General features: G+C 47.8%; 2 protein-coding genes across 3 annotated transcripts; both read left to right on the forward strand.

The window, feature by feature from the left end:
* Window positions 1–12,255: 12,255 nt before the first annotated feature.
* TM6SF2 (transmembrane 6 superfamily member 2) lies at window positions 12,256–42,147 on the forward strand. 2 transcript variants are annotated; one of them, XM_078670320.1, is made up of 10 exons: window positions 12,256–12,730; window positions 20,145–20,248; window positions 21,321–21,418; window positions 23,421–23,524; window positions 27,844–27,926; window positions 29,751–29,875; window positions 32,461–32,562; window positions 33,574–33,666; window positions 39,762–39,881; window positions 41,835–42,147. In XM_078670320.1, exons 1-10 carry the CDS (start codon window positions 12,633–12,635, stop codon window positions 42,039–42,041), a joined length of 1,134 nt encoding a protein of 377 aa, XP_078526446.1. In that variant the 5' UTR covers window positions 12,256–12,632; the 3' UTR covers window positions 42,042–42,147. The 2 variants fall into 2 exon arrangements, with proteins under 2 accessions (XP_078526446.1, XP_078526445.1); XM_078670319.1 differs by having other exon boundaries at window positions 12,285–12,730; window positions 21,318–21,418.
* On the forward strand, window positions 12,319–18,808 carry LOC144799121 (uncharacterized). The gene is made up of 4 exons (XM_078670318.1): window positions 12,319–14,395; window positions 14,443–15,307; window positions 15,403–17,423; window positions 17,726–18,808. Exons 1-3 carry the CDS (start codon window positions 14,381–14,383, stop codon window positions 16,050–16,052), a joined length of 1,530 nt encoding a protein of 509 aa, XP_078526444.1. The 5' UTR covers window positions 12,319–14,380; the 3' UTR covers window positions 16,053–17,423; window positions 17,726–18,808.
* Window positions 42,148–72,089: the final 29,942 nt, after the last annotated feature.

Genomic DNA, 72,089 nt, shown 5'->3' on the forward strand with positions numbered 1-72,089 from the left:
ATTTTTAGGTTGGGCATGGCGAATTAGATCCTCTAGGCTTTTGTATCTTGCCTAATACCTATTTTTAGCTTGTTTTTATGCACACACATATGTTGCTTTTCATGGTGTTAGATTTTCTAGGCCTTTGTATTTTGTCTAGTATCTATTTTTACCCAGTTTTTATGTATAATACATATGTTGTTTATAATGAATTATATGTCTATATCTATGCACTGCATTTTTTTTTTTTTTTTTCTTTCTTTCTGTATTGCTTTTCAAGATATATGAATTATATCGAAATAAAGCCTGTCAACCTACTTGCTCAGTGTTTGACCCATTCACTGCATATGGATATTTCGAATTGTGACATGTTTATCTTGCTGTGGTCAGATATCGTCCATTATTTGACTTGGAGATAGGACACACATGAAGTCCTGCAACTGACCTGTGACCTAGTGGGGTGCACCAAATGGGCCCTCATTTTGCTGACAGTGGGCTAGTATTCCTGTCATGGGTTTAGCATGTAAAGCGGTGGTAGCAGCATACCGTGGTGTGAGAATCCACAATCGTGATCAGACCTTCTATCTGTGTAGCCGGCCCCTCTTGTGTAAAGTTCTGCACCAATGTGTAAACTAGATCCTAGTACTAACATACAAGTGGATTGGTTGTGGCTTGTGAAGCACATGCAGTAGGTGCTTGGCTGAACCAATGTAATGGACGCTTGCATTCCCATTTTGGATGCCCCTTGCCTGCTCCTGTGCACAAGATGAAGGTGAGATCGTTTTCACAGACAGTAAAAGGGCATTGCTGTGAATCATGAAAATGGAGGGAGGCGACACAGCTCATTCAAAATTCACTTCAGCAGCTCCTGCTGTGATTGGAGCTGTTGATTCGTTTTCCTGTGATACTGTCATTTGGTAGGTGTTCGGGTGGGACTCTCAGCTTTGTTGTTCATGGTGAGAGAGATATCTTAGGTAAAGCCACCCTTTTGTCTTCATCCTGATCACTGTTCAGTGTGGCTGGCGAAAAGCCAATTGCAGAAGCTTCACGCCTCCTTAGACCTCTGTTGTGAGTACTCCAGGCTGGAGACTAACCTGCTGTGAAGAGCAACACGCTACACAAAGCCTCTGCCTGGAGAAACACCACCGCAAACGTGGTTTGAGATAGCAGACAGAGAATCCACATTCCTTCTCTGCTTTGCCTGCATAAAAGTGGGAGCTACTTCCATCTTTGTCGCTCCAGTTCCAAATCCTTTAATCAAGGAAGGGAGTATTCCGCAGCATAATTGGAGGACTGCGGTACAACAACCAGACTGGTGTCTGTGTGACAGCCAGCCTCCAAGAGGAGACGATGCATTACCTGGAGTCTTTACTTGCTGGAAGAGCTATACCCCTGACATGAAGTGCCTGGAAGCCTGCCTGCCTGCTGAGAGAGTGAAAGAGTCTGTCAAGTCCAGGAGGTGTGACTGCCCTAGTAGTATAAACTACCAAAATCTAGTGTGGATGGTCTAGCAGGAGAAAGAAGTCTGAAGAAAGTAATCTGCAAGTTCAAAGAGGGTGGGTGCAGAAGTGCGGTTGCAAGGCGGAATCACGGGCAGGCAGCCGACTTTGCAATAGGAACAGTCACGGTTGACTTCGCTGCTTATATTAAGAGCTGTGCCTGTGATGAATGTAGCCACCAAAACCCAGAGCTTTTCCTGTGGCTAATATCGCCACAGAAGTAAAAAGCTATGTCCATGGTGGACGTCACTGTCGTTGCCAACACTTGTGCACATGGCGGTCACCACTGCATTATTTACAAAGTGCACCCTGTGACTGCTAGCATGCTGATGTGACACACTTGTAAGCGGGGCCCATCTGCTGCCCAGTGACCCAAAGCAGGTCTGATGCCTGCCATGAGCCCTCACTGACTTCCATTACCTGCATTCCAGAAAGGACTCATGGCTGCAACTATGGCTGCTTTTGAAAATCACAATATTAGCACCGGGTTTTGTGCATATTTTTAAACATCCTGTAGACGCCTATTTTATCTAATGTAATTCAACTGACACTTTAACTTCTGATTAAACTTTCTTTTAATTGAATTCTTTTTTTTCCTTTTTTTCCATATATATATTTTTTTCATTAAATAGGATATCATTTCCTTCTTAACATGTATGTACAGTAGATTGATTTATGTACAAATTATCAATTTCATTACTAAGACAAAATTCAAACTTCATAGAATATTATATTGTTGTCCATGATTATATACAGAAAAAATTCCATTCAACGCGTTTCGGCAATGCCTTCTTCAGGAATTCTGTATATATTCTGTATCAATGATAACTGATTGGGATAATGGAATACCAGATCCCAAAAAATGACTGAAAAGCTTGCGCAGAATGTCTGCATCTGATGATTAAACTTCTTCCATCTGGGCACGTAATGACTTTAAAACCATATCAAGATCTATAATGTGTGAATGTGGATATATTCACATAACGTGAGAATTTGTCGTGACGCAACAGGTATCCCAAATCGCCTGTATATTTTAGTCCCTTGTTTGATCTGATAGTCTCTAATGTAAGAGTCAGCAGTCCAAAAGCGTGTTACTGTCAAAACGTGTCACTTAAAAGTTATATTCTTCACTTTATTATCGGTAACAAAGCGTCCCGTGGCATTTCAACGTGGTGTCGTCCAGTTCCTGCCCCATCCTGCGGTAGCCTACCCAGACCGAGGGCCACTCATTTAACCATGCCGTCTCATCCTAGAAGCAGGGGAGATCGGAGGAACAAGATGCTGAAATGCATAGACTTGCAATGTAGTGAGGCTGTACCTAGGAAACAGTACTGAACTGAGCACAATCCTAATTGAACTGGGGAACCTGCACCTGAGCCTTGGTTAATGTCGCACAAAACTAACCTAACGGGGAGCTGTCTAGACTAACAAGAGGAGGGATTCATTTGAAAGAGAGAAGAGGAAGACAGTAAAGACAATATCCCAAGGTGGGGCGTGGCCAAGATGGTGTCTGCTGCAGATGTGCACTTCGGAGCTCTGTGCTGGGCCCGCCATTAATCCTCCATTCATCCCCCCCATTCTCAATCCATATTCCCGCCTGAGTGACAAACATGACCTGGGGGTGACACTAAAGGGGTACCTTGCAAGAAAGACGTCACTCAACTGGACTCTTTGCTGAGCGCGCAGTCTGGCCTGGTGCAGCGGACCAGCTGGAGGCCTGGAATACGGGCTCGTGCAGGGCGAGCTCGTGCGACGCATTGGGCCCGCTCTCGCCTAAGGATGCTGAGGGGTGCTTGGAGCCATGGGTGCTCCTGCCTGTGACTGCTGTGGGTGCATGAGAGCTGCAAGGAGAGGGTAACGAGCTTGGTCAGCCCAGCTCAGAGCTAGGCATCCTGCCCTGGGACCCTGATGGTTGACTGCACCACTTTCCGGAGGATCCAAAACTGGTGACCAGTGAGCTCCGCATTGCTGCACGAGGGTTGGGGAGCCCTGCTGCGACCATCCGCGTCCCACGATCAGGCTTAATAAGTGCACTGCAACATCTCAAGCGGTCGAGTGGGATGCCGATAAGTTAGTGGTGCGTGGACACTGTTAATCGGCCTCCTGGGGGATACGTGAACAATTGTTGAAGGACCTTTCGGAAATCGACTGCGACCTTCGTTCCCCAGAGATACGGGTAGCCAACCACACAGCCCCAACCGAGCAGCTTCACCAGCTGCGGAAGTAGCGCAACGAGGTCGAGGGGACCCTTAGCAAATATGACTATAGGTGGCACACAGCTCTGCAGCTCGCAGAGGGCGATTGCTCGTGGAAATTAGTCTAGGGATGGGCGGAATTTGCGTAAACGCATTACGCAAACCTCTGCGAAACGGTAAAAAAATCTCTACGAACACGCAGAAATTCCGCGAACACGCGGAATTGCTTGTTCGCTATGTTTTTTTACTGTTCGCAATCACTGTTCGCGTGCTCAGGGGGAAATATCTTGCGAACATGCATTTTGAGAATGCGAACAAGCAAAGAATTTCGCGAAGTCGCGGAACGCAGAATTTTTGGCAATTTCGCGTTCTCCACGAAACACGAAATTACCCAAATTCCGCGAACGGAACGGAATTTACCGCCCAGGCCTAGAAATGACTAGCTTGGCTAGAATGCGAAGAACAACAGCGCATTTCCATAAGTGCAATTCACTCGGCGGATAACGAGCTGCACACCTCGCAGGTGGACATGTCCTGCTTTGCACTCCCAAATAATAGAAATACAGCACTCCCACATGGAGGCACACACACACAGGAAAGCAAGAAAACACCTGAATAGGGGTTTCACTCTCATAAAATGAGGCACATCAAAAGACAGTTTTCAGAATATAGTGTGGGTTTTTATTTGTATAACCCTCTAGATGACAAATTAAGCACTATGCGAATGAACATCTCTGGCTCCGCTTCACACAGTTCAATTACATACATTATACTTACCTCGCCCCAAGGCGCAGCCAGTGCATGTTTCCGGAGACCTCACCAGAATGCCCCAGATGCAAGTCCCAGAATGCAGACTTTTTTTTTATATGGTTTTGGCATCCACATCACTGCAACCGATATGGACGACGGTTACCGCAATGGTCGCCGACATATCGGCACACACCCCAACTCCTGAATCGGGGCCTTTAACGCTGGAGAGGGCCTTTAATAGCCGGTATAGCCCTCTACGGCGGGCTATAAGGCTATAATAGAGCTTCCCAACAAGGGATGTACCCCATCTAAAATGGTTGCTATGTCCAGCGTGATGACCCAGCAACATCCGAGCCTCTTTGCTTTTCCTTCCACAATTGCAGTGGTGACATTAAAAAAAAAAGTTTGTTTTTCCCAACCTTCCTTGTACTCCAGAAATGCTGCTCACTACGGTGTAAGCCTGCGGTCCTGTGTTGTAACAGCCTCATCCCAGTCCCTTCTCCTACACCAACTTACAACCTTATTTCACACTTAGCTTCACTGGCTTCTCCACAGACTGCTCCCATTTCACACACCAGCTGTAGTCTCAGCATGCTTTCCCCTTCAGTACCAGCCCCTGCAGAGCGCTATTGCTATGCAGGCCAATAGGGCCCAGTCGTTGGTCTACATTATGGCTTCTGAAGCCGCAAAATCCGCATGTCTCCTGGGGCAACCGTTGATTGCTCTGTTTCGCAAAGCATTGAAAACTTGGTTTTTTTCTGAAGCGTATTTGTTGAATACCTCTTCGGTTACCACATATTATTGGACCCGCTTAGGCGCCTTGATGCCGTTGGGCTAAGTTACGCGATAAAAGATTCCCATCATTCATTCATGTCTGCCCAAAGGTGACCCACCCCACCTTTCTTCACAGTGGCTGTTATAAAGGCTGATGGACCTCAGTGCAGGGCCAACAAGTACCTTGTGAGCTGTAAATTCTTCTCCACCTGTAACACACCCTTAGCATGCAGTACCAGTCAATTCCCACACCAGTCCACAGATGCAGTTGCCTGTTGTGCTGCTTCTCGTCCTGCTGCCTTTGCCGGCATCACCACAGCCTAAGACTGATCCCGGCTCCCACACCAGCCCCCACGGCCTTAGTACACTCTCCCCTCTTGCATTGCACCGGTACTTACCGAAGGAACCGAATAGGCATCTAGTACTGCAGGAAGGACAGTTATTCTGTGACTGCATTTGTACACAAGTGTATGTTCACAAGTGTTCAGTAGTTTCATATGTGCTGTGTTACAGGTGTGTTCTAGTAGTGTTGAGTGGCAGTGAGCCATGTAAGTTTAGGGTGAGAGGTGTGAGTGCAGGGTGAGTGGTGTGCCCTTGTGAGAACTCAAAGGGGGAACATCCTTTACAACGAAACTTTTACCACGCAATACCTTTACAACGCAGGTATTACAACGCAAGTCATTACAACGACTTGCGCTGGAGGGCGCTCTAGGAAAGGGAATAGTTTAATTTACTATCCAACACCTTCCCTACTATCCACGGGGTCTGGAGTTGGAATAGTAAATTAAACTATTCACTATCCAGCGCCCCCCCAACGCAAGTCGTTGTAACGACTTGCGTTGTAAAACCTGCGTTGTAACGGTACGCTTGGTAATACCACGCGTTGTACCGTCATACATCCACTCAGAGACCAGCGTGCTCTTGTGAATGGATAGCTAGACCAAAACGTGAGTCCGTGTGAGCGGAGAATGACTCGTGAACCTGTGTGAGTGTAGTGTGAGCTGTGTGAATGCAGGACGATGTATCCCTAGACACTAAGTAATTCACCTCATCCTTGGGAGTTGGCAAGTGGGGATTCAGGTGCAATTTGGTCTGTGGTTATCAAAGCTGACCCTGCAACAAAATGTTAACCTTTTGGACATGCCTAAGGTTACTTTTCCAGAGGTGGAAGAGTCCTTGAAGGCCAGACCCAGATGTTGAGCTACGGCTCTGGAAAAAAAGTCCACTTGGAACTTCAGGCCAAGACTTCCTGTGGATTCTGCCACCCACGCCCTTACATAGTCACAAAGCCACTAACCCTGCACCTAGTGGCTAAATTGAACACCGTAAACCAAGAAACCTGGGGCCTTATTTATGAAGGCCTTGCGCCGCCGGTGCGTCACTTTTTTCCATGTTAAAAGTGACGCACCGGCGGCGCAAGGCCTTCATAAATAAGGCCCCTGGTTTCAAACACTGTTTATCTGTTAGACAAAATTGGTTTTACCCAGGCCACTACCTTATTTCACTGTACTTCCATGTCTTCGATTGTCGCGTTTTAGAATACCTTAAAAAAAACTCAATTTAGCATGTGCCTTCTACAAAAACTTAACTTTTTGTGTGTTTTAATAGACCTCACTGCTGCTCCGTATGTTCTAAAAATCTAAGCAGGGGTCACATGACAACTGACTTGCCTCTAGGTTCACTAATAGCCAGGGCCACTGGAATTATGCGGCAAAGGAAGACCATATTATGCAGCAGTTTTGACTAAATTATGCATAAATAAAAGGCAAATTATGCGGCATAATGAAGCACATTTTATATAGTATTACCCCACGATTTTGCCTTTTTTACACATTGTAACACTGCCTCTGAAATATTTCATCTTATTAATATCAATTTGATATCTAAATACAGCATTATGCAACTGAAATATAACCAGTCAACTTTCGCTAAGGGCCTTCCAGAGCGAAGGAACATGCATCACCTGTTTTTAGTACATTTTGATCCGGTTGAGCTATTAACAATTTTTTTGTGTCAAAATCTCCAAATTATGCAGCAGACAAAGGATTATGTGGCAAATGCCGCAAATCCAATATTATTATCCAAAATACGCTTCAATCCATAATTCCAGTGGCCCTGCTAATACCATCTTTTTCGCAGGCATGAATGTTTCAAAGTTGATGTTTGGTAACTGTGAATCCTGGTAAATGCCAGTCAATTAAGAAATTAATTTAGTGCACTTAAGTGAAACACTTTCAAGTTGAAGAAATATACTTTTGGAAATGTGAGTCTTTGGCAGAGTTTAAATGATGAATTATATAAAGTGTTCGAAGTGGGCGGGAACTGAGGGGCACGACATCCCCATACGTTTTTTAATTTAAGAAAAGCAGTTCCCCTACTTTTTGTGAACAAACACCCGTCCCAGAACAGTTCATTCCAACAGCTGAAATGCTTCAGCAGAAATGTAAGACAGGGAGTCTCCTGTTCTGTGGATTCGAGTGAGGGGCAGACAACTAAACAAGCCTTCCTGCCAGGGTTCCTGCTGCCTGAAAAAAATTAAAATATGCGCAATTTGTTGCAAACGTAAAGGGTGATTGGAATCCGGTATTGGCTTTCATTGATGGAATATCGAGAAGCTTCCTTTACTTTACTTTTTGATTGGTATTGCAAGGCTGAACTGTTAAGTGTGTACTTTTAAAAGACATCTATAAAAAGCTGCACTACATACAGGCTCAGTATTACTGAAATCTATATTTTTGAAGCAGTTTTTTATCTTCAACATTTTAGCGCCTTTCTTAGCAGCCTTTATTATACTGGGCGCAATGCAAGTTTTAAATATCGAATGCTCTGTTTTTAATGCGGCAGTGAGGGCAGGTCCCCCACAGTCGTGGGATTTGTCCATAATTGTGCCCATCTTTAACCCGTTAATTGCTACTGTCGGCCAACCGCCGTCGCGAGCACTACGTCTGTTGGCCACGCAGGTCATGAGGAAATTAGACCTATTGGTCTATGAGAAGAAATCCTGTGTGATGGTCGTTGGTCCACGCTCTACTAAATCAACAAAGTTTAACACCGCATCATGCACCCTTCCCATGACCAAGGTGTCCACTTACATGGGCATGTTGTTTGATTCAGAATTAAGCTGGCACCCTCTAATTAACAAAAAAAAGGCTAATTTTATATGTGCAAACACTGCCGTCTTTAGTTTTGCCTCAAGACTAGGCAGTAGACCAACCAGTACCCTCCTGCAAGTATATAGTGCCAAATGTATCGTGAATGTGACCCCAGGGGGCAAATTCTGGGGATACGTTAACCCGATTGAGCTGCAGATAGTGGAAAATACGTTTTTGAGGCGGCTCCTGTGTCCCCCCAAAGCACGTTCTTGGACATTGTGGCCGTCCGCCCTCTTGCTTTGGATGGACATTTGGTCAAGGCCTGGCTTCAAGCCTAGCAGGGAGATTTTAAAAGATTGTTTAACTCTTGATCACGCACTACAGATTCCCTGGCTTAACCTCTTCAGCGCGGCGCAAATTTGTGCGCTGAGCTGAAGTTCTATTGGGCGTATGGACTCATGACGGAACGGTTCCGTCATGAGCACAGGCCAACCGACGCTCATGACGGAACCGTTCCGTCATGAGCACCGAAGGGGTTAAGTATGTTAGGGCCTCCTTTCAGAATTTGAGGAGGCGATACGCAAAGCTGAATTTAAAAGGGTGAAAGAGCACTTTTTTAGGCAGAGATAGAGAAGGACTTGCATTGGCTAAGCTCCGTGCACGACGTCACTTTACGTTAAAAACTGTGTCAGCTGCAGAGCCATAACTTCTTGCTGTCAAAAGTAGGCATGACCGTTTTTTGCTAACTAGATTCCGTTTCGAGTTACTACACTTCTTATTAGCTTATCCTCAGGCAGAAACAGGGGCCATAAACGTACACCCGATGGTTGCGACAATAGGTCCCCGCAGGATACTCTTATGTTTCACTATATTTTGCAGTTTTTATGAAATGCCAAGGAAAACCTTATATCACCCTATCCTGAAAAGAGCAAACTTCTCCCAAGTCAGACCGGCCCTTATGTTTTTACAAATGCTTTCGGGGGATATAATTGTTAATGTACTTTATTTTTTTTAAGTTGCCGTAAGGCTGAGGAACAGCAGTGACTAGGAATTATATGAGCCTTGTGTCGATCTTATGTTTGCATAGCATTTTATGTTATTTTTATCTGTATTTATTGACATTGTGTTTTATCTGGTGTATTGTATATTGTATGTGCTTTTATGTTTGTCTCTTCACTTAAAACCGTATATACCTAACCTTGATTGACTTAAATAGTCACAGTGCTTTCTGTCACAGACTGGGACCTCGTAGCACTAAACATACACAGCACCAACACATGACCCAAGACCTGCGTACCCTCCACTGGCTCCCCGTCGAGAAAAGAGTCACCTTCAAACTGCTCACCCACGCCTACAAATCCCTCCACAACATCGGACCTAAATACCTCAATGAGAGAGTCTCCTTTCACGTACCCAAGAGGAACCTTCGTTCCGCAGACCTCACCCTCGCAGAGATCCCCCGCAGGAGGTAGAACGTTCTCCTACGTCGCGGCCAAAGCATGAAACGAACTCCCAGTGAACATCAGATGCTCCCCCACCCTCCACACCTTCAGGAAGAACCTCAAGACCTGACTCTTCGAGTGACCCGGAGCTGCTCTCCCCCCCCCCCGCGCCTTGAGACCCTCACGGGTGAGTAGCACGCTTAAAAAAAGCCTGATTGATTGAAGTCACTATTCTCCACGACATCAACCAGGATTTGAGGAGTTGGCCTAACGGCTAGGGCGGTCGTCCTCGAATCTCGGGAAGCGGGTTCGAGTCTCGGCAATGTCGCTGAACATCCTGGGATTCTGGGCAAATCACTTAATCTCACCGTGCCTAACAAAAATGAATGTGACCTCATGTAACGCAACGGGGGGAAACATCCTTTACAACGCAACTTTTACAACGCAGTGCCTTTACGACGCAACTTTTACAACGCAAACCATTACAACGCATTGCGCTGGGGGCGCTCTAGGATAGGGAATAAGTTTAATTTACTGTCCAACACCTTCCCTAGTGTCCACGGGGACTGGAGTTGGAATAGTAAATTAAACTATTCACTATCCAGCACCCCAAAGTGTTATGCGTTGTAAAGGTATGCGATGTAAAAACCGCATTGTAAAGGCATGCGATGTAAAAGTATGCGTTGTAACGTCATACATCCGCAACGGGTGCTATGTAAAGCGCTCTGATACCCGTTACCTTCGGGTCAAGTTTGCGTTACCAAAAACTCCGTAAAAAAATGTTCTGTGGCCCTCTGGTTACACACAGATCTCTGCAGTGCATTAACTAATAGAGGTTTCATAATGTGCAATATAGCACATTTCCCACTGATTAACGTAACATTTTCATTTAGGCCGTGCATTATTTTATATGTAGTCACCTGAAGCTGGAAGGCCCATAAAAGTTAAAGAATATTTTATTTTTAGCCTCACCTTTGACCCCAACCCCATTGCACACAGCATCACAGTTCCCACACTTTCTTTTAATGCACTCCGACCACTGATTGAATATACATAGGGGGGTCAGTTCCTGTTTTGGAGCCTAGAGGCGAGACAAATAAAGTGAAAAATCAAACAAGCATTGGCATTGCCAATAGGTCTCGCTTGTGGGACCTTATAAGTATTTAGTTTTGCAGCACAATATCCTTGTTGCATAATCGGATATTGTGCTGAAAAACTAAATACTTATAAGGTCCCACAAGCGAGACCTATTGGCAATGCCAATGCTTGTTTTTTGTTGTGAACGGTTTGTAAATCTGTGTTGGCTGACAGCTTGGCCGCTTGCAGTGACGGTCTTATGTTTGCGTGTTTTGATGGGGGTGTGCCTTGCTGGCCCGTTTCAGTGTTTAAGAAGCTGTAGAAGCTTTAGTGTTCAGCAGTCAGTTTGATATGTGAGATTCGGCTTGAAGGTAGGAATAGCCTTGTTTGCAGTATGCTCCAGGGTGACTGGCCTACGCAAGGGGCACCAGCTACCATTGCATGATGCGCTGGTGTTCAATGGACTCGATAGGATGGTGGTGTTGGGAGTAAATTCTGACGGAATGTTTGTGTTCCGGAATTTGTTAATTTATGTCAGCCACGCGAATATCTCATCTGAGAGCCATTCTAAAACAGCAGAAATCTTTAGCCAAATCTCTTACTTGTTGGCTAGAGACGTTCTTTATGAAACTGTGAGCCTTGGGTTCTGCTTTCCGGGAAGGGTGCAGCCTTTGGGAGAATGGCAACCTTCTTTCTCTTTTGAAGAGTAGTGTGTGACCCTCGTGTTCCCGCAGCTCAAGCTGAAGGAGGAGGGGGTGCGAGGGATGAGGGAACACGGCCTGGGGGAAGCTGGCTGGGGAGGGGGAGGAGAAATGCAAGGAAGGCTGTGTGCGGCGTAATTAGGGGAGGGGATTAGGGGAGGAGAAGCCGAGAAGCCGCAGAGCGCACGCTGGGCGAAGCCCTTTGATGTGCTGTGCGGCAAATGGAGGGAGGCTGATGCGCGTTCATGTTTGAACACGTGGTTCACATGAACTGCATGAAAACGCCAGCAAAAAGCTGGTGGTTTCACGAGAATTTTCGCCACTTGAATTCTCGCTCCGCTCGAAGCGCATGCGCGCATCGATAGGTCGCGAGACCTAAAAAAAATAGAGGGTCCCTGTAAATTAAATGCTAGGAGAGGAGGCAGGGAAATGTTTCTTGAGACAAATAAAGTGCCAAGCCATTTGCATTAAAGTGCTACAAGTCTACAGGGCCACGTTTGTATTGTAAATGAAATCCTGTCTCCCTCTCTGGCAGCAACAGTCCATAACAAGAGTGGGGCAGCAGGGGGGGGGGGTGTAAAGAAATTAAAATGCACAAAGACCCCAGAGCTGAGAAATGGTCTTTTCAAGCCCTGCAAAGTGCTTTGGGTCTGAGACGCCAGCACAGGGCACTTCAAGAACCGTCTCTGCTCCAGAGCACGTGCTGCACAGAGGAGGGGGCGATGTGCACCCTGGGGGGGCGGGGCGGCCTGGCCCTTTAAGAGGCGGCGCGTGCAGCTTTAAAGGTGAGTGCCTGCTATCAGGTGCCCTGGGTGTCGAAACCTGCGTGCCCCGCAACTGCGACCTTTGCATCGACGGATGCCCGGGGCTTTGGACGGGCACAGGCGAGGAGGTGGCGGAATGGACAGATCATCGCCCCCCAGATGGACTTTTTAAACTTTTAAAAAGGGGGTTCTCGGCACAGCGGTATGTGGAAAGGAATTTAAGCAGCAACTTGAGCCAGAACAGGGTGAACCTGTCCTCCCAGCAGGCGTTATTCGCCGGCACATCCTGGTGACTGGAAGAGGCGCTTTTCAAGGTTTGCCATTCAAGCGCTTGGTGGAGGCTTCGAGGCGCTGCAGGGATGGGGCCCGCGGGTCCGCTGCCCACCGGGGTCTTCCTCCTCTCCCTCACCGCCTTCCCGATCTGCTACGGGGTCAACAGTGTGGCGTCGCTCTCGGAGTAAGTATAGCGCCTCGAGCAGCTGCAGTGCTTCCAGGTGCATCTGTCATGTGACTCTCCGTGCAGCACGTCTGACGGGCTCTGCACGCCGACGCTTCTGACGGTAAACGTCAAGCTGCGATTCCCAGAATGCAAAGTGTTGTTGACTACAAGCCTCCTGCACTGACTGAAAGTTCACCCCTTAGGGGGCACTCCTCACAGCTATGGCACATGCCCCCCAGACCGGTGCAGAGTTATCTGCTTGTCCCTGGCGGGCACGAGCCGCATGCACAGGCTTCTCTTTCCCTAAGCATTCTGGTACATGTAGTTGTGTGCTTTGTTTAGCTCAGTACCCACCATTTGAGCTGTTTGAAAGAGGGGCTCGCGCATGATGGAGGCGTGAACCACAGCCGGGGCAGTGCTGAGCTGCAAAGCCGGAGCTGGAATCATGTAGTATCTTTTTTGGGGTGTAGGTATCGGGGGAACCCCAGTGTGGGAGTCCTGGGTGGTAACAGCCGCCTACGGGGTTTGGCCAGCTCGGCATCCTTACAGGGGAGAATAAAACTACAAGATCCAGAATGCAAAGGGGGAAAAACAGATCTCGAGCTACTCGCCTCATACCCCGACCCTTCAGAATGTGGAGCGAGTACTGACACTGCGAGAGCCTGCGTACTGACAGCTCGGGGCCCTGGAGGTGTGGTGGGCCGGGGCGTAGTCCTGCCCCCAGTACCAGCCTATCACAGAGCCCCCCCATTGTCCGCTTTTACCATGCTATTGCTATTGCTTTTGTGACGCTTTGTTAGCTCAGGCCTTGGCTGCCATTACACAGGATTGATGCATGTTTCACCCGGAAGCTGAGCAGGTGTGAGCCTAGACACACATGGGGCCTAGTGGGACTACTGCAAGCCAGGGCTTCAGCTTCTGGCGGTACTCAGGCGGTGAAGAGGCGGGTCTTGCCACGACTTGTGAGGGGGCTAGGAACAGGCTGGGCATCCAGACCTGGTTTTGTGTATGTGTGAGATGTGTGCACATAGGAGTGCAGAGGAGCCTGGATGGTTGGTGAAGGCAGGTGGGATTGTTGAGGTGTGCTGGGCCAGTGTTATGTAGTGCCTTGAAAGTGTGAATGAGGAGCTTTAAATGTGCTCCTTTGTGAATAGGGAGACAGTGTAGCTCCTTCAGCACCAGCCCTGCATGCCATTGCAGTGTGTGCGATACATGCATTGACAGCGTAGTTCTTGCATGCCACTGCGCAGTATGTAATTTATGCATTGATTGCACGGGTCCTGCATGCCATTGCACAGTGTGCGATACATGCATTGATTGCACGGGTCCTGCATGCCATTGCACAGTGTGCGATACATGCATTGATTGCACGGGTCCTGCATGCCATTGCACAGTGTGCGATACATGCATTGACATCACGGGTCCTGCATGCCATTGCACAGTGTGTGATACATGCATTGATTGCACGGGTCCTGCATGCCATTGCACAGTGTGCGATACATGCATTGACATCACGGGTCCTGCATGCCATTGCACAGTGTGCGATACATGCATTGACATCACGGGTCCTGCATGCCATTGCACAGTGTGTGATACATGCATTGATTGCACGGGTCCTGCATGCCATTGCACAGTGTGCGATACATGCATTGACATCACGGGTCCTGCATGCCATTGCACAGTGTGCGATACATGCATTGATTGCACGGGTCCTGCATGCTGTTGCACAGTGTGTGATACATGCATTGATTGCACGGGTCCTGCATGCTGTTGCACAGTGTGTGATACATGCATTGATTGCACGGGTCCTGCATGCTGTTGCACAGTGTGTGATACATGCATTGATTGCACGGGTCCTGCATGCCATTGCACAGTGTGCGATACATGCATTGATTGCACGGGTCCTGCATGACATTGCACAGTATGTGATACATGCATTGATTGCACGGGTCCTGCATGCCATTGCACAGTGTGTGATACATGCATTGACATCCCGGGTCCTGCATGCCATTGCACAGTGTGTGATACATGCATTGATTGCACGGGTCCTGCATGCCATTGCACAGTGTGCGATACATGCATTGACATCACGGGTCCTGCATGCCATTGCACAGTGTGTGATACATGCATTGACATCACGGGTCCTGCATGCCATTGCACAGTGTGCGATACATGCATTGATTGCACGGGTCCTGCATGCCATTGCACAGTGTGTGATACATGCATTGATTGCACGGGTCCTGCATGCCATTGCACAGTGTGCAATACATGCATTGATTGCACGGGTCCTGCATGCCATTGCACAGTGTGCGATACATGCATTGACATCACGGGTCCTGCATGCCATTGCACAGTGTGCGATACATGCATTGATTGCACGGGTCCTGCATGCCATTGCACAGTGTGTGATACATGCATTGATTGTACGGGTCCTGCATGCCATTGCACAGTGTGCGATACATGCATTGATTGCACGGGTCCTGCATGCCATTGCACAGTGTGTGATACATGCATTGATTGCACGGGTCCTGCATGCCATTGCACAGTGTGCGATACATGCATTGATTGCACGGGTCCTGCATGCCATTGCACAGTGTGCGATACATGCATTGATTGCACGGGTCCTGCATGCCATTGCACAGTGTGTGATACATGCATTGACATCACGGGTCCTGCATGCCATTGCACAGTGTGTGATACATGCATTGATTGCATGGGTCCTGCATGCCATTGCACAGTGTGTGATACATGCATTGATTGCACGGGTCCTGCATGCCATTGCACAGTGTGCGATACATGCATTGATTGCACGGGTCCTGCATGCCATTGCACAGTGTGCGATACATGCATTGATTGCACGGGTCCTGCATGCCATTGCACAGTGTGTGATACATGCATTGATTGCACGGGTCCTGCATGCCATTGCACAGTGTGCGATACATGCATTGACAGCACGGGTTCTTCATACTGTTGCTCAGTGTGTGATACATGCTTGGACGGCGTCGGTCTTGCATGTCATTGCACAGTATGTGATGCATGCATAGACACTGTTGCTCTTGCTTGCCATGGTACATTCCATTCCAGCCCCATCGCCTTAGACAAGAGAGTTCCACAGGGCTCCTCTTTGAACCCTACACTTTTTAACATCTATGTTGCTCCCTTAGCCCAACTAGTTCAGTCCTTTGCGTTTGAGTCCTTTTCGTACGCAGATGACACTCAGTTGGTCATTTCATTTGGGCAGGACATGGAGAACGCCAAACAGAGATTTACTACATGCATGAGAGAGATTGCCATCTGGGTGTCCCTCAACTGTCTTACACTTAATGGGGGCAAGACATAGTTTTTATTGTTTGGCAAAGCTCAGCTCTACTGGACGAAGGATTGGTGGCCAGCGGAACTTGACCCGCCCATTTCCACGGTCGAATCGCTAGAAACATAGGCATACTCACAGATGACCAACTATCTATGCGGGGCCCTATCACCTCTATATGTGGAACCGGATTTGGTACCATGTTAACTCCTCAAGGAAACCTTTTGGTGGCTTCCGTTGAGCTCACATAAAACACTCATCCAGGCCCTAGTCGTCAGCCGCTTAGACGATAGCAATGAGCTGTTCCTCGCCTCAAATGAATCCCTTTTATCGAAACTGCCAGTGGTCCAAAACACTGCGGCTCGTATGGTAAACAACTTACCTCCTAGGATTCCTTCGGCCCCTACACTCGGAGCCCCACATTGGCTACCCAATCGCAAGAGAGCACTGTTCAAACTTCTTTGCCTGACCCATAAATCCTTATCGGGCCCTGACACAAAGTTTCTTCGGAACAGACTCACTCCTTACGTCCCAAACAGGAAGCTGAGATCAAGCAATCCATTTTTACTATGTCCACCGCGCTTTCGCACCCGCTAAACATGGCGGCAGAGCCTTTTCTTCTCTGTGCCACTCTACTGGAACAAACATCCCTGCGTGCTCTAGTCTATGTGAATTAAAAAACACATTAAAACCTGGCTGTTTTAATGGTACGTCTACTCCAGTACTTGCTGACCAAGAGCCGCGATGTCCCTCAGGGGACGAGTTGTGCGCTATATTAAGACTCACATAACATAACGCAGTATGTGATGCATACATCGGCAGCGTAGTTCCTGCATGCGTTCGCACAGTGTGTGATGTATGCATTGACAGCACGGGTCTTGCATGCCATTGGACAGGCTGCCTTTGCTGTTTGTGGCCACCTAACCCCCAGTATGACATGGGCATTCCTAACAGCCTCAGGAATAGTCCTTTAGTCACTTTGTGGGGTAAATATGGCGAGAGGCCCTAAGTTATGAATCTACGCTTCTTTTTCTCTGTGAGAGAGGAATGGAAAGGAAACCCATGCAAGACATGTGAGGGTGGAGGGCAGGGGAGTGCCACACAGCCCATGTCAAATCCTCAAGTAATCTTCATTAATTGTTAATGCCAGATGTTTTAAGCAAGTACTGAAATTCTCTTGGGTGCATTTCATGCTTTTGGCAATCGTCAGAGAATCCTATGTTTCATTTGGAGTTTAACTCTGTGCTGTTCTTTGGGTCAGCGGTACAAAAGGATGTGGTGATGGACGGAGCATCTGAACCAATGAAACACTCACACCCAGTCAACAGATCTGGGTTTAATCCATCACCGTTCTTTAGCCCACTCTGCCACCCCAGTTCAGACATGGCCATATGCAAATCAGTCTGACCCTGTGCCTCATGGGAACAGTCCAGCCCGAACTGCCACGCCATGCCTTCCCTGGACCGGAAACAAGCTTCCTAGGACCGGTTTCTGGCATTCCAGCCGTCTTCAGCCCGGCTTGCTTGAATCCAGTGGCAAAGTGAGCAAGGGACTCACGTCTGAGCATACCCTGCCACACTTCTTTGGGTCAGAGCCTGTTCAGTTCCAGAGGTCTCAGAAAACCACCCTGGCTAAGCTTGAATAAGAGTGAAACCGGTCCTGGGTTGCTTGTGTTCAGGTTACGAAAAGACATGTCCTGGCAGTTCGGGCTGGACTGTTCCCATTAGAGCAGGGTCAAGCCTAATTTGTATATAGCCCGGTCCAAACTCAGGTGGCATGGTGAGCGAAATATTAAGGGACTGGATTGAGATGCGGCCAAAATAAATTACCAGTGATGAGATCAATTAAAGCGTTCCACCCTTCACTTTTTGTATCCTTCATGTTGGGGCAGTGGCTCAATCACATGTCGCTTGCATTCTGGGACTTGTGGTTCACTCTTTCCATTGAAGGAGAGCCAAACAACTAATACTCTGTCCATTGTCGTTGGTTAAGAGAAAACATCAGACTTTGTTGTGAATCTGATGGTACCCGACAGAAACTTGGCCTTCTCCGCTGCTGATGTCCTGCCTTATTTACGAGTTCGTGAGGCAATTGTTTGCAAGTGCGCATGGCGGGTGTAGTTGTTCCCAGCTGGTTTAATCCCTATTGTTTTTACGCCAGTGGAGCACGGGTCCCTTCCTGTTGTACAGAAAGTGCTCTGGACTCTTAAATACGCCATTGGAATTATTTGATTGTCCAACCAGCCTGGAATAGTTTTGGTGGCTCTGGGACAACAGTGGTACACAAGGTTACCTGAAAACACTTCTGCCCATCAATGCACAGACCTACAACCTTCACTGTGTGTGCATCCACCAACATGACCCTGACCGTGGCACTGCGACTTTGTCTGTCAGTTCCATAGCTAGACCTACATAATACTGACTGTCCCATGACCCTGACTAAAGGGCTTTGAGTCTGTCGCTCCTCTGAATTTACTTTCTACACCCATCGGGCCAACAATTGAACAACTCACTTTACTTTAAGGAACTTGCTAAAAAGGACTTATTCAAGCAAAACCATGAACACCTAGAATGACAAAACGACAATAAAAACCTCCACTTTTACTCACTTCCGCAAGCAGCCCCAGGTTGAAATGTTGTGTTAAAGTTTTATAAAGCACACGATTACATAGAAGCGGGTTTTCCTATTTTCAGTTTCTATTTTTTGGTGATTTCTGGTGGGGTTTTTTCAGTCTTTTCTGCTTCTCAGAATCTTCAATGCCAGGAAACCTTAAAAGTATCCTGGCACTGAAGACTCCGAGAAACAGAAACTCAAACCTATGTAAAGGGGCTGAAGGAACTGGATACAAGCCAGGTTTTCAATGCCTTACGGAAAGGTGGCCCCTGATCTGTGACCAACAGAGGAGCAGAAAAGTTGTTCTGTTGCACGGTGGCCATGACAGAGAGCACCAGGAATCCTGTAAGCTCTGAAGACCACACACATGGATTTAAAGATAATCATTCTGGCAACTGGAAGCCAATGGAGGGATTTGGGGAAAGCTAAGCAGATCATTGATTGGAAGCGTTGAGTGCGGTACGATAGACCGTGTTCTGGACTGGTTGAAAGTGCGGTATCACATAGGAATGGATCGTATGAAGAGAGAATTACAGTAGTTTCACCTTTGGTTCTTAACCTGTGGTCCAGTGGCCCCTAGGAGTACGGGATGTCAACTCAGGGGGTCTGACTTCTTCGAAAAGTAAATAATATTAACAGGTTAATGGGTGTCTACAAATAATCAAAACTGGACATTTTAAAGCATTCTATAAATTTGAAGAAATTTTAAATTGAAGACTAATAATTAATTTGGGATCCTCAGATTGATTCATGGTAGTAGTGCAAGTGCATGAAACAGAATATAGTAGGGACAGTGGGTGACCTCAATTGAATTTAGAAAAATGACAATGTTTCCATTAAAACCTAAAGTTTTTTATTTGTCAATTAACCCCTTCCCTTTGGCCGTCGCGAGCAATACCTTCATAGTGCTGCGCATGTCCAACGCGTCCCCGCCCGCGCAAGAGAACGCCCGCACCACGGCGGATTTCCGCCGCGGTTAACGGGTTAAATATGTTCATCATCTGTCTATTTGAATGTTTGTTCTCATATTTTTGTTTATTGTTTTGTGGTTCAAATCATTAAATTGCTTAGTCCGTGGGAACGGTTTCCAATAGTGACTCAGTGGGATCCCCAGATACCAATAATGATTAAGTGGGGCTCCAGAGAAGCCGAAAGATTTAGAACCACTGGTCAAAACGACTGACAAATAACAGTGTGATCAACCAGAGGTGTGTGGGCCTGCAGGCAATCTGAGAGACTCTGTAAGGACTGATTCCTTTATAAGGCTGGTAGGACTGATGAGGAGGAGATTCAAATGTTGGACAAGCAATATGCGGGAAACAGAACGATCCCAAATCAGAATTCCATCTTTAGATTAGAAGATCAGTAATCAGTGCATCCTTAACGTGCATTCAAGTTAAGGACTGGTTCAGCATCCAATCCGACTGTAGTTCTCGCACATGGAATGTAGCGCTCTCATATGTCCTGCTGTTTGCACATTTGATTTCACTTGTTTGTCTTCTATTCCAGTCCCACCGCCATCGCACTGACCGGGGTGGCGGTCCTCCTCGCCCTCTTTGCTGCCGCATATGTCCAGTCACAGGGGAGCGCCTCCCATGACCCCCTCTTCTACGGTGAGTAATTGTAGTTGAATTTACATAGCACTTACTACCCCATACGAGGCGCTGAAATGCTTTGCGGCGAATAGTACACTATTCCAGAACTCAAGATTAGTGTAAGTGGTGAATATGTGTGTGCGCCAACGGAAGGGTCAAACTTATGCCTGTTCTTGCCTTGAGAAGTAAGCTGTCTGCCCAAGATTTGAGGCTGTGTGTGTGTGTATATGTGTATATATATGTCCAATGTTGCTGTCGCCCGAGCCTCTTCCAGACAGGTGAGCTCACGGCAGAGTTGGGAACCCCTTACAACTCCAAACAATGTGCAAAATTTTCTGTTCAAGAGGATAATCCAAAAACTGAAGAGGAAACACACCGCTCATTGAGTGTGGTTTGCGAGCTAGACCTGGTTTTATCCCATCTCCTGGCAACCATGTGGATACCAGGGACATAGGCCGTCATTAGTGCAGACACGACCAATCGATCATTGGTGAGTGGAAAGACACGGCAGACATCTTGCGTGTCCCGACAGGCTTTTAAGCTGGTGCTTTCTTTTTCAATAACCGGATTTCTCTTTTTCTTTCTTGGTCTTTCTCACTCTAGTCTTGTTCTAAACAATCTGACGGATTGCCACAGTCATGCAATAGAACTTTTGATCAGTTTCACAAAGTGCAATCGTTTAACTGCTTTACTTCTGTGCATCACACCTCTGTTGTTGTATAAATGTATATTCAATGAAAAAAAGTTACATTGAAGGGACACTATGGTTGGGATTGAAACCTTTGCAATCTTCAGAAATGGTCATCTGTACAATCATAACTCCACCCTCTGCCTTTGCACTGTTTATGGTGTAATGATTAGTGTGACGAGAAACCATTAATGGTGTCGGTGCTCACACACGAGGTGACGGCTTCTGTCGAGAAGTCGCGAAACCAGCTCTGTAGGTGGAATGCACTGAGGAGCCTTGTTGGGCTGGCGGTAGCAGAGATGAAGCTTGCGTCCACTGGTGGATGTTGTGAACCAAGGCCTGATGTGGTGGGGCATAGTGACCAGTGGTCGCACGTTGTGACCTCCCTCTTTCTCCCAGCAGGCTTTGCGGTCTTCGCCTTCACCAGCGTGGTGGATCTCATCATCTGGTTGGAGCAGGACGGGTACATCAGCGGCTTCATGGAGTTCTACATGCGAGAGGTGAGCTCTGTTACTCTACTCTTATCTCACCGTTCTGCGATCACTGAGCAGGGTGAGGTAGTTCAGGGGGTGGTGCACCTGATGCACACGCTAATGCTATTTTGAGGCCACTGAAAAAAAATATATAGATATATTACACACACACCCACATACATGCATTCAGCCTCTTGAATTAGTGAAAAGATGAAACCAGCCACTCCAGTAACTGCAGGAGTCTTGGTCACATACACACGAAAAGTGCTCAAAGGTGAAAGTGGTCAGATGGTGCTAGTGAAGAAAAACGTATTGCCCGCTAGGGTGATCAAGTAAGAGAGACAGCAGCAGACAAAACATAAAAGTAGGACAAATGAATAGAGCACCTTGTTATAAATTAATTCAATTATATGATCCATATGCTCTATAGGGAAGAAAATCTTTTTTTTAATTTTTTTTTTAATTCTTTGCGCCTGTAGCGTTGACGTGTTTCGACCCGTGGAGAGTTAGAGGAAGATGGATTGGGAGATGGCTGAATGGCTGGATTTTGAAAAGGATGGATGGAAGTGTGGATGACTGTACAGAGAAATGCATAAATTGTTGAATGGACAGAAAGACAGAAGGGAAGCTATATGTCTATAAGGATGGATAGAGCGGATGAAGGAAGGAAAAGAGGCTGGAGACACACAAGGATGTATAGTTGAAAACTAATGGCAGGATGAAAAAGAGACAAAAATGTAAAGAAGAAAAAAAAAATAGGACAGAAAGTTCAAACTTCCCTAAAGGACCGCCCGCCCCATGACTGCTGTGTTCACTTTCTCAGTGCCATTTGGAACATGTTGGAAGGTGGGGCATTTTTTTTTTTTTTCTGGCTGCTCCCTTGCTTTCTGATATACATTTCCCCCTGAAAATGTCACCAATGTTACTTTTGTTGCGATCAGTTGCAAGCCACAGACTGAATGCCTTGCTTGATCAGTTTCAAGACGGGTCTTGCGTGCTTTGTTTGAGTTGTGAGCTCGCTCCTGCAAATCTTGTCCAATCATATGTGAGCTAGCTCCTGCATGTCATGTGCAACCACTTGTGAGCTCGCTCCTGCACACCTTGTGCAATTAGTTGTGAGCTGGATTCTGCACGCCTTGTGTGATCAGTTGTGAGCTTGCTCCTCCATGCCTTGTGAGATCAGTTGTGAGCTGGCTCCTGCACATATAGTGGACCAGTTGTGAGATGGATTCTGCAAGCCTTGTGCGATGACTTGTGAGACAGTTCCTGCATTAGCCAATCAATCAATCATGTGGGTGCGGGGGGGGGGGGGGGCGGGGGTGCAGGTTCCAGTCCATCAAGGACAGGTCTGTCGCAGAGCCAGGTTTTGAGGTTTCTCGTGTATTTGGGGAGTGATGTGAAGATGGGGAGTGATGTTTTGTCTGCCTGAGGTGGTGCGGAAGGGCGTTCCATGCACCGGCCGCAAGGAAGGAGAAGGAGCAGCCTCCTGATCTGGTCTTTCTGGTGGGGGGAACCATGGCGGAGGTGAGCTGGGCTGATCGTAGGTTTGTTAGGGGTGCGTGGAAGTTGATTCGGCTGTTGAGGTATGCTGGTCCAGTGTTGTGGAGGGCTTTGTGTGCGTGGGTGAGGATCTTGAAGGTGATTCTTGCCTCGATGGGGAGCCAGTGAAGTATGCGCAGGTGTTGGGAGATGTGGCAGTGTCGTGGTAAGTTGAGAACCAGTCTTGCGGCGACTTTCTGGATGTTTTGTAGCTTGTCATTGGAAGAGTGCATGGCAGAAGGGTAGACTAACCAGAAGGAATTTTATTTGGTGGGTAAAGCTCTCAAGCCAGCTTGAAAAAAGTGCAGATGGGAGCCGAGGCGAGGTTCCCATAGCCTTGGTGAATGCTACTCCTATCGAAGATAAGTGTTTGAAGATTGTGATGTAAGCGAGCTCCTAGAAGCCATAAGGCACACAAATAATGTCACTCTAGGGTGTGGCTGTTAGCAGAGCTGTCCTTGGCATAAGTCCTACTCTTGTGTGTCTGCAGGGGGAGCCCTACCTTCGTACATCCTATGGAATCATGGTTTGCCTCTGGGATGGCACCGCACACTACCTACTCTACCTGGCAATGGCATCTGCCATCATCGGGAGGTAAGAAAACCCCTTTGCCCCCTGTTCGTCCCATAGTTGTACCTATTAACAAGACGCCCGGGAGCTCTAAGGCTCCCTACATGGCACCTGAGGCACCCGTAACGCAAATATCAATGTTTTGCTTTCCACCTGTCCAACACAGCACCATAACACCAAGGCTTCTGACTTTACTGCCTCTATCTGCCCATAAAATAAACAAAAGGCCATAGTTAAAAGAACTCTGCTGCCCACCACCTGCCCCTCATGCATCTAGGTAAATGGAACTTAAGTGGATTCAAACGCCTCTTAGAAGCCAGAACCCTGAGGGGCAGGTTTACTGCTCATCGCCTACTTGACCATCATGACAACATAATACCAGACCATGATAACCACAAAATACCAGACCTTGATAACCACAAAATACCAGACCTTGATAACCACAAAATACCAGACCTTGATAACCACAAAATACCAGACCTTGATAACCACAAAATACCAGACCTTGATAACCACAAAATACCAGACCTTGATAACCACAAAGTACCAGACCATGATAACCACAAAATACCAGACCATGATAACCACAAAATACCAGACCATGATAACTACAAAATACCGGACCATGATGACAGCATTATACCAGACCTTAATAACACAAAATACCAGATCATAACCACTAAATACCACACCATGATGACTGCATAATACCAGACCTTGATAACAACAAAATACCAGACCATGAATACCACAAAATACCAGACCATGATAACTACAAAATACCCGACCATGATGACAGCATAATACCAGACCTTAATAACACAAAATACCAGATCATAACCTCAAAATACCAGACCATGATAACCACAAAATACCAGACCATGATAACTACAAATTACCCGACCATGATGACTGCATAATACCAGTCCTTGATAACAACAAAATACCAGACCATGATAACAACAAAATACCAGATCATAACCAAAAAATATCAGACAATGATGACTGCATAATACCAGACCTTGATAATAGCAAAATACCAGACCATGATGACTGCATAATACCAGACCTTGATAACCACAAAATACCAGACCTTGATAACCACAAAATACCAGACCTTGATAACAACAAAATACCAGACCTTGATAACCACAAAATACCAGACCTTGATAACCACAAAATACCAGACCTTGATAACAACAAAATACCAGACCATGATAACCACATAATACCAGACAATGATAACTACAAAATACCCGACCATGATGACGGCATAATACCAGACCTTAATAACACAAAATACCAGATCATAACCACAAAATATCAGACAATGATGACTGCATAATACCAGACCTTGATAACCACAAAATACCAGACCATGATAACAACAAAATACCAGACCATGATAACAACAACATACCAGACCACGATATCAACTAAATACAACACCATGATGACTGCATAATACCAGACCTTGGTAACCACAAAATACCAGACCTTGATAACCACAAAATACCACACCATGATGACTGCATAATACCAGACCTTGATAACAACAAAATACCAGACCATGATAACCACAAAATACCAGACCACGATAACTACAAAATACCCGACTATGATGACAGCATAATACCAGACCTTAATAACACAAAATACCAGATCATAACCACAAAATATCAGACAATGATGACTGCATAATACCAGACCTTGATAACCACAAAATACCAGACCATGATAACAACAAAATACCAGACCATGATATCAACTAAATACCACACCATATGACTGCATAATACCAGTCCTTGATAACAACAAAATACCAGACCATGATAACAACAAAATACCAGACCACGATATCAACTAAATACAACACCATGATGACTGCATAATACCAGACCTTGATAACAACAAAATACCAGACCATGACAACAACAAAAAAACAGACCATGATAACAACAAAATACCGGACCATGAGATCAACTAAATACCACACCATGATGACTGCATAATACCAGATCTTGATAACAACAAAATACCACACCATGATGACTGCATAATACTTAACCATGATAACACCAAAATACCAGACCATGATGACTGCATAATACTCAACCATGATAACAACAAAATACCAGACCATGATGACTGCATAAAACCAGACCACGATGACTGCATAATACTCGACAATGATGACAACACAATACCAGATCACGATAACAAAATACCAGACCTTGATAACAACAAAATATCACACCATGATGACTGCATAATACCAGACCATGATGACTGCATAATACTCAACCATGATAACAACAAAATACCAGACCATGATGACTGCATAATACTCAACCATGATAACAACAAAATACCAGACCATGATGACTGCATAAAACCAGACCACGATGACTGCATAAAACTCGACAATGATGACAACACAATACCAGATCACGATAACAACAAAATACCAGACCTTGAGAACAACAAAATACAACAAAATACCACACCACGATGACTGCATAGTACCAGACCTTAATAACACAAAATACCAGATCATGATAACCACAAACTATCACACCATGATGACTGCATAATACTCAACCATGATAACAACAAAATACCAGACCATGATGACTGCATAATACTCAACCATGATAACAACAAAATAACAGACCATGATGACTGCATAAAACCAGACCACGATGACTGCATAAAACTCGACAATGATGACAACACAATACCAGATCACGATAACAACAAAATACCAGACCTTGATAACAACAAAATACCACACCATGATGACTGCATAATGCCAGACCTTAATAACACAATACTAGAACATGATGACAACAAAATACCAGACAATGATGACTGCATAATACCAGACCATGATAACACAATACCAGACCATGGTAACAACAAAATACCATACCATGATGACTGCATAATACCAGACCATGATAACAACAAAATATCTGACCGTGATAGCAACAAAATATCTGACCGTGATAGCAACAAAATATCTGACCGTGATAGTACAAACTACTAGACAATGAGGGCAACAAAATACTAGACCATGAGAGCAACAAAATACTAGACCAAGAGAGCAACAAAATATCTGACGTAATAGCAACAAAACATCTGACCGTGATAGTACAAACTACTAGACCATGAGGGCAACAAAATACTAGACCATGAGAGCAACAAAATACTAGACCATTAGAGGGACAAAATACCAGACCATGATAACAACAAAATACCAGACCATGATAACTACAAAATACCCGACCATGATAACAACAAAATATCCAACCATGATGACAGCATAATACCAGACCTTAATAACACAAAATACCAGATCATGATAACCACAAAATATCAGACCATGATGACAGCATAATACCTGACCTTAATAACACAAAATACCAGATCACGATAACCACAAAATATCAGACCATGATGACTGCATAATACCAGACCGTGATAACAACACAATACTACAACACGATGACAACAAAATACCAGACCACAAAATACCAGACAATGATGACTGCATAATACCAGACCATGATAACCCAATACCAGACCATGGGAACAACAAAATATCTGACCGTGATAGCAACAAAATATCTGACCGTGATAGCAACAAAATATCTGACCGTGATAGCAACAAAATATCTAACCGTGATAGCAACAAAATACTACTCCATGAGAGCAACAAAATACTAGACCATGAGAGCAACAAAATACTTGACCATGAGAGCAGCAAAATACCTAGGCCATGAGAGCAACAAAATACCAGACCATGAGAGCAACAAAATACCAGACCATGAGAATGACAAAACATCTGACAGTGATAGCAACAAAATATCGGACCGTGATAGCAACAAAATACTAGACCATGAGAGCAACAAAATACTAGACCATGAGAGCAGCAAAATATCTGATCATGATAGCAACTAAATATCGGACCATGAGAGCAACAAAATACTAGACCATGAGGGCAACAAAATACTAGACCATGAGAGCAACAAAATACCAGACCATGATAATGACAAAACATCTGACAGTGATAGCCACAAAATATCTGACTGTGATAGCAACAAAATACTAGACCATGATAGCAACAAAATATCTGACCGCGATAGAAACAAAATATCTGACCGTGATAGCTACAAAATATGACCATGATAGCTACAAAATACTAGACCATGAGAGCAACAAAATACTAGATAATGGTTACTGCATAATACCAGACCATGATGACAACCTAATACCTGAACATAGTGTTTGTGGTGATTGTCTGGGTCACTGTGTCTGTTTTTTCTGTCCCTTGAACCCAGAAAGAGTTATCGAAGCCTGGGCCTGTACTGGCTGGGGTCTCTCATGATGAGCCTCCTGGTGCTCCTGCCGGGGAACGTCATAGGTAAGGAGGAGAACAAGGAAGATATCTTTCTCTGTCTCGAATAAGCTAGCTATTAATCTAATATATCTGTTGATTAATCTTGTATATCTATTATTATAAGCTATCTAAACAATAAATGTGGCTCAAAAACATATTCTGTGGCGCAAGTGTAATAATAAATTGAGATTCGGGCATTTATTAGTAAAGTGCGATGGTCAAATCCCAAGTTCTTCCTGCTTTGAAGGCGCCTCCCTTGATCTCCATTGCTGACGCTGTGAGCCTATGCATTGAGATTGTACTGTGGTTCCGCTTAAATACCGGTGTTTATAGCTACTCACACCAAAGAACACTATGGCATAAACTGTATATGCAGCTCTGCAAAGATGAATTCTACCATTTATTACCATTTAATTTTATTACTTGGTAGTCCTACCTTCCCTAGACTCAACAATGGTAATAAGTAGCATATTACACTCTGTGCTTTTGCAGATACACAGATGCGTATATGTTATGTTATATGACATTTATGTAGCACAAATCACCTACAGGTCTCTAAGCGCTTCATGGCGGTCCACCTTGTTTGAGTGAAGTATCGGGCTCTGGGTCTACTTGAAGTCGTATTTGCATAGGGGCCACAAACTAGCTACTCAACCCCATTTCATTCAGAAAGAAAGACATTTAACCATGTGCTAAAAATGTATGACCTTCTTTAATAGCGTATGTGCAGAAAGACAATCGAACACCAGCTTTAGAAGTTTTTGTGGGGCCCGAATAAAAAAGGGGCCCCCTCTGGTTTGTCATCCAGGGAACACCTTGCAGTTAGAAAAAAATGTTTGCTGGGGAAAGAAGAAACTGGCAATGCTTGGTGTCCTCTAATGGTAGAGCTGCATCTTGAAGAATCACACTAGGATCTCATTTTTGTCATTTAAGAATATTTTGTAGCCGGAGCGCGTGTGGCGGTCCCAGAAACCTTAGGGGTTCGGTTAAAGAGCTCTGTCTGCACTTCCTGTTTGATAGCTCAGTCCAATATACATAGTTCTCACCTTCCACTGGAACAGTTTTTGTTCAAGTAATCACAGAAGAATCAAGTGAAGATCTGGCTTGAACTTCAGAGTTCTGCCCACTGAGGAAAATGCTCCCTGGCGTTCCTCGTTCTGTGTGCTTCCTCACTGTTGAGCTCATGTCTTGTGTTGCCTCAGCTGCAGCCTGGCACTTGTTCTGAAATTACTTTGTCAGGTAAAACAAAGGTGGCCAGAGGAATGTGCATATGAGAACACCATGTTGTGTTTCTTTAAACCCAAGAACTTTACCTTACCCTAGTTTTGAAAATGCGAATTATTGTTATCCGTGAAATGGTGAGTATATTTTATATTATTGAACAGAGCATTTATTCAGGTCCTGAAAGAGCCCTGAACATATCAGCCAGAGGCCCAAGAACAAAGTATGCATCTAAACTGGAAACTGTCTGACTTGGAAGCATTGGCTTGGTTTGCAGCTTGCCCACATGGGTTTTGGGGCAAACCATGGGTTTTGGGGCAAACCATGGGTTTTGGGGCAAACCATGGGTTTTGGGGCAAACCATGGGTCTGGGGCAAACCATGGGTCTGGGGCAAACCATGAGTCTGGGGCAAGCCATGAGTCTGGGGCAAGCCATGGTACCCTACTGTGACTTCCTGCTCCTAACTAGGATATGTGGACCATCAAGTATTGATGTGATGTAGAATATGTGTGTGATCCAATTGCTACTGTCCTAGGGGCCAGGGCTTTGCGTGATAATAATAGCCTGGAGGAACTGCTCAGATGTTTGCTCTCCTTTCATTGCGTTGTTTTTTCTTAACACTGAAGGTAAATTCGGCACCGAGCTCCGCCCGTCGTTCCTGCTGAATGTTCCGTATGTCCTGCTTCCCATCTGGGCCGGCATGAGGATCTTTAGGGAGCCCAGGGCCACCGTATACGTCCCTGCGGAAAAGGTACGGCAAGTTGCTATTACATTTTTGTGTGTATGTGTATGTGTGTGTGTGTGTGTGTGTGTGTGTGTGTGTGTGTGTGTGTGTATGTATGTATGTATGTATGTATATATATATATATATATATATATATATATATATTAAGATCAGGGCCGCAGACCGGGGGCCAAAACGCGTCATTAGGACTTTGATGATGCAATAAACAACATTTGAATTTCATCACCATTGGAGTCTGTGCCCTTGTGTTGTGCCACTGTGGCCAATTCTTTTGTGATTCTTGCTCAGATATAAATATAGTGTGTGTTTGTGATTACCTGTCCTGTATCGCACAGTGTGAAAGTGGCTGGGCAGGGATTTAAAATGGAGAATTATTTCTGAGGCTTAATATTAACATGGCATATGGCATAAAGACCGCTTAAGTCAATGAATATGATATTGCCATTCTTTTGGGTGATGACGTTGGCGGTATTGGAACTCCAGACCACTATGGGTGGGTTTTTGTCCAGCGTAAAACATTTTAAAATGCCACCTGCTGTAGAGATGGTTTTATGCTTTAAGATGCAATATTGGCAGTATTTGTTTTTTACTTTTTACCACAAGCAGTATATTTTATCCCTGTGGTAACAAAATGCCACCTGCAGAAATTCAACTGTAAATATTGTGGAAAAAACATCAGTGTCTGAGCATGTAGTCCCTCTACTTGGCTCTCAACTTGCCTCATGGCAGCTGGATCTTTGTTTGACATAAACTAACACCGGCTCTGGTCTTCATTTTGGTGCTATGTCTACTGTTTCTGTCTCAACTGAAATTGAAAGGGCTTCCGAAGTATTCAGTTTGAGACAGTTAATGGGTGAGAGAGAATACGTGGAAATGTAATATGGATGCTTGCCTTTAAGAGTAATATGTAATGGTGCTTATTGTTATATATTTTATTATTTTTGTATTTCTTTGTGGAAGAAAATTAAGGCTGATCAGATGAACAAAAATGACGACCAGAGAATTGAACTTTGTGGTCTTGAAAGTTAGTAATCCTATATAAAGATATCACATTTGTAACTGTTAGTTTACTTTAAAAAAAATAAAAAAAATTGATCCGGCTAAACGCGCAGTCTACATACTTCAGATACTCGCAGCGCAAGTTCTGCCAACTCAAATTATATTAGATGAATTGTAAATGAATGTAGTAGTACTATGGAGGAAATTATCAATTGTAAATGCACATGTGGATCTCGGCCCAATCGGTGTAAGAAAGGACTACATAAAGAAATTTGGCTTCTATGTGAAAATATAAATTGCAAAAGAAAACTGAAATTTGTAGATTCAGAAATCTAGGCTGAAAAAATAGAAACCGCAAAAATGAAGAGTGAACAAATTAGACTTAATACATTTATATAAAATATTGCCCTTTAAAGTATTCCTAAATGCAGGGAAAACCACTACTCATTTGTTGTAGGGGGGACAAAACTATGACTAACTTTAATCCTGGCATATTTGGAGACAGTTGTTGGATGGAAGAATTTGTTTGTCAATATCTATTTGTAGTCTGTTTTTTTATTTTTGTAAACTATATTTTAACTCCGCATCTTAGATAATGATCCAGGGTACAATAAAGCCTGGCACTATGGCTATAACTCTGCTAACATATACTTTAATCATGTCGGGTATAAGAATGATACATCTGTGAACATGTTAAGGGGGGGTTAGTGTAGAACTTAGTGATCAATGGGTTTTTAGGACATTTAACTATTTAAGCCCAATGGGGAAAAAAATGAAGGAACATTTACTGGATAAATAAAAGAACAATTCCTACCAACATATGATACGAGGCACTGAAAAGCAGTCCCAAGTGTTGATTTAAACCAAGTACTAAAATCCAAAGCCTGCTACCCTATGCAGTGAAAGCTATTTGTAACTGGTGAGCTGGAATTTACACAGGGGATCCTGAGCATTTCCTCGACTTCTTTCTCCTCGTCCTCCATGTTGTGGATATCTGGGATTTAACGTGTCATAGAGCCCTAGCTCGTAAGTAGGTTTGGGCGAAGGCAAGTTCAGTAATGGGGTTGTCTAGTCTTCCCTTTCCATACTCTGGAACTCTGGCTGCTCAGTTTGAGTTTGAAAGGACTTTCTTGGTTGCAGAAGGCCCGCGTGACTTGCACCGATTCATCTGATGCATTGTTTACTTTCCTCCTAGCCTCTATCTTCTAGATATTGAACAGGGGAACTGTCCTAATTTGGAAAGTAATTGTTTCCTAAGAGGCCAGTGCTTAAAGGCAGAAGAGTCTTGTGGCATTTAAGAAGCGTGTGCATGTGAAGCAACCTCACAGTTTTCCTATAGGTCCATCCACCTCTTTGCTTTGAATGATGCCCAGTACCTTACCCTTTAAGAGTCTGAAGATCACTTATGCAGACGTAAGCAGTAATTCGGCGTCTCCGAGAGCCTATTGAATCCCACAATGCTGCATCCTGGGATTCTTTTTATTGTTTTTTTGACGCCCCTTGTTTTATGAATGATTGATTGAGGGCGGGTAATGGGTGCAATGTTTTCCCCTCTTATTGCGAAGTTAAGTAATTGCTGGTTGTATTCTCAGGCAGCGGAGGAGCAGAGTCGTGGCCTGCTACAGCGCCCCCTGGATATTGCGCTGGTGTTGTACTTGGTGATCGCAGTGGCATTTACACTTTTCCGAGGACTGGTGAGTACTTTCCTACAACACCGGCAGGCTGAAACACCCTCTAAAGACCCCCCCTCTCGCAGAATAAATAAGCCCTACTGCACATGATCTCACTCAAAAAAACTCCTGTCTTACCCATCTTTAAGTAGCTTTAATACAACATTGCAACCACTCTGTCTAGGAGCCCCAGTAAAACCCTCGCCCCTACACGCTACTCCCATTCCATTGATAAGGCCCATCCCAACACTGCAGCCTCCATAGTGAAGGAGCCCCCAGACCGCTGCGCCCCTCGATAGCAAACAAATCCTAATATGACACCACAGCCTACGGTACAGGAGTCCCAGTACACCCCTGTCCACTGCAAATACGCCCCAATAAAATACCTTACTCCCGCTATAGAGAGTTCCCAACATAGTACAACAGCCCTACAGAAAAAAGTCCACAAAGCCCCACCACCATTCCATTAGTAAGCACTCCTCAAACAATGCTACCTCCACTATAGAGACTACATTCACAAATGGTGTTTGAATGTGTAGTATGCACCCATGCATGTTAAAGCACAACCTATTGGCTTTGCCAATGCTAGTGAAGATGATTGTTTTCTGTATAGAATGCATATAGGAGGTTAAGAGCTGATTTTGTGACAAAAAGTGTGAATAGTAAATGTACTTTATAGATGTGATAGAGTCCCATATGCATTCCACTGGAGGCACTTACTAGAGGGCAGAAGGTGAAACCTAACCATGCATGCTTTTTGGGAGTTGAGGTCTAGGTTTAAGTCTGTTCAAACTCTTGAATTAAAGCGCCACATAGTTTATAACAGAACCAGTCTAGAGCTTGGCATCCCCTGGTAACCCTGCTAGAAACCCTGTTCCACACCCTCAAGTCATCCATGGCGAAAGGCTCTCCAAAACAACTGTAGCTCACTTCACCGTGCTTTGCTCTGCAACTTTTATCGCAATTCACCCATTTATTAGATTGCGTCATCTATCCGTCCATTCACAGAATGACCTCTAGTCTCTGTCTCCGCAGGTGGTCTTGGATTGTCCCTCGGATTCCTGCTTTAACTACATTTACCAGTACGAGCCGTACCTGAAGGATCCCGTGGCGTACCCCAAAATGCAGGTAAGTGCACCGGTGCCAACCTGCAGCCTTCTATTGTGCCAGTGGCATCCTCATCCAAGCTTGTCTAAGGGTGGAGCTGCCGGTCCGTCTGGACTGGCCTACGGTACCTTGATGAGGGTTAGTGGTAGGCCAGTGCCTCTGAAAGGCTAATGGGTGAAAGGAAATTAAAAAAGGCTATCTGTATTGGCGGCAGTGATTGGTTGCAAAATTTTCTGTTCCTCCTACGCCCACTTCATCCTCTCCCTGACTAACGACCCAACGACCATCAAAGACAAGTTCCAAAGATGCGTGAAAGATGTGGCCATCTGGATGACCAACAACTGAACCCAAACTCAACACAGCAAAGACAGAAGTTCTCATCTTCGGAAAAGTTAAGGACACCCTCAGGAACAATAAACGGTGGCCATCGCAGTTGGGCCAAACCCACGTGCATGCCCACAACCTCGGTATCCTCCTCGACAGCCATCTTTTCATGAAGGAGCAGGCCAGTGCTGTCTCCTCCGCTTGCTTTCTCCGTATGCTCAGGAAGGGCTTCAGACGGCTCCCACCCAACACCAGGTGTACTTGCATTCAAGCTCTCGTTACCAGCAGACTCGACTAGTGCAACTCCCTCTACGTAGAAACCACCACCCAACTCATGAGGAAACTCCAGACTATCCAGAACACAGCAGCCAGAATCCTCCTCGACCTCTCTCGACAGACACATATCACATCACCCCCACCTCAGGAAACTCCACTGGCTACCAGACGCGAAGAGATGCCAGTTCAAGCTACTCACCCATGCTTGCAAGGCACTACACAATTAAGGACCGGCCTACCTCAACAAACAAGTGGATTTCCACCAACCCACCAGAGTACTCAGTTCCAGATCCCTCTCCCTAGCAGCTTCCCAACGCATCCACCGGGCAAACAGCAGAGGTCACTGCCTCTTCCTGGACCTCAGAGCCGCACCTTCGCTCCAGCAGTTCAGGACGAACCAATGGCAACCGGCAGCGCGATCCAGCAGCATGATTGCGTCAACCAGACAGGAGGAGGCATCGCCATCATTCACAGGAACACCATCCGCATCACGACCAACACCGACGACACCATCGCACCCGCCGAACACCTGCACTTCCAGATCCACGTCAACCCCAGGACCACCCTCAGAGGCACCCTCATCTACAGAGCCCCGGGACCACGCACTCAATTCAGCGAGGACATCGCCGACTTCATCAGCCCGCTCGCCCTCCCCTCGGCCGACTACGTCCTCCTCGGGGACCTCAACTTCCACCTGGAGAACAACGACGACCGCAACACCACCACCCTGCTGGAAAACCTCGCAAACCTGGGACTCAAGCAGCTGGTGACCACCCCCACCCACCTCGCCGGACACACACTCGACGCCGTCTTCTCATCCAGCAAAGACATCGCCTTCAGCCACGCCACAGGACTCCACTGGACGGACCACAGCTGTGTCCACTTCACCTTCAGAAGAATGACAATCCACCACCACCAGCAACAGGTTGCCCGAATAAGCTGGAACAAGATCACAGCCGACCAGCTCGCCGCTTCCCTGAGTCAGCACCCTCCCGCCAGCTCAGCGAACCCCAGCCAGGCCGCTGACAACCTCACGAAGTGGATCAGCAACTGCGCGGACGAACTCGCCCCTTTGAGGACCCCGCCCAGCAGACCCGGCAGCAAGAAAGCCCCATGGTTCACAGACGAACTCAAGAGCTCCAAGAAGGACTGCCGAGCCCTCGAGAAAGTCTGGAGAAGGGAACCAACACCGGACAACATGACCACCCTCAAGCTCGCCACCCGGAAGCACCACCAACTGATCCGTGCCACCAAGAGAACTGCATTCCAGGACCGGCTGGACAACAACGCACACAACTCCAAGGAACTCTTCAACATCGTGAAAGAGCTCTCCAACCCCAGCGCCGGAAACAACGACATCACCCCATCGCAAGACCTCTGCAACTCCCTCGCCTCCTACTTCCACAACAAGATCACGGACATTCACAACAGCTTCAGCATTCAACCATCGCACACAACGACCGCAGCACCGCCGCCCACCACCACCCTCCGCGCCTGGACTCCGATCAGTACCGATTACACCGTCCGCATGATGAACTCCATCCACTCCGGATCTCCGACCGACCCCTGCCCTCACCACGTCTTCAACAAGGCCGACGCTGTCATCGCACCCCACCTGCGGGACATCATCAACACCTCCTTCGACACCGCCACCTTCCCGGAGGGCTGGAAGCACGCCGAGCTCAGCGCTCTACTAAAGAAACCCACTGCGGACCCCACCGAACTCAAGAATTACCGCCCTATCTCGCTCCTCCCGTTCCCAGCCAAAGTCATCGAGAAGACCGTCAACAAGCAGCTGGCCGCCTTCCTCGAGACGAATGGATCCCTCGACCCCTCACAGTCTGGCTTCCGTGCCAACCACAGCACCGAAACCGCCCTCATCGCTGCCACCGATGACATCCGAGCCCTGATGGACAACGGAGAAACAGCGGCCCTCATCCTCCTAGACCTCTCCGCGGCTTTCGACACTGTCTGCCACCGCACCCTAGTGCAGCGCCTCAGCAACATCGGAATTCAGGGGAAGGCACTGGAATGGATCGTCTCCTTCCTCGACGGAAGAACACAGAGAGTCCATCTACCACCGTACAAGTCAGAGGCCACCGGAGTCATCTGCGGCGTTCCTCAAGGATCCTCCCTGAGCCCCACCCTCTTCAACGTCTACATGAGCCCCCTCGCGACCATCGCACGCCAACACAACCTGAACATCATCTCCTACGCCGATGACACCCAGCTGATCCTCTCCCTGACCAACGACCCCGCCGCCGCCAGAGCCAACCTTCACGAAGGGATGAAAGATGTAGCCGAGTGGATGACGACCAGCCGCCTGAAACTGAACTCCGACAAGACGGAAGTTCTCATCCTGGGTTCCTCGCCCTCCGCCTGGGACGACTCCTGGTGGCCCCCCACCCTGGGCACCGCACCCACACCGACAGACCACGCACGCAACCTGGGCTTCATCCTAGACTCCTCCCTCTCCATGACCAGACAAGTCAACGCCGTCTCCTCGTCATGCTTCAACATCCTGCGCATGCTACGGAAGATCTTCCGGTGGATCCCCACCGAAACCAGAAAGACGGTCACCCAAGCCCTCGTCACCAGCCGACTGGACTACGGCAACGCCCTCTACGCCGGAACCACCGCCAAGCTCCAGAAGAGACTCCAGCAGATCCAGAACGCCTCAGCCAGACTCATCCTCGACATCCCCCGACGCAGCCACATCTCCGGACATCTGAGAGACCTGCACTGGCTCCCCGTCAACAAGAGAATCACCTTCCGTCTCCTCACCCACGCACACAAAGCCCTACACGATCAAGGCCCGAGCTACCTCAACAACCGCATCAACTTCTACACTCCCAAGCGCCACCTCCGATCAGCCAGTCACGCCCTCGCCGCCGTCCCCCGCATCCGAAGAACGACAACAGGAGGAAGGTCCTTCTCCTACCTGGCCGCCAAGACCTGGAACTCCCTCCCGACCGACCTGCGCCTGACCCAAGACCACCTCTCCTTCAGGAAGAAGCTCAAGACCTGGCTGTTCGAGCAGTAGCAGCACCCCCCCCTCCCAAGCGCCTTGAGACCCTCCGGGTGAGTAGTGCGCTCTACATATGTCCTTGATTGATTGATTGATTGATCCCACAGCGCCTCGAGACCCTCACGGATGAAGCAACCCCGGTTTACAAATCCTGATTGATTTAATTTGGGTGTTAGTACTGCAGGGGTGGAAATAGGTACCAAACACCCGGAACTGACTTCCGCAGCTTTTTTAGGTCTCGCCTGTCGATGCGCATGCGCATCGAGCTTGCGAGACTATTGGGGCTTAACCACTCTTTAACTAACTTGCAAGGAATCGTGGCGATTCCTTGCAGTGCCCGTGACTTTTAAGCTCAATGCGCATGCGCATTGAGCTTAAAAGCGCGTGCACATCAGTTCCCTCAGCCGCACTCCAGGCCCCTGCTGCTTTCACACCCTCTCCCCGCTCCGCCCCCTCCCCTGCCCGCCGTGTCGCATTTCTCCTCCCCCCCTCCCCTTATTTTTTTTTTTACCCGCTCCGCCCCCTCCCCTGCCCGCCGTGTCGCATTTCTTTTCTCCTCTTTGCTCCTCCCAGCAGTTCTCTGTCACCTTTCCTTCTCTCCTCCCTTGTCCACCTTTTCATTGTTTTTGCCCACCTCTCCTCCAGTTGAACTCTGTCACTAGCTCCTTTCAGCCCCTTCTCATTCCAGTGTTTTCGGGTCCCATCTCATGCTTGTTATAAAGGGGCTGCCAAAAGCGTACTTACTCCCCTCACGACGCTCCTCCCGCTCCGCCCCCTCCCCACTCTCTCTCCCAGCACACCTCCCCCTCCAGCATACAACACGAAATTCAGGCTCCGCCAGCTCGTCGATTTATTTTAGTACCAACCAATTGAAAAGTCGCCAAACATATGCTTTACTTGAAGTTTGAATTATTTTACTTAGCTTGGGGCTGACGATTATTTGACAGTGAGCGCGACACGCATGAAAGGGTCTCCTTGAAGGAAATTCAGTTTCTTCAACAGGCACTCTGCTCAGCACCCCACCCTTCCCACACACGTGACTGCTGCCTTCTTTTAAGCTACAAATGAAGCGTACTTACTAACACTCAAACCTTCCTGCCTGAACAATTACCTTAACCGGCATATTACACCAGGCTCCAGCACGTGTGACGTGTGGAGTTCAATCTCTTACCTAAATGTCATTTCAAAGTCACATCTGAAAAGAGCTTGCTTATAATGTATAATGGCGCTGACGCATGGCTGATATAGTTCACGTGATAAATAATGATAAACTTGTAACTTTCATTGTTTTACGCACAATTTCCGCAGGAGCATGATACAAATTAAAACGTAGGCACTCACCCACGCAACGCCACTCACCCACGCAACAACACTCACACATTCAACGCCACTCACCCACGCAACGCCACTCACTCAAAGCAACACCACTCACACACGCAACCCCACTCACCCACGCAACCCCACTCACACACGCAACCCCACTCACACATGCAACGCCACTCACACATGCAACGCCACTCACCCATGCAACGCCACTCACCCACGCAACGCCACTCACCCACGCAATAACACTCACACATGCAACGCCACTCACCCATGCAACGCCACTCACCCACGCAACGCCACTCACCCACGCAACAACACTCACACACGCAACGCCACTCACCCACGCAACGCCACTCACCCACGCAACGCCACTCACCCACGCAACGCCACTCACTCAAAGCCACTCACACCCACGCAGTGCCACTTTCACCCACACTGTACAGTGCACAATAGGTCTCGCAGTAGGAAAGTTGGAGCTATTGGTTATGTAAATGACAAAGCCCTTTATGTTTTTAACATGAAAACAAAAATAAAAGGCATTGTTATTTGCAATTGTAATAGCTCCAACTTTCCTACTGCGAGACCTATTGGCAACGCCAGTGCTTGTTTCTTATTGGTAAGACCTGTGGTCCTCAGTATTACTAATGAAGCCTGTGTTGTACTATTTGGAAGGCGGTGTCTTGAAACTGGCATCTTTTATGTTTCTTTAAGTTTATCTGCTAAGGCGCCTACACTTGTGGTACTTCTCCCATAGGAACAGGGCCTCCGACAGTAGGCATGGTACTTCCAGCCTGGTGTACAACGAGAAGGCAAATCCACTGTATACCAATGCCAGGTGTTTGGGGGAAAAACTGTGAAAATAATGCAAATTGTTTGTAAAAGTGTGCACAATGCTTTGTAAAATCTTGCAGGGCTCTTTGTAAAATTGTAGAGAAATACTTATGAAATATTGCAGACTTCTAACAGTAAAGATATGTAAATAAAAGGATACAAGGTTCTTTCTGTGAGTGTGCACACTTTATGTAAATTTACACAGCTGTATCTGGAAGTGCACAGAACTCTTGAGGGCAGACATGTTCTCGTGAGCTCGAAGGCACATTGCCAGCCTCCTAAGTTCTACATGGATGCTATGAGCCTCTCTGACTGTTTACTTCCCCCACAGATGCTGGTCTACATGTTCTATGCACTCCCTGTCTTCTGCCTCTGTCTGTACGGATTGGTCCAGCCCGGCTGCACTTGGATGCTCGACTGGACTCTGGTTCTTGCTGGGGCTATTGCACAGGTAAGCAGAGACCACTGAACCTGGGTGTTCACACCCCTGGTGCTGGTGGCCCCAGAACCTGACTGCTCCTGTGAGCTACAGGCACCAGCTTTGTGAGGTAGGTAGATCACATTTAATGGTACATGTGATGTCGCAGAGATCTAAAACCCATGGAGGTTACGTACTTGTACACTATCCGCTTTTTGTAATCTAACGTGTCTGAAGTAGTGACGGGTGCTGGCTGAATGCCTGAATGAATGGGCAGCATTAGACTGCCAGAACCCTTAACTTTCAGTGCTGATAACCGTAAAAATGTGCACTAATCTGAAATTTGCTTCGTATTTAATTGACGTAAATGTCCATTCAAAATCTTAAGCTCTTCTTTGACTTGTCTGTTTCTAGCCTTTTTTATCTATGTTTCCTTTACAATCCTTGGAAATTAAATTGCTCCTCTTTAGGACCCTGATTCTTATCCATTCCCCTTGCATCTTTCCACCAAATTCAGCCCAAGGGCACACATGCTTTGTATATAAGCAATAAAATCCAACATATATTTAGTGCTCCCCTGTCGAGCAGAAATAGTTCTTTAAGTTAAGGTTGCGGGTTGGAGATTCCAACTGGACTATACTTTTACAATGAAAATAGACCATGTACAAAACAAAAAAAATCTTAATATGATTAACATAATAAATAGAACAACAATTTGCACAAGAAAAGTAATGCCATAGGTCATGGTGCTGGTTGAGGAAAGCGATGGGGTAGCTGCTAAAGTTCACAAAATGCATTTATATGTTCAACTGTTGAAATATTCTTTTGTTAAGTTGAATTGTAGCTAGCTTTGAAATCACTATTTCATCACTTCTACATGTTTCGCTCCAGATTGCGCGCTGCCATGTGAACCTTCTTCAGGAGGCAACACATTCCATTTTACATGATTAGAATTTGTACTGTAACCTGTTGTTTTCTCTGCTTTCTATGTGAACGTTTTAAATGTGTCAAACCTGCAAATTAATGAGTTAAAATCAAAGAGGGCACTGTGATGATTCATCAACTTGATATGTTTTCTTGGACTAGGTTGTTGCATTTTAGAGCAACTGTACGTACAAATGTGCTGCATGTAGATGCCATAAATACATAACATTGCTACTAATTGTACAACATAGTTGAACTTCTGCAAGCCATTTCTAAATTTCTTTGCTTAAAATTAGTCCCCTTTGACAACACATTTATCTGTATTAGTGGTGAGAGTTGATACAAATAGTTTATGATGTTGTTTTCAAATGGATTCTTCAGATAAAAAGGTTTTGCCAGATGATCAGACCCCACTAGTCATGCTGTTTTGTTTGCTTGATGAACTGTGAGGGGGCCAGTTCACAAAGTCATTTATGAGACTTGGAAGTAATGCCCTTACAGGATTACTTTGTGTTCATAATTCTCATGGCCTCGTAGCATTTAAGCTATATCTAAACTAATGTTTCTGTTTTGGTGCCTTCCTTTTTAATGGTCACGCTTTCAACACACATGCAAACCATTTTCATGCTTGTCTCTAGTCTAAACTATGGGACCAATTTACAAAGACATTTTATGAGTATGTGAAGTAAAACTACAGGAGTGCTATGTCATGTACTCGTATATGGCTTTGCAAATTGTCCCCTGTAAACTCTTTGTAGTATCCAGGTCTACACCATCTTGCATGGTCCTTATAATCCAGTGCCCTCGTTGCAATTGTAGAATGTCTCCTGAACTAGCTAATAGCAAGCTCCCTGCTCTAGTTACTTATCTGCTACATTCAGCCTCTTTAGTAATACAACTAACGTATATTACACTTTGTTTAGTCTTGCTCAAAGAAAACACAGAGCCACTTCTCACTACAAGCTCCTAGTTAATCTGCAGCTTTGAAGTATACTCTGTTTTGCTTCCACCAGGCATCTGTAAATATGTATTGTTAATTTGCTTCTAATTCTGTATTTTTAGGCCCAATTTTCACATGTCGGTGCTTCTTTACATCGACGCACCCCCTACACGTACCGCGTTCCTGCTGAAACCTGGTGGCTGTTCCTTATCTCCAACGCCCTATACGCACTCGGCCCACATCTCCTGGCCTACCGCTGTCTCCGCAATCCAGGGTTCTTCGTCAGCACCGCGCCAGGTGTGCAGGACAATGACAAAAAACAAAAATGAAGCAGGGTATCGGAGGTGACGAAGAGATAAAAAAGCGAAATGAGAACAATTGCCGGCAGTCAAGTTCCATCCCGGTCTTGAATGTTTATAAACCGGTCTTGGTATTGAATATTTCAGCCCTGGTGTGTTATTCCTGTGTTTCAAGTGTCAAAAGTCTGTTTTTGTAAAAAACAATATATACCCTTAAAAAAAAAAAAACTATCTTGAAATTTTTTCCCCAATATTTCAGTTTCTTTTATTCAAAGTTTCTTGCTTGTCTACTTGATGATTCTGTTTCTTTGCTTAGTTACATATGAGGCTGAAAAACTGCATTGAACACTTGTGCAACTATTCAACTACGACTCAGAATTGGATTGGTAACATAAACCCAACCGGAGTTTGGTCTCCAGGGCCCTGGTGAAGAAGGAAGAACTGATGGTCGGTTCCAACTCTGGCCTTTCGTGCAGAATCTGAAACTAGCTGCTGCCCACCGACTTCACGTTCATCCACCCAGGCCCTCTTCCCAATCATCATCATAGTTGCAGCGCCCTCCATGCTGCCATTTGTGGAACCCACCATAGAATCCTTGAACATTGCCCAGTACACCGCTGCCTTACCTGGTCACCAATCAGAGGAAATTGGACCACTTCACCCTTGCACTTAATCCCTCAATTATTTTTGACTCACTATTGGAAGTCAACCCAGATCTGTTTCAATAGCACACGTCACTACTCCCTGAGGGCTGGAAACGTGCAGAAGTCCACGTCCCACTAAAGGAACCATTGGCAAACACCAGCAAACTCAACTGCTACCACCTGATCTCTCTGTTCCCGTTCCTGGCCAAAGTATTAGAAAAAGCCGTCAACCAGCAACTTTCCTCACATCCAATATGGAACCTCCTACCGACTCCTCCTAATCCGTATTCCGCAGCAACCACACCACCGAGACCGCCACTGTTGCGGCATCATCTGAGCCCTACTCGACAGAAGAGAGACCGTGGCTCTGATCCTCCTAGACTTCTCGGGCACCATCGATATGGTCTTCCACCACACACACTCATCCCAAGGCTGCTCAACATGGGCATCCAAGGAGCCGCTCTCAGGTGGATCACCTCTTTCCTCACCGGAAGAATGCAAAACGTCTGTCCACCCTTCATCTCCAAACCCACAGAAATAATCTGTGGAGTACCCCCAGGATCCTCATTCAGCCCCACCCTCTTCAACACTTATCAGACCTCTGGCCAACATTGTCAAAACCCACGGACTCAAAATCCTATCCTACGCCGTCAACACACAAGTTATCTGCTTTCTGTCCCAAGACACCCACAAGACCAGTTTTCACAACTGCATGACCAACGTCGCAAACTGGATGAAGGACAACTGCCTGAAGCTCACCACGGGCAAGACAGAAGTACTGATCTTAGGAAACAAAAGCTCCCCATGGGACGCATCCTGTCGGCTCTCAGAACTAGGACCACTGACCACGCTAAGAACCTAGGTATCCTTCTGGACAACAAGCCAGCCATGATGACTCCGGTCTACTCCGTCTCCTCCTCCTGCTTCTTCATCCTCTACTTGCTTTGTAAGATATTCGAAAGGTTACCGCAAAGCTTAAGACGCACCATCACCCAGGCCCTCGTCTCCAGCCGACTGGATTATGGCAACGCTCTCTACGCAGCTCACCTCCTCTGACTACAGAACACAGCAGCGAGACTCGTCCTGGAACTCCCTAGGTGGATCCCTGTACAGAAAGGATGCCAGTTCAAGCTCCTGACCTACGCATAAAAGGCCCTAAGCAACTGCGGACCCGCCTACTTGAACCACCGCCTGAACTTCGATCAGCCAATCAGACACCTCCGCTCCACTTCTCACTCTCCAACTCTCTAAACCTCAATTTCTGCATCCGACTCAGCAGATGCAGGAGTTGCTCCTTCTACCCAGCAGTGCAGACATGGAGCGTGCTACCCTTTCATCTTTTTTTTTTTTTTTTGGAGGTTTTTTTGGGAGTTTTTATATAGCGCGAACTAGAACCGAACCGAATCAGTTATCAGAGCACTTTACATAGCACCAGTTACGTTACATGAGGACACCCTTTCATTTTAGGCACGGGGGAGATTAAGTGATTTGCCCAGAATCACAGGGGTTTTTTGGCGTCGTTACCGAGACTCGAACCAAGTTCCCTAGGTCCGAGGTCGAGCGCCCTAGCCGTTAGGCCAACCCCTCTTCCCCCGAACCTCCCCATCCATTCCAGAGTTCTGAAAGTCCCTGAAGACCTGGCTATTCGGCTAATCAGCTGGAACCTGCCAGTGCCTGTATAACCCTCACGGGTGACAAGAAGTGCTCTACAATCTGTGTTCTTTTTCAGGAGTATTGCTTTAACTGTTTGGGTTGGAGAGGGAGGCTGCCCTCAGCCCACTGAATCTGTGGGACCGTGCTTGACTTACTATGCCTGGATTCATACATGCCAACCCTCCCGATTCAGGCGGGAGACTACACGGCATCTGTCGACAGGCACTGGGCATCTGTCGGCAGGCACTGGTCTTGTGTGCACTGCCAATAAACTGCTCCTGCAGGCCAGTGCATAATGTTTTTGTCACACTCTCTCTGTTTGCCATAGTTCTTGCATCTCATTTCCTGACCGGTAAAGGAAAAAAAACAGATTTACTGATATCAGACCAATAGAAGTCAATGGGGTAAATACATTCTCCCGATTTATTAAAAAAAACAAAAAACAACCCACCCTCTTTCCTCATCTAAAATGTTGGCATGTATGCGGATTATATTCTCAAGGCCGAGCCGCGTGCAGGGTTGGGGCATCGAATGCAGATGGCACCCGCTGTGCTGAGGCTCCAGCTTCCAGTTGGCGAAGGCACAGGGACACCCCAAACAAAAGGCCCACGTGACGGCCCTGGTTTCCGCGTCAACAGCTTTTGTGAATAAACAGCCCTTTTCAGAGCCAACTTTCAATCCCTGGTACTTCTGACCCCCCACGTCATCTCTGTGAGATGAATGAAAGGCCTGGTTGTGTCATTCATTCAGGTGCACTCAGGGGGGTTCAGCACGTTGCATGCTCAGAGTGCCCGTGTGCCGCGGTGCCAAGGCCGAAAGAGAAAGGCGTAGAATATTCATAGATCTATGTTTATTTCTGTACCCAAACTCTATGAAATGCTGGGCCTTTTCCTCTCTCACTTGATGGTTGGGGGGGTTAGTAAGCCCTCTGATTGTAATTCCTCCTCCTTTCAGGCGCTGTGAAACAGCAGGAAATGGTTAGAAGGAGCTATAACAGACCAGCACTGGCCAAGCAAATAGGCCTCGCCTATGCAAGAGTTATTGGCTTTGGCAATGTGTTTTAGCCATGTTGTACTCCAATGTGGCTGCTGTGCAGTGTGGCTAAAAGTTATTGGTGTGGAGTGTCCTAGAGTGAAGTTTTTGGAGAAGTGGTGTAGGGCGTACAGTGTAATAGAGTGGTGTAGGGGGCGTACAGTGTTCTGGAGCAGGGTGCAGTGGTGTAGAGTGCAGTGACATAGAGTTTTGTACAGTGGCATAGGATGGAGTGGGGTACATAGGACTGGGTGGAGTGGGATGGATTGGAGAGAGGCAGATTGGGGTGGAGTGGGGTGGATTGGATTGGAGTGGGGTGGATTGGAGTGGGGTGGATTGGAGTGGGGTGGGGTGGATTGGAGTGGGGTGGGGTGGATTGGAGTGGGGTGGATTGGAGTGGGGTGGGGTGGGTTGGAGTGGGGTGGGTTGGAGTGGGGTGGGGTGGATTGGAGTGGGGTGGATTGGAGTGGGGTGGATTGGAGTGGGGTGGATTGGAGTGGGGTGGATAGGATTAGGGTGGATAGGATTAGGGTGGATTTGAGTAGAGTAGAGTGGATTGGCATTGGAGTGGACTGTGGTAGTTTAGATTGGAGTTGGGTGGCTTTTGGTGGATTTGATGATTAGGTTGGAGAGGGAGTGGACTGGAGTAGGTAGAGTGGGGTGGATTGAATTGGGGTAGATTGGTTTGAGGTGGATTGGATAGGGTTAGTAGGGTGGCTTGGAATGGGGCTTGGATTTGAGTAGATTGGAATGTAGTGGCATGGAATTGCTAGGAGTGGGGTGGATTGAATTGGGGTGGGTGGACTGGATTGGGGTGGGGTGAATTGTAATGGGTTGGATTAAATATGAGTGGCATTTGATGGGGTGGGTTGGGTGGGGTGGATTGGAGGTGGGATTGGATGGATCGGACTGGGGTGGATTGGATTGGGTTGGTTTGGCTTAAGATGGATTGGGGTGGATGGAATTGTAGTGGGGTGGATTGGTGTAGAACAGGGTGGATTGACTGGGGTGGATGGGATTGGAGTGCGATGGATTGGGGTGTATTGTAGTGGCTTGGATTGGTATGGGGTGGATTAGAGTAGAACGGATTGGAGTGGGGCAGAATAGATTGATATGGATTGGAGTTGGGTGGAACGGACTGGGTTGGATTGGAGTAGGTGGAATGGGGTAGATTGGGATCAAATGGGGTCAATTGGATTGGGGTGGATTGCATTGTATTAGGGTGGATTGGAGTGGGGCGGATTGGGGTGGGGTTGATTGGTCTGGGGTGGAGTGGGGGGATTGTATGGGTGGATCGGATTGGGATGGACTGGAGTGGGATGGATTGGACATGGGTGGATTGGAGTGGGTGGATTGGGGTTGAATGAGGTAGATTGGATTAGGGTGGATTAGATTGGTATGGGGTGGATTGGTGTAGGGTGGTTTGGAATGGAGTGTATTGGCTTGGGGTAGGGTGGGTGGTATTGGGATAGATTGGATTGGAGTGTAATGGGGTGGATTGGATTTGAGTGGGTTGGGTTGTGGATGGAATTGGGGTGGGGTGGGGTGGGTTTGAGTACTTGAATGGGGGTGGATTTTATTGGTATAGGTTGAGGTGGATTTGGGTGGGGGATTGGTGTAGGGTGGGGTGGATTGGGTTTGTGTATTGTGGGGTGGATTGGATCAGTATACAATAGGGTGGATTGGAGTATGGTGGAATGGATTTGTGTAGGGTGAGGGGGTGGATTGGGGTGGGATGGGTGGAAATTGGGTGTGGTGGATTGTATTGGGTGGGGTGGATTGTATTGGTATAGGATGGGGTGGTTTACATTGGGGTGGGTTGCTTTGGATTGGTGTACCGTGGATTGGATTGGGCTGGGATAGCTTGGGGTTCATTATATTATGGTGAATTGTATTGGAGGGGCTTGGATTGGGGTAGGGTGCATATGCTTGGAGTGGGGTGGCTGGAAGTGGATGGGATTGAGGTGGATTGAATTGGGATGGGTGCATTGGATTGGGGTGGGAGATTGGTGTGGGGTGGATTGGAGCAGATTGGATTTGATTGGGGATTTGTGTAGTGTGGGGTGGTTTGCATTGGTGCGGGTTGATTTGGGTGGATTGGATTGGTGTAGTGTGGGGTGGCTTGCATTGGTGCGGGGTGGATTGGGGTGGGGTGAATTGGATTGGTCTAGAGTGGGGTGGATTGCTTTGTCATTGGTGTATTGTGGGATGGAGTGGGGTGGATTGGATCAGAGTACAGTAGGGTGGATTGGAGTATGGTGGAATGGATTTGTGTAGGGTGAGGGGGTGGATTGGGGTGGGATGGGTGGAAATTGGGTGTGGTGGATTGTATTGGGTGGGGTGGATTGTATTAGTATAGGGTGGGGTGGTTTGCATTAAGGTGGGTTGCTTTGGATTGGTGTACCATGGATTGGATAGGGCTGGGATAGATTGGGGTGTAGGGGAGTGGGGTGGATTATATTATGGTGAATTGTATTGGAGTGGCTTGGATTGGAGTAGGGTGCCATATGCTTGGAGTGGGGTCATTGAGTGGATTGGATTGGGGTGAAATGGAATGGGGTGGATTGGAGTTGGTTGGATTGAGTGGGTGGAATTGGGATGGGGCGGATTGTATTGGTATAGGGTGGGGAGGTTTGCATTGGGGCGGATTGCTTTGGATTGATGTACCGTGGGATGGATTGGACTGGGGTGGATTGGAGTGGCTTGGATTGGGGTAGGGTGCAACATTCTTGGAGTGGAGTCATTGAAGGGGATTGGATTGACGAGGGGTGGATTGGGGTGGGGGATTGGTGTAGGGGTGGGCAGATTGTATTGGAGTAGGGTGGATTGGAGTGGAATGGATTGGTGTAGGGTGAGTGGGGTGGATTGGGATGGGTGGAAATTGGGTGGGGTGGATTATATTATGGTGAATTGTATTGGAATGGCTTGGATTGGGGTAGGTGCAATATGCTTGGAGTGGGGTCATTGATTGGATTGGGGTGAAATGGAATGGGGTGGATTGGAGTTTGTTGGATTGAGTGGGTGGATTAGGGATTGGGTGGGTTGGTGGGGTGGATTGGAGTGCTGGATTCGGTGGGGTGGATTGTATTCGTATAGGGTGGGGTGGTTTGCATTGGGATGAATTGTTTTGGATTGATGTACCTTGGGATGGATTGTTGTGGCTGGGATTGGGGTATGGTGCAGTATGCTTGGAGTGGGGTTATTGAAGGGGATTGGATTTGGGAGGGGTGGATTGGGATGGGGATTGGTGTAGGGTGGTAGATTGTATTTGAGTGGGGTAGATATGAGTAGGGTGGATTTGAGTAGGGTGGACTGGGTGGAGTGGATTGGACTAGATTGGTATGGATTGGAGTGGGCTGGACTGGGTTGGTATGGGTGGGTGTGATTGGAGGATTGGAATGGGATGTATTGAGGTGGATTGGATTTGGGCGGATTGTATTAGAGTGAAATGAACTAGGGTGGACTGGGATGGATTGCATTGGGTTGGATTGAGTGGATGGAATTGGGGTGGGGTGGATTGGGGTGTTGGATTGGGTAGGGTGGATTGTATTGGTATAGGGTGTGGTGGATTGGGGTGGGGGTTGGTGTAGGGTCGGATGGATTTGATTGGTGTAAGGGGGGTTGGAGCGGGGTGGAATGGATTGGTGTTGGGTGAGTGGGGTGGACTGGAGTAGGGTGGACTGGGTGGGGTGGACTGGATTAGATTGGTGTGGATTGGGGTGGACTGGATTGGAATGGATGAGTGTGATTGGGGGATTGGAAGGGGTGGATTGGATTGGAGTGAAATGGAATGGGGTGGTTTAGAGTTGGTGGAATTGGGATAGGGTTGATTAGTGTTGTGGATTGGAGTGCTGGATTTGGTGGGGTAGATTGTATTGGTATAGGGTGGGGCGGATTGCATTGGGGTGGATTGGATTGGTCTGTGGTAGGGTGAATTGGATTAGTGTATTGTGGGGTGGATTGGGGTGGGTTTGGTTTGACTATGGTGGCTTGAAGTGGGATGGATTGGGGTGGGGGAATTGGTGGAGTAGGGTGGGATTGATTGGTGTGGAGTAGGGTCGATTGGGGTGGAGTGGATTGGTGTAGGGTGAGTGGGATGTATTGGGGTGGGGTGGAGTGGATTGAGTGGGTGGAAATTGGGTGGATTGGGTGGGGTGGATTGCATTGGGTGGTGTGGTTTGTATTGGGGTGGATTGCTGTGGATTGCTGTGGATTGGTGTATTGTGGGATGGATTGGACTGTGGTAGATTAGTCTGGACTGGCGTAGATTTGAGTCAGATGGATTGTGTGTTGTAAATTGGGGTGGATTGGATTATGGTGGATGTTATTGGAGTGGCTTGGATTGGGGTAGGGTACATATGCTTGGAGTGGGGTGTATTGAAGTGGATGGGATTGGGGTGGATTGAATTGAGCTGGGTGGATTGGAGGGGGTGGATTGGAGCGGATTGAATTTGAATGGGCATGCGGAATTGGTGTAGTGTGGGGTGGCTTGCATTGGTGCAGGGTGGATTGGGTTGGGGTGGATTGGATTCCATTGGGTGGGGGATTGGTGGAGTGTGGTGTGGATTGGAGTGGGGTGAATTGGAGTGGATTGGATTTGAGTGGGTGGGGGATTGGTGTAGTGTGGGGTGTATTGGAGTGAGGTGGGTGGAGCGGATTGGATTCGATTGGGTGGGGGATTAGTGTAGTGTGGGGTGGCTTGCATTGGTGCGGGGTGGATTGGGGTGGGGTGAATTGGAGGGGATTTGATTGGGTGGGTGGGGGTTTGGTGTAGTGTGGGGTGGATTGGAGCAGATTGGATTTCATTGGGTGGGAGATTGGTGTAGGGTGTGGTAGATTGGAGTGGGTGGATTCGATTGGGTGGGGATTGGTGTAGTGTGGGGTGGCTTGCATTGGTGTGGCGTGGGATGGGGTGGATTGGATTGGTCTGGGGTGGATAGCTTTGTATTGTGGGATGGAGTGGGGTGGATTGGATCAGCGTACAGTAGGGTGGATTGGAGTGTGATGGAATGGATTTGTCTAGGGTTTGCGGGGTCGATTGGGATGGGTGGAAATAGGGTGGGGTGGATTGTATTGGTGGGGTGGATTGTATTGGTATAGGGTGGGGTGAGTTGCGTTAGGGTGGGTTGCTTTGGATTGGTGTACCGTGGATTGGGCTAGGATAGATTGGGGTGTAGGGGAGTGAGGTGGATTATATTCTGATTGATTGTATTGGAGTGGCTTGTATTGGAGTAGGGTGCAATATGCTTGGAGTGGGATCATTGAGTGGATTGGATTGGGGTGAAATGGAATGGGGTGGATTGGAGTTGGTTGGATTGAGTGGGTGGAATTGGGATGGGGCGGATTGTATTGGTATAGGGTGGGGAGGTTTGCATTGGGGCGGATTGCTTTGGATTGATGTACCGTGGGATGGATTGGACTGGGGTGGATTGGAGTGGCTTGGATTGGGGTAGGGTGCAACATGCTTGGAGTGGGGTCATTGAAGGAGGTTGGATTGGGGAGGGGTGGAGTGGGGTGAGGGATTGTTGTAAGGTGGGCAGATTGTATTGGAGTAGGGTGGATTAGAGTGGAATGGATTGATGTAGGGTGAGTGGGGTGGATTGGGATGGGTGGAAATTGGGTGGGGTGGATTGTATTGGTATAGGGTGGGGTGGATGATATTATGGTGAATTGTATTGTATTTGAATGGCTTGGATTGGGGTAGGGTGCAATATGCTTGGAGTGGGGTCATTGAGTGGATTTGGGTGAAATGGAATGGGGTGGATTGGAGTTGGTTGGATTGAGTGGGTGGATTAGGGATTGGGTGGGTTGGTGTTGAGGAGTGGGGTGGATTGGAGTGCTGGATTCGGTGGGGTGGATTGTATTGGTATAGGGTGGAGTGGTTTGCATTGGGTGGATTGCTTTGGATTGATGTACCGTGGGATGGATTGAACTGGGTGGATTGGGGTGGCTTGGATTGGGGTGGTGTGCAATATGCTTGGAGTGGGGTCATTGTAGGGGATTGGATTGGGGAGGGGTGGGTGATTGGTGTAGGGTGGGTGGATTGGAGTAGGGTGGGTGGATTGGAGTAGGGTGGGGTGGATTAGTGTAGGGTGAGTGGGGTAGATTGGTGTAGGGTGGGTGGATTGGAGTAGGGTGGGTGGATTGGAGTAGGGTGGAGTGGGGTGGATTAGTGTAGGGTGAGTGGGGTAGATTGGAGTAGGGTGGACTGGGTGGGGTGGATTGGACTAGATTGGTGTGGAGTGGGGTGGATTGGGTTGGAATGGGTGGGTGTGATTGGGGGATTGGAGTGGGATGTATTGAGGTGGATTGTATTTGGGCAGACTGGATTAGAGTGAAATGGACTAGGGTGGATTGAACTGGCATGGATTGCATTGGGTTGGATTGAGTGGGTGGAATTGGGGTGGGGTGGATTGTATTGGTGTAGAGTGGGTGGGGTGGAATGGGTTGGTGTTGGGTGAGTGGGGTGGACTGGTGTAGGGTCAACTGGGTGGGGTGGATTGGACTAGATTAATGTGGATTGGGTTGGAATAGATGGGTGGGATTGGAGTGGGATGTATTGGGGTGATTGAAATGGAATGGGGTGGTTTAGATTTGGTGGAATTGGGATGGGGTGGATTGGATTGCTGGATTGGGTGGGGTAGAGTGTATTGGTATAGGGTGGGGGGGATTGTAGTGGGGTTGATTGGATTGGTCTGTGGTGGGGTGAATTGAATTAGTGTATTGTGGGATGGCGTGGATTGGATGGGGTGGATTGTGGTGGGTTTGGTATGACTAAGGTGGATTTAAGTAGGAGGGATTGGGGAAGATTGGGTTAGGGTGCAATTGTCTTAGAGTGGGGTGGCTTGGGTGGGGACATTGTTGTAGGGTGGGGTGGGATTGATTGTTGTGGAGTAGGGCCGATTGGGGTGGATTGGTGTAGGGTGAGTTGGGTGTATTGGAGTGGGATGGAGTAGATTGAGTGTGTGGAAATTGGTCGGATTGGGTGGGCTGAATTGTATTGGGATTGGGTGGGGTGGGTTGTATTGGGGTGGAAGGCTATGGATTAGTGTATTGTGGGGTGGATTGGACTGTGGTAGATTAGTCTGGACTGGGGTAGATTGGAGTCGGATGCATTGGGTGTGGTAGATTGGGGTGGATTGGATTATGGTGGATTGGATTTGAGTGGCTTGGATTGGGGTAAGGTGCATATGCTTGGAGTGGGGTGGATTGAAGTGGATGGAATTGGGGTGGATTGAATTGGGCTGGGGTGGATTGGATTGAGGTGGGAGATTGGGGTGGATTGGAGTGGGGTGGATTGGAGCGGATTGGATTTGATTGTGTGGGGGATTGGTGTAGTGTAGGGAGGCTTGCATTGGGGTGGATTGAATTGGTCTAGGGTGGGGTGGGTTGCTTTGTATTGGTGTATTGTGGGTTGGATTGGATCAGTGTACAGTAGGGTGGATTGGAGTGTGGTCGAATGGATTTGTGTAGAGTGAGCGGGGTGGATTGGGATGGGTGAAAATTAGGTGGGGTGGATTGTATTGGGTGGGGTGGATTGTATTGGTTGGAGTGGATTCTATTGGTATAGGGTGGGGTGGCTTGCTTTAGGGTGGAATTGCCATGGATTGCATTTGGCTGGGATAGATTGGGGTGTAGGTGAGGAGGGTGGATTATATTCTGGGGAATTGTATTGGAGTGGCTTGGATTGGGGTAGGGTGCAATATGCTTGGAGGTGTGTCGTTGGGTGGATTGGATTCGGGTGAAATTGAATTGGGTGGATTGGAGTTGATTGGGTTGAGTGGGTGAAATAGGGATGGGGTGGATTGGTGTTGTGGATTGGAGTGCTGGATTTGGTGGGGTGGATTGTATTGGTATAGGGTGGGGTGGATTGGGGTGAGGTTGGTGTAGGGTTGGGTGGATTTGATTGGTGTAGGGGGGATTGGAGTGCAGTGGAATGGATTGGTGTTGGGTGAGTGGGGTTGACTGGAGTTGGGTCAACTGGGTGGGGTGGATTGGACTAGATTGGGGTGGACTGGGGTTGGAATGGATGGGCGTGATTGGGAGATTGGAGTGGGATGTATTGGGGTGGATTGGAGTGAAATGGAATGGGGTGGTTTAGAGTTGATGGAATTGGGATGGGGTGGATTGGTGTTGTAGATTGGGGTGGATTGGAGTGCTGGATTGGGTGAGGTAGATTGTATTGGTGTAGGGTGGGGTGGATTGGATTGGTCTGGTGGGGTGAATTGGATTAGTGTATTTTGGGGTGCATTGGATTGGATGGGGTAGATTTGGGTGGGTTTGGTTTGACTGCTGGATTTAAATGGGAGGGATTGGGGTGGATTGGATTAGGGTGCAATTGTCTTGGAGTGGGGTGGATGGAACTTGGGTGGATTGGGGTGGGGTATTGGTGGAGGAGGCGGGATGGATTGGTGTAGGGTGAGTGGGGTGGAGTGGATTGGGTGGGGTAAATTGTATTGGTATTTGGTGGGGTGGTTTGTATTGGGGTGCATTGCTGTGGATTGGTGTATTTTGGGATGGATTGGACTGTGGTAGATTAGTCTGGACTGCGGTATATTGGATTTAGATGGATTGGGTGTAGTAGATTGGGTGGATTGGATTATGGAGGATTGTATTGGAGTGGCTTGGACTGGGGTAGGGTGCATATGCTTGGAGTGGGGTGGATTGAAGTGGATGTGATTGGGGTGGATTGAATGGGGCTGGGGTGGTTCGGATTAGGGTGGGAGATTGGTGTAGGATGGGGTGGATTGGAGCAGATTGGATTTGATTGGGTGGTGGATTGGGGTAGTGTGGACTGGCTTGCATTGGTGTGGGGTGGATTGGGTTGGGGTGGTTTGTATTAGTATAATAGATTTGTGTAGGGTGAGTGGGGTGGATTGGTGTGGGGTGGATTGAGTGGGTGCAAATTGGGTGGGGTGGATTGTATTGGTATAGGGTGCGGTGGTTTTCATTGGGGTGGATTGCTTTGGATTGGCGTACTGTGGGATGGATTGGACTGGGGTGGATTGAAGTGGGATAGATTTGGGTGTAGTAGAGCGGGATGGGTTGAATTATGGTAGATTCTATTGAAGTGTCCTGTATTGGTGTACGGTGCAATATGCGTGGAGGGGGGTCATTGAAGTGGATTGGATTGGGGGATTGGTGTAGGGTTGGGTGGATTCGATTGTTGTAGGGTGGATTGGGTTGCAATGGCATGGATTGGTGTAGGGTGAGTGGGGTGGATTGGAGTGGCGTAGATTGAGTGGGTGGAATTTGGTTGGGGTGGATTGGGTTGTGTGGGGTGGATTGTACTGGTATAGGGAGGTGTGGTTTGCATTGGGGTGGATTGCTTTGGATTGATGTACCGTGGGATGGATGGACTGGGGTGGGTTGGAGTGGCGTGGATTGGGGTAAGTTGCAATATGCTTGGAGTGGGGTCATTGAAGGGGATTGGATTGGGGTGGATTGAATTGGGGTGGGATGGGTGTGGGATTGTTGTAGGGTGAGTTGGATTGGTGTAGAGTGGATTGGAGTGGGATGCAGGTTGAGTGGGGTGGATTAGAGTATGGTGGACTAGTTTGGGTGGATTGGACTAGATTGGTGTGGATTGGAGTGGCCTGGGTTGGAATGGGTGGGTGTGATTGGGAGATTGGAGTGGGATGTATTGAGGTGGATTGGATTAGGGCGGATTGAATTGGAGTAAAATGGACTTGGGTGGATTGGACTGGGATGGATTGTATTGGAGTGGGTTGGATTGAGTGGTTGGAATTGGGGTGGGGTGGATTGGTGTCATGGATTGGGGTGGGGGATTGGAGTATTGTATTGGGTGAGGTGAATTGTATTGGTATAGGGTGGGGTGGATTGGATTGTGTAGGGTGCACTGGGTGGATTGGATTGGATTGAATTGGAATGGGTGAATGCGATTGGGGAATTGGAGTGGGATGTATTGGAGTGTATTGGATTGGAATGAAATAGACTGGGGAGGATTGGACTGGGGGTGGATTGGAATGGGTTGGAGTGAGTGGGTGGAATTGGATTGGAGTGCTGGATTGGGTGGGATAGATTGTATTGGTCTAGGGTGGGGTGGATTGAAGTGGTATGGATTGGATAGGGAAGGGTATTTTGGATTGGTCTAGGGTGGGGTTGATTGCTGAAGCCTGAATTGGTGTATTGTGGGGTGGATTCCATTGGATGGGATTTGGGTGGGGTAGTTTGACTGGGGTGGACTCAAATGGGACCGATTGCGGTTGAGTGGGGGTGGATTGGATTGAGTTAGGGAGCAATTACCGTGGGGTGGATTGAAATAGGGTGGATTCTATTGGGTGGGGGATTGTTGTAGTGTGGCTTGCATTGGTGCGGGTGGATTGGGGTGGGGAAGATTGGATTGGTGTAATTTGTGTAGGGAGATTGGGATGGGCTGGAGTGAGTGGGTGCAAATTGGGTGGGGTGGATTGTATAGGGTGGGGTGGTTTGCATTGAGGTGGATTGCTTTGGATTGGTGTACCATGGGATGGATTGGACTGGGGTGGATTATAGTGGGGTGGATTGGGGTTTAGTAGAGTGGGATGGGTTGGATTATGGTATATTTATAAGTGGATTGGATTGTGTTTGGGGATTGGTGTAGGGTTGGGTGGATTGGATTGGTGTAGGGTGGATTGTAGTGAGGTGGATTGATTTGGTTTAGAGTAGGGTGGATTGGGGTGCGATGGAATGGATTGGTATAGGGTGGGGTGATTTTCATAGGGGTGGATTACTTTGGATTGGTGTACCGTGGGATGGATTAGACTGGGGTGGATTGGAGTGGGATGGATATGGGTGTAGTAGAGTGGGGTGTGTAGGATTATGGTAGATTGTATTAGAGTGGCTTGGATTGGGGTAGGGTGCAACATGCTTGGAGTGGGGTCATTGAAGTGGATTGGATTGGGATGGATTGGGTTGGGTGGATTGGATTGGTATAGGGTGGGGTGGATTCATGTAGGGTTATGGTGGATTGGATGTGTAGGGAAGGGTGGATTGGTTTAGGGTGGATTGCTTTGGTTTGGATAGGTGTATTGTGGGATGGAGTGGTGTGGATTGGGTTGGGGTGGATTTGATTCGATTGGATGGGGTGGATTCGATGGAATGGGGTGGAGTGCAATTGCCTTGAAGTGGGGTGGATTGAAGTGGATTGGAGTGGGGGGATTGGTGTAGGTTGGGGTGGGTTGGTGTGGATTGAGTTGGTGTAGGGTGTATTGAATTGGTGTAGAGTAGGGTGGATTGGGATGGAATGGATTGGTGTTGGGGGAGTGGGGTGGATTGGGGTAGGGTGGACTGGGTGGGGTGCATGGGGCTAGATTGGTGTGGATTGGAGTGGGTTGGAATGGGAGGGTTGGATTGGAGTATTGGAGTGGGATGTATTGAGGTGGATTGGATTAGGGCGGATTGAATTGGAGTAAAATGGAGTGGGTGGATTGGACTGGGATGGATTGGAGTGGGTTGGATTGAGTGGGGGTTTTGGGGTGGGGTGGATTGGTGTCATGGAGTAGGGTGGATTGGTATAGGGTGGGGTAGATTGGGTTGTGTAGGATGGACTGGGTGAAGTGGATTGGGGCAGATTGGAGTGGGGTAGATTGGAGTGGGGTAGATTGAGTGGTTGGAATTGTGGTGGGGTGGATTGGTGTCATGGATTGGGGTGGGGGATTGGAGTATTGTATTGGGTGCTGTGAATTGTATTGGTATAGGGTGGGGTGGATTGGATTGTGTAGGGTGGACTGGGTGGATTGGATTGGATTGAATTGGAATGGGTGAATGTGATTGGGTAATTTGAGTGGGATGTATTGGCTTGGAATGAAATAGACTGGGGAGGATTGGACTGGGGGTGATTGGAATGGGTTGGAGTGAGTGGGTGGGATTGGAGTGCTGGATTGGGTGGGATAGATTGTATTGGTCTACGGTGGGGTGGATTGCTGAAGCCTGAATTGGCGTATTGTGGGGTGGATTCCATTGGATGGGATTTGGGTGGGGTAGTTTGACTGGGCAGACTCAAATGGGACCGATTGGGGTTGAGTGGGGGTGGATTGGATTGAGTTAGGGAGCAATTACCTTGGAGTGGGGTGGATTGAAGTGGATTGGGGTGGATTGAAGTAGGGTGGATTCTATTGGGTGGGGGATTGTTGTAGTGGGGCTTGCATTGGTGCGGGTGGATTGGGGTGGGGAAGATTGGATTTGTGTAATTTGTGTAGGGAGATTGGGGTGGGCTGGAGTGAGTGGATGCAGATTGGGTGGGGTGGATTGTATAGGGTGGGGTGGTTTGCATTGAGGTGGATTGCTTTGGATTGGTGTACCATGGGATGGATTGGACTGGGGTGGATTATAGTGGGATGGATTGGGGTTTAGTAGAGTGGGATGGGTTGGATTATGGTATATTTATAAGTGGATTGGATTGTGTTTGGGGATTGGTGTGGGGTTGGGTGGATTGGATTGGTGTAGGGTGGATTGTAGTGGTGTTGATTGATTTGGTTTAGAGTAGGGTGGATTGGGGTGCGATGGAATGGATTGGTGTAGGGTGAGTGGGGTGGATTGAGTGGGTGGAAATTGGTTGGGGTGGATTGTATTGGGTGGGGGGAATTGTATTGGTATAGGGTGGGGTGGTTTGCATTGGGGTGGATTGCTTTGGATTGGTGTACCATGGGATGCATTAGACTGGGGTGGATTCGAGTGGCATGGTTTGGGGTAGGGTGCAATATGCTTGGAGTGGGGTCATTGAAGGAGATTGGGTTGGGATGGACTGAATTGGGGTGGGGCGGATTGGGGGATTGGTGTGGGTTGGATTGGTGTAGGGTGAGTGGGGTGGATTGGAGTAGGGTGGACTCGGTGGGGTGGTTTGGACTACATTAGTGTGGCTTGGAGTGGGGTGGATTGGGTTGGAATGGGTGGATGTGATTGGGGCATTGGAGTGGGATGTATTGGGGTGGACTGGATTGGGGTGGATTGGATTGGAGTGAAATTAACTGGGGTGGATTGGAGTTGGCTGGAATGAATGAGTGGAATTGGGGTTGGGTGGACTTTTTTGTGGATTGGGGTGGATTGGAGTGCTTGATTGGGTGGGGTGGATTGTATTGGTATAGGGTGGGGTGGATTAAAGTGGGGTTGATTGGATTGTGTAGGGAAGGGTGGGTTGGATTGGTTTAGGGTGGATTGCTGTGGATTGGATCGGTGTATTGTGGGATGAAGTAGTGTGGGTTAGGGTGGATTCGATTTGGATGGAGTGGATTCGATGGGATGGATTGGGGTGGGGTCAAATTACCTTGGAGTGGGGTGGATTGGATTGGGGTGAGGGGGATTGGTGTGGGGTGGGGTGGATTGTATTGGTGTAGGGTGGATGGGAGTGCAGTGGAATGGATTGGTGTAGGGTGAGTGGAGTGGGGTGCATTGGAGTGGGGCGGATTCAGTGGGCGGAAATTGGGTGGATTGTATTGGTATAGGTCGGATTGTATTGGTATTGGGTGGGGTGGTTTGTATTGGGATGGATACCTTTGGATTGAATTGGTGTATCGTGAGAGGGATTGGACTGGGGTGGATTGGTCCGGACTGGGGTAGATTGGAGTGGTATGTAATAGACTGCGGTGAATTGGAATACGGTGGATTGTATTGGAGTGGTTTGTATTGGGGTAGGGTGCAATATGCCTGGAGTGGGGAGGATTTAGGTGGGGTGGATTGGAGTGGGGTATTGGTGTGGGGTGGGGTGGAGTGGATTGGAGTGGGGTGGATAGGTGTAGAGTAGGGTTATTGGAGTGCAGTGGAATGGATTGGTTTAGGGTGAGTCGACTGGGGTGGATTGGAGTGGGATGGATTGGGGTGTGGTAGAGTGGGATGGGTTGGATTATGGTAGATTGTATTGGAGTGGCTTGGATTGGGGTAGAGTGCATATGCCTGGAGTGGGGTGGATTAAAGTTGATGGGATTGGGTTGGGTTGAATTGGGCTGGGGTGGATTGGATTGGCGCCGGGAAACCCCTCAGGGTAGCTTTGCACTTTACACATTTAAATAACATAACATAACATAACATCGGGGTGGCAGATTGGTGTGGAGTGGATTGGAGTGGGGTGGATTGGAGCGATTTGGATTCGATTTGGTGAGTAATTGGTGTAGTGTGGGGTGGCTTGCATTGGTGTGGGGTAAATTGGGGTGGATTGGATTGGTATAATGGATTTGTGTAGGGTGAGTAGGGTGGATTGAGTGGGTGCAAATTGGGTGGATTGAATTGGGTGGGGTGGATTGTATTGGTATAGGGTGGGGTGATTTTCATAGGGGTGGATTACTTTGGATTGGTGTACCGTGGGATGGATTAGACTGGGGTGGATTGGAGTGGGATGGATATGGGTGTAGTAGAGCGGGATGTGTAGGATTATGGTAGATTTTATTAGAGTGGCTTGGATTGGAGTAGGGTGCAACATGCTTGGAGTGGGGTCATTGAGGTGGATTGGATTGGGATGGATTGGGTTGGGTGGATTGGATTGGTATAGGGTGGGGTGGATTCATGTACGGTTATGGTGGATTGGATGTGTAGGGAAGGGTGGATTGGTTTAGGGTGGATTGCTTTGGTTTGGATAGGTGTATTGTGGGATGGAGTGGTGTGGATTGGGTTGGGGTGGATTTGATTCGATTGGATGGGGTGGATTCGATGGAATGGGGTGGAGTACAATTGCCTTGAAGTGGGGTGGATTGAAGTGGATTGGAGTGGGGGGGATTGGTGTAGGTTGGGGCGGGTTGGTGTGGGTTGGGTTGGTGTAGGGTGTATTGAATTGGTGTAGAGTAGGGTGGATTGGGATGGAATGGATTGGTGTTGGGGGAGTGGGGTGGATTGGGGTGGATTGGGGTAGGGTGGACTGGGTGGGGTGCATGGGGCTAGATTGGTGTGGATTGGAGTGGGTTGGAATGGGTGGGTGGGATTGGAGGATTGGAGTGGGATGTATTGAGGTGGATTGGATTAGGGCGGATTGAATTGGAGTAAAATGGAGTGGGTGGATTGGACTGGGATGGATTGGAGTGGGTTGGATTGAGTGGGGGTTTTGGGGTTGTTGAAGCCTCGCTTCAGGGCGCTATAAGACATCCCTTTGCTGGGTGCTTTCCGTTGCAATCAGCATGCTGCGAGAGAAGGGCTCAGTCAACCAGCCGATGTTAACCTGCCACACCCAGGTCTGCACAGATATCCGAGTGGAGAGCCTGTGAAGGGAAATGAGTGAGACCATATTGAAATGTATGAGACACTGACGAGCAAGGAGTGAGACCCCATTGAAATGTATGAGACACTGACGGGCAAGGAGTGAGACCCCTTTGAAATGTATGAGACACTGACGGGCAAGGAGTGAGACCCCATTGAAGTGTATGAGACACTGACGGGCAAGGAGTGAGACCCCATTGAAGTGTATGAGACACTGACGGGCAAGGAGTGAGACCCCATTGAAGTGTATGAGACACTGACGGGCAAGGAGTGAGACCCCATTGAAATGTATGAGACACTGACGGGCAAGGAGTGAGACCCCATTGAAGTGTATGAGACACTGACGGGCAAGGAGTGAGACCCCATTGAAGTGTATGAGACACTGACGGGCAAGGAGTGAGACCCCATTGAAATGTATGAGACACTGACGGCAAGGAGTGAGATCCCATTGAAATGTATGAGACACTGACGGGCAAGGAGTGAGACCCCATTGAAATGTATGAGACACTGACGGGCAAGGAGTGAGACCCCATTGAAGTGTATGAGACACTGACGGGCAAGGAGTGAGACCCCATTGAAATGTATGAGACACTGACGGGCAAGGAGTGAGACCCCATTGAAATGTATGAGACACTGACGGGCAAGGAGTGAGACCCCATTGAAGTGTATGAGACACTGACGGGCAAGAGGTGAGACCCCATTGAAGTGTATGAGACACTGACGGGCAAGGAGTGAGACCCCATTGAAGTGTATGAGACACTGACGGGCAAGGAGTGAGACCCCATTGAAATGTATGAGACACTGACGGGCAAGGAGTGAGACCCCATTGAAATGTATGAGACACTGACGGGCAAGGAGTGAGACCCCATTGAAGTGTATGAGACACTGACGGGCAAGGAGTGAGACCCCATTGAAGTGTATGAGACACTGACGGCAAGGAGTGAGTCCCCATTGAAGTGTATGAGACACTGACGGGCAAGGAGTGAGACCCCATTGAAGTGTATGAGACACTGACGGGCAAGGAGTGAGACCCCATTGAAGTGTATGAGACACTGACAGACAAGGAGTGAGACCCCATTGAAGTGTATGAGACACTGACGAGCAAGGAGTGAGACCCCATTGAAATGTATGAGACACTGACGGGCAAGGAGTGAGACCCCTTTGAAATGTATGAGACACTGACGGGCAAGGAGTGAGACCCCATTGAAGTGTATGAGACACTGACGGGCAAGGAGTGAGACCCCATTGAAGTGTATGAGACACTGACGGGCAAGGAGTGAGACCCCATTGAAATGTATGAGACACTGACGGCAAGGAGTGAGATCCCATTGAAATGTATGAGACACTGACGGGCAAGGAGTGAGACCCCATTGAAATGTATGAGACACTGACGGGCAAGGAGTGAGACCCCATTGAAGTGTATGAGACACTGACGGGCAAGGAGTGAGACCCCATTGAAATGTATGAGACACTGACGGGCAAGGAGTGAGACCCCATTGAAATGTATGAGACACTGACGGGCAAGGAGTGAGACCCCATTGAAGTGTATGAGACACTGACGGGCAAGAGGTGAGACCCCATTGAAGTGTATGAGACACTGACGGGCAAGGAGTGAGACCCCATTGAAGTGTATGAGACACTGACGGGCAAGGAGTGAGACCCCATTGAAATGTATGAGACACTGACGGGCAAGGAGTGAGACCCCATTGAAATGTATGAGACACTGACGGGCAAGGAGTGAGACCCCATTGAAGTGTATGAGACACTGACGGGCAAGGAGTGAGACCCCATTGAAGTGTATGAGACACTGACGGCAAGGAGTGAGTCCCCATTGAAGTGTATGAGACACTGACGGGCAAGGAGTGAGACCCCATTGAAGTGTATGAGACACTGACGGGCAAGGAGTGAGACCCCATTGAAGTGTATGAGACACTGACGGGCAAGAAGTGAGACCCCATTGAAGTGTATGAGGCAGTGACGGGCAAGGAATGAGACCCCATTGAAGTGTATGAGACACTGACAGACAAGGAGTGAGACCCCATTGAAGTGTATGAGACACTGACTGGCAAGGAGTGAGACCGCATTGAAGTGTATGAGACACTGACAGGCAAGGAGTGAGACCCCATTGAAGTGTATGAGACACTGACGGGCAAGGAGTGAGACCCCATTGAAGTGCATGAGACACTGACAGACAAGGAGTGAGACCCCATTGAAGTGTATGAGACACTGACAGACAAGGAGTGAGACCCCATTGAAGTGTATGAGACACTGATGGGCAAGGAGTGAGACCCCATTGAAGTGTATGAGGCCAGTGATTGGCAAGGAGTGAGACCCCATTGAAGTGTATGCGGCCAGTGATTGGCATGGAGTCAGGGCCGGACTGGGAACCGAAACCGGCCCTGGCAAAGTGCTCGGCCGGCCCCCCTCTCCCCCCCGGGGGGTTGGGGGGTGCGACCGCGCTCTTTGCTAGGGCCGGTTTTCGGCCGATTTTGTTACAGTGCCGTTTTTGCAGCTATGCTGCAAAAAACGACCCTGTAACAAAACCGGCCACCTGGGGCCCAAAACCGGCCCCCCCACCCTCACGGCCGACCGGGGGATTGCTCGGTGCCTGCAACGGCCAGTCCGGGCCTGCATGGAGTGAGACCCCATTGAAGTGTATGAGGCCAGTGATTGGCAAGGAGTGAGACCCCATTGAAGTGTATGAAGCCAGTGATTGGCAAGGAGTGAGACACAATTGAAATGCACGAGGTTTGTGATCAGGGGAGCATGTAATGCCAGGCCACCCCCCCCCCCCTTTCTCACTGACACCCTCCTGCTCCTTCTCAACACCAGCTGCCACCACCCTGGTCTCACGCTCCCTAATACTACCTGCTCAGAGTAGGAAGTAAAAAGGAACCATAATACGCATACTTTTAGATGCATGGAATTGTGGTTGGTCTCTAAATGGGTGGGAGAGGGAAAAACCATACTTTTTCAGACCAGTCCCTTTAGGGCTAGATGACTTCCTCCAGTCTCTGCTTGGAGGTTAGTGGTTGGTGCACACCTTTACCTGTCGTTGCCATGAGTCTGCTGGCTGTACTAAGGAGGGCGGTGTGCCGCTCTGCACAGAGTGTTGGAAACCACTTTTTAAAACCATAACCATGTCAAAGCTTGATGTGTATGGTGGCATCACATTTGTAGCTCCCACATTTCATGTGTTTGGAACCCCTAACTTCCCCCAGACTCCTCACTCCAGCATAGAGTTCATATAGATGATATTGTTACTGCAGCTGTGGTCTCCAGACCTGTGCATAATACCCAGGAGTGTAGCTCCTGAACTGGACACACCTCTGCAGATGTGGCCTCCAGAACTGAGTGTACTTCACCACAAAGTGGCTTCTAGAACTTGACACAACACACATGATATGGCCACCACATGGTCAACAAAGTACCTAGGAAGAGGCATCCTGCACACCACACAAGCACCAAAGGAAGTCTCCAGCACTGGATACACCACATAATAAGAGCCAACGTAGCTCTTCCGCTCTGGTCGTACCGCACCATAAGAACCAAAGGAGGTCATCCGCTCGGGTCGCACCACACCATAAGAACCAAAGGAAGTCTCCAGCTCTGGTCGTACCACACCATAAGAACTAAAGTAGGTCTTCAGCTCGGGTCGTACCGCACCATAAGAACCAAAGGAGGTCGTCGGCTTGGGTCGCACCGCACCATGAGAACCAAAGTAGGTCTTCAGCTCTGGCTGTACCACACCATAAGAACCAAAGGAGGTCTTCAGCTCTGGTCGTACCACACCATGAGAACCAAAGGAGGTCTTCAGCTCGGTTTGCACTGCACCACAAGAACCAAAGGAGGTCTTTAGCTCTGGTCGTACTGCACCATGAGAACCAAAGTAAGTCTTCAGCTCGTGTCGTACCACACCATAGGAATCAAAGGAGGTCTTCAGCTCGGGTCGCACCACACCATAAGAACCAAAGGAGATCTTCAGCTCTGGTCGTACCACAGCATAAGAACCAAAGGAAGTCTTCAGCTCGGGTCGCACCACACCATAAGAACCAAAGGAGATCTTCAGCTCTGGTCGTACCACACCATAAGAACCAAAGAAGGTCTTCAGCTCTGGTTGTATCACACCATAAGAACCAAAGGAGATCTTCAGCTCTGGTCGTACCACACCATAAGAACCAAAGGAGGTCTTCAGCTCTGGTTGTATCACACCATAAGAACCAAAGGAGGTCTTCAGCTCTGGTCGTACCACACCATAAGAACCAAAGGAGATCTTCAGCTCGGGTCGCACCACACCATAAGAACCAAAGGAGATCTTCAGCTCTGGTCGTACCACACCATAAGAACCAAAGAAGGTCTTCAGCTCTGGTTGTATCACACCATAAGAACCAAAGGAGGTCTTCAGCTCTGGTCGTACCACACCATAAGAACCAAAGAAGGTCTTCAATTCTGGTCGTACCACACCATAAGAACCAAAGGAGGTCTTCAGCTCCAATCGTACCACAACATAAGAACCAAAGAAGGTCTTCAGCTCGGGTCGCACCACACCATAAGAACAAAAGGAGATCTTCAGCTCTAGTCGTACCACACCCTAAGAACCAAAGAAAATCGTCGGCTTGGGTCGCACCACACCATAAGTACCAAAGGAGGTCTTCAGCGCTGGATGCACCACACAAGCGCCAAAGGTGGTCTCCAGCACTTAGACTCACCTCTGCAGATCTGGTTTCCAGACTTGGACACCATACTTCAGATCTGGTTTCCAGATTTGAACTCAGTAATTCACATAAAAGGCTAGAATATCTGAGATATGTTTTTCAGAACTAAATACAATATACAGCATGAGAAATCACCTACTACAAAAATGTACTAGGCGAGCAAAGAAAAGAAAACAAAGAATCTTGAGCTAGTTGAGGAAAGAGGTGGATACCGTTAGCCCTCCTGCTGAACCCTCCCAGCCTTTAAGAGCAATTGCCCTGTCTGAAAAGCTACCTATGCTCCCTTTAGATCAGCTTTTCTGTGAAACTCTAGCAACATCCTCACTCGAGGTCAAAGTGCAGCCAACAGTTAGGTAGTGAAGTCATCTAATATTAGTCACAACACGCAGTCATAGTGACCCTCTGGACTTTGCGCAACAATGACCGGTGGTAACCTGTCTTTTATAGTCTGTACCGGGTGATTCATGTCTAGTGTGTGCCCACTAACCGACCAAGGCCTGCTTTGCCAACAGTTTATTCACTATCTACTACAGGACAAAACCTTAAATAAACTGTGGCAAAGGTTACATAAAGATAAGCATAATGTCCCCTGCTAAATTTACAAGAGTGCTCTTTTCATAATGTAATTAAGGCTCACTGTTATACGGCATTTATTTTTAGAACATTCATGTAAATATCTATTTATTTCCTATATCAGTATTCCCCATATTTATTTAGTGGATCATAAACAAATAAAGTTGTTGATACTATATTTCCACACTTATTTCACCGATAAATAGGTACTTGTGCTTTAATGTGTGTTAAGCCGTATCACTATATGCCACCAAATATAATGTAACCATACAATCATGTAAAAATATTAGCATTCTAGTACCATAAAGTGTACAGATGAGTTAAGAGCATTTCATTGTTTTTGTTTTACCTCTCCATGCTGTCAATCTGCACAAACATTCACCTGAAAGTCTTGAACGACAACATGTTAAGTCATGGAAAAAAGACTATAAATAAATAAATAGATGCAGGAAAAAAAATGTCTGTGTTTTATCTGTAAAAATCGGGTAAAACCGAAAATTGGAAGCATCAGAAATATTCCTAACCATTAGTGTACCTGGAGCATTGAGCTCCCTTAAAAGATTCTGCGTAGTTAGTCTTTTTCTTCAGTTTAATTTAAAAAAGTTGCAATTTCAATCATTTCGTACTCTAGTGGATCATTCAGTGAGTGATAAACAGCATAATGTGTAGCGATGGAAATATGAAATGACCGACAACTTAGCGAGGATGACCCACCAAACTCTGTAAATGACGGACAAGTGTCATCCTCCTGTTTGAATTTGATAGGCGTATGGGAGTTGCTGAGAGAGGAGGTCCATGAATGGTTGTTGCACAGGGGTAACTAGTTGTACATGTGGGTGACATCTATCTAGACTAATTGGCGTCTGTGGCTGAGTGCCTAATGGAATTCCCTGGGACTGATTCTAAGTTGCCTCTTATACGAGGCTGTGCCCTGTGTTCTTTGGCACTAGGGTGACCTTTATTGTGTTGTAGTTTGAACTTTATAAATAATATATGGATTAAACTCAATTGGAACATTTGACGGAAAGGTCCTGCACCTTCAGCACAGTGTTTGCTTTCAGGAAGCCGTTAAAAACCCATGTAGTTGCTGAATTTGGTTATTGTGGTGGTGTCTTGTCTGTCAGGGAAGGGTGAGTTGAGTGTCGTCGGTGCAGGAGATGATGGTGATGCCCTGTGATCTGTTGCTGTTGGCGAGTGGTACCATGTAGATGTTGAGCAGGGTTGGGCTGATAGATGATCCCTGTGGGACTCTGCGTATTATGTTCTCGGCTTTGGATATGAAAGGAAGCCGTCTGACTCTGGGCTCGTCCCTTGAGGAAGGAGCGATCCAGGTGAGTGCTGGTCCTTGGATGCCAGTTTTACGGAGTCATCTGATGAGTGTGTGGTCGGAGACAATGTCGAAAGCCATGGAGAGCTCGAGTAGGATGAGGGCCACTGTTTCTGGTCAGTCTAGTATGCTCCTGATGTCGTTGGTGGCTGCGATGAGTGCGGTTTCTGTGCTGTGGTGCTTTCTGAACCCGGAGTGTGTGCTGTCCTGGAGTTGGTGGAGGTCGAGGTGTTATGTTATGTTATGTTATCGTAGGTTTTGTTAAGCGCTCAGCTACTCTAGCAGAGTGTACCGGCGCTGACAGATCAAACACAGCATAACTCTTCCAACGGGGGGCAAATTAGAGGCCGAAAAGCCATGTTTTAAGATCTTTCCTGAAAGATGCCAAATTCTCACTCTTTCTCAGACCAAGAGGCAGATCATTCCAGGCACGTGACACTAGATGTTGAAAGGAGCGGCCCCCGGTCCGTGCACGCCTGATTACAGGGATCCTCGCCAATGACATGGCGGCCGATCGTAAGGCTCTGGTTGGGTTGTGGAAGACAACTCTCTTACGCAGATACAGAGCCCCAATGCCATGCAAGGCTTTAAACGCCATGGTAAGGGCCTTAAACTTAATGCGTTTCCTGATAGGAAGCCAGTGAAGGGACACCAGAAGGCCAGTGGCATGAGACCGGCGCCCAAGGCCAAAAATTGCCCGAGCCGCCGCGTTCTGCACCACCTGCAGCCTTGACAAAAGATATTCAGGCAGTCCGAGGTAGAGTACGTTCACGTAATCCAACCTCGATCCAATCCGGGCTTGCACCGTTGTTTTCCTATGGGCGATCGAGAGAAGAGGGAGGAATTTCCTCAACATTTTGAGTATTCCGAAGCACTGTCCCACCAGGCCAAGAATCTGAGATTTCAGTGAAAGGCAATTGTCCATCTTGATACCCAGGTTCTTGGCTACCTTGGAGTCCGAGGCCGGGGGAAACATTCCTGCAGGCCACCAGGTCTTCCAACCGGGATCAGGGGGGCAGCCGAAGAAGAGTTGTGAGTTGTCTGTTGATGGCCTTTTCGATCACTTTTGCTGGGTAGGGAAGCAAGCGGATAAGACCGGTTTGCCTGCTGGCTGGAGTCGGCTGATGGTTTCTTAAGTAGAGTGTTGACTGCTGCGAGCTTTCACGCTGCCGGAAAGGTGGTGGTGGTGGTGATGGGGGAGTTCAGGTTGTGGGTGAGTGGTCTGCTGACTGTTGATGCACCGAGGTTATAGGTGTGTTGGAAGCAGGGGTCCGGGGAGGCCCCAGAGAGGAAGGTCTAAAAAATGGCGGGTATTTCTTCACTGGTGATGGTCTTCCATGCGGCAGGTAGTTGTCTTGATTAGTGATGGGTAGGTCAGTGAAGAGTTTGGGTAAGTTATGGTGGTTGAGTTTCTGGTTTGCTCCTCTAAACATAAATGGCAGATTTAAGTGTTTTTGTTTAGTTATCGTAACAAACTATTTTTAAAGAGATAGTCTAAGATGACATTCAAATAAGTTTGCCCCTACAAAAAAAGTTTATTCCGTGGATATATATATATATATGTATGTTTGTTTGTACCTTGCTCTTCCCTTTTATCTTCCTTTCTTTCTCTTGTTCTGTTTCATCTCTCCCTTCACTGTCTTGCTCCCTTCTTTTCTCTGTCTTCTCCTCTGTCTTTTGCTCCCTCTTTCTCTTGATTCTCAGGTCACCTTCATTAGCCTTTATCATCTTTCTTGCTCTCTCTTCCTGTTTCTCTGTCCCATCTATACATTTCTTTCTCCCTCTCTTGTTCTTTCTGTCTCTTGTTCCTCTTTTCCTCCTGGCTCACCTGTCTCGCGTCCCCCTCGCTTCCTCTCTTCCTGTCTCTCCCCCTCTTCTCTCGCTCTTTTGTCTCTCCCTTTCTCTCTCTCTTCCCCTTTCTCTCTCCCTTGTCTCTCTCGCTCTCTCTCTCTCTTCTCTCTCTCTCTTCCCCTTTCTCTCTCTCTCCCCTGTCCCTCTCTCTCTCTACCTTTCTCTCCCCTTCTCCCTCTTTCCCTTGTCCTGCTCTCTCTGTCTCTTCCTTTCCTCTCCCTTCTGTCTCTCTCTCTCTCTCTCTCTCCTCTTCCTTCCTCCCCTCTCTCTCTCTCTCTCTCTCTTCTGTATCCCTCTCTCTCTCTCACTCCCTTTCTCTCCCCCTTCTCCCTCTTTCCCTTGTCCCGCTCTCTATCTCTCTCTCTTTCTTTCCTCTCCCTTCTCTCTCTTTCTCTCTTCTCTCTCTTTCTCTCTCTCTCTAATTCTCTTTCTCTCTCTCTCTCTCTCTCTCTCTCTCTCTCTCTCTCTCTCTCTCCCTCCCCCTCTCTCTCTCCCTCCCTCTCTCTCTCTCTCTCTCTCTTTTCTCCCCCTCTCTCTCTCTTTTCTCCCCCTCTCTCTCCCTCTCTCTCTCTCACTCCTCTCTCTCTCTCTTCCATCTCTCCTCTCTGCCATCTCTTCCTTTTCCCTCTTCCTCCCTCCCTTCCCTCTCTCTTCTCCCTCTCTCTTCTCCCTCTCTCTTCTCCCTCTCTCTTCTCCCTCTCTCTTCTCCCTCTCTTCTTTATCCCCCCTCCCCTCTCTCTCTCTCGCCCCCCCCACCCCCTCCTCCCCGCAGCCTGGCCCCACTTTGCTGACTCCAGCAGCCTCCGGAGCCCCCTCGCGTCAGCACTCCGGGCCGCAGCCGCAGAAAGTGAGAGAAAAGAAGCAAAAGCAGCCGAGAGGAGGAGACGCTGGACGCCAGGACTCCAGCAGAGAGAGGTGAGTGAGTGCCAGCCCCGGGGCAATGCCCACCCGGGGAGGGGCAGCGGGAGGGTCACTCTTTGGCACTGAGAGGGGGCTGAAGCGGCGGTGGGGTGAAAGGTCAGCCAGTGGGGCTGCTTCTCACTCTCTTTGGCGGGAGTCCAGCCCTGGTGACAGGGCCGCACACTGCACTGCAGCACACTGCAACAGAACTGCAGCACACTGCAGCACACTGCAACAGAACTGCAGCACACTGCAACAGAACTGCAGCACACTGCAACAGAACTGCAGCACACTGCAACAGAACTGCAGCACACTGCAGCACACTGCAACAGAACTACAGCACACTGCAGCACACTGCAACAGAACTGCAGCACACTGCAGCACACTGCAACAGAACTACAGCACACTGCAGCACACTGCAACAGAACTGCAGCACACTGCAACAGAACTACAGCACACTGCAACAGAAAGGCAGCACACTGCAGCACTGCAATAGAACTGCAGCACACTGCAGCACACTGCAGCACGGAGCCAGGAGGCAGGAGCCTGGAGGGCCGCGCCAGCCGAGGTCCCTCGTAGCGCAGTGCTGGTGCAGCGCGTGCACACCGCCAGAGGTCCCTCCAGAGGGGGTAAAGCACCCGGGGGGACCTGACGGGCGACTGATGCTGTGCCAACCCGATCTGCCTTTCAGGAGTGAACCCGAGGTGACTGAGGCCTTCCCCCTGTAGGAGTGAGTCTGCAGAGCGAATTATTCACCCCCAACCCAACGTGCTTTTAGTTTGGAGTCTGAAATGACGGATTGATCTCCATCATACATGTCTTGCATGATTTCATTGCTCAGAAAACATGCAGAGTTCAGGCTTGATTAAAATCTAGGGTCTGGGAAAATGTGTACTTATGACTGTAGAATATTTGCAAACGTTTCTGGTGAAAGGATACTGTGCATAATTGTATGTGCATGTTCAAAATGTCTATTCTGTACTAACCAAGAAAAACGAATACAAATATTAAAAAAATAATAATAATCTTTTGGCAAAATCTATGTTCTGGGCCTATCTCTGGAGGTGGGCCCTCACTCACAGAGAGAGGAAAGCTTGGATAGATGAGTGAGTGAATACATGAGTTCTGTCCCACACCCTCCTCCTGCACCCCATTTTCACTCACACCCACACCTCAGTGACCTCACCAACACATGCACATTCCATTCCATCTTTCGAATCCTACTTTCTCTCGCAAACTTCACTTTTTTGCACTTCTCACACACTACCTCCCATACACTGAGCCGTCCTTTGCTCGTATCTTTCTCTTTCGTAGCTCCTATTTCGCACAAGCACTTTCACTTTTCCACTCTGTCTTACACAGGCACTAACACTGTTGGCTGTGGTGCTTATGGAATTTCTTTCATTGACGTCATCCTGGTAGGTGTGCAGAACACAACCCGTCCGCTGCATCCTCCATTGAGTACAAGTCTGAGCACCGTGTATATTTGAGGTCTATTGACCTGACATGTTTTTGAGGGTGTATCCCTTCCTTGTTGTCCTGAAGAAGCCTGGTTCCGAAGCATATATGGGTCGAAACGTCGACTATGAACTAAAGTATGAGCTTGATACAGATTGGCTGTTACTGGGCAAAACAATGAGTTGATGAATTGTCCTGTTCTGACTAACTTTGAAGCTACTAGTTTACAAGTTCGTATTGGTGTAATATATGTTGTGCATTGTTTTGTTGTGATATCACTTTCATGAGCACTGCGCCGATATCACCCTGTGGAACACACATATGTAATGCTGTTTTCTTAAATATAGTGTGTTTCGGAGAAGTGGGGTGTTGTTGCGCAACACCAACACATATATACACCCAAGGATACTTTAAATTTGATGTATTTATTATTCTGGTGATTTGACGCTCGGTTTCCATCTGCCTTCCTCACTCTGCAGTGCTTAGGAACTATACACGTGGGCTGTAGGAGACATTGTTACATGTCCTTTTATCAGTCCTGGCCAAGTAGTTCCTATAATAGTGGGGGTTTTAAGTGATTCTACCCAGCTACACTGCTTGAAAAGTGCCTGTGACCCTCTACACACCTGCAGGAACCCTAGTTTGTTATTTGTGCAGCTACAGTCATCTATTTTTTTTTTTTATTTTAAAACCCCCCACGAAAAGGCCTGTTTGTGATTACAGTCCACAGTGAAAAGGCACTCGT

The sequence above is a fragment of the Lissotriton helveticus genome, chromosome 12 (assembly GCF_964261635.1).
Source record: "Lissotriton helveticus chromosome 12, aLisHel1.1, whole genome shotgun sequence".
Taxonomy (NCBI): domain Eukaryota; kingdom Metazoa; phylum Chordata; class Amphibia; order Caudata; family Salamandridae; genus Lissotriton; species Lissotriton helveticus.

Excerpts from the sequence above, each read along its gene's own strand:
- TM6SF2 (XM_078670319.1), top strand. The coding sequence starts at position 12,633 with ATGGGGCCCGCGGGTCCGCTGCCCACCGGGGTCTTCCTCCTCTCCCTC. Across the intron at positions 32,563-33,573 it reads TTACACTTTTCCGAGGACTG|GTGGTCTTGGATTGTCCCTC; the intron begins GTGAGTACTTTC and ends CTGTCTCCGCAG. Across the intron at positions 33,667-39,761 it reads TGGCGTACCCCAAAATGCAG|ATGCTGGTCTACATGTTCTA; the intron begins GTAAGTGCACCG and ends CTTCCCCCACAG.
- LOC144799121 (XM_078670318.1), top strand. Across the intron at positions 15,308-15,402 it reads CCTGCATGCCATTGCACAGT|TGTGTGATACATGCATTGAT; the intron begins GTGCGATACATG and ends GCCATTGCACAG.